Source organism: Hordeum vulgare, chromosome 3H (genome assembly GCF_904849725.1).
Source record: "Hordeum vulgare subsp. vulgare chromosome 3H, MorexV3_pseudomolecules_assembly, whole genome shotgun sequence".
NCBI lineage: Eukaryota > Viridiplantae > Streptophyta > Magnoliopsida > Poales > Poaceae > Hordeum > Hordeum vulgare.
The window spans coordinates 547,322,353-547,394,441 of record NC_058520.1 but is presented as its reverse complement, the minus strand read 5'-3'; the positions used below and the strand labels follow the sequence as shown (position 1 = coordinate 547,394,441).

At 44.2% G+C, this 72,089-nt stretch overlaps 1 protein-coding gene and 1 pseudogene across 1 annotated transcript in view; one reads left to right on the top strand and one right to left on the bottom strand.

Annotated features, from left to right (window-relative positions):
* Window positions 1-1,717, bottom strand: part of LOC123440528 (universal stress protein PHOS32-like) — a 2,219-nt gene extending 502 nt beyond the window's left edge. Inside the window, exons 1-3 of the mRNA XM_045117094.1 lie at window positions 1,414-1,717; window positions 1,193-1,302; window positions 948-1,066 (exon numbers count right to left, since the gene is read on the bottom strand). Of these exons, the coding sequence (XP_044973029.1) occupies window positions 948-1,066; window positions 1,193-1,302; window positions 1,414-1,585 (401 nt within the window). The 5' untranslated portion in view covers window positions 1,586-1,717. The remainder of the gene's footprint in view (window positions 1-947; window positions 1,067-1,192; window positions 1,303-1,413) is intronic.
* A 20,295-nt stretch (window positions 1,718-22,012) lies between these two features.
* LOC123442006 lies at window positions 22,013-57,514 on the top strand (annotated as a pseudogene).
* Window positions 57,515-72,089: the final 14,575 nt, after the last annotated feature.

Below are 72,089 nucleotides of genomic sequence, written 5' to 3'. Positions count from 1 at the left end.
TCAAGACAAAATGATTTTATAAGGTAATAAATGAAAATCTCAATGTTACAATTCTTATGTTACTATCCATTATGAAGATTCTCCTGCTGTCACGACTTAGAAGATGCGCATAAGCGATCTCTAGAACGAAGATGAATCTTGATTGTCTATAAATTTTTTACACGCGCTCACACATAACCACACGACGCCTAATTATTTGAGAAGATAATGTATAGTACTCCCTCCGTCTCGATCTCCGTCTCGATGTATAGGTCATCTTAGGTTGTGCACCGTGATCAAGACGGAGAGGAAAACAAGAAAATTAATGTGATTTTGTTAACTAATACCATTGCATGCAATGAACTGACCACTGCATGTCGGGTTAGTTAGTCTCAAGTCATTAAAAACATACACGTCTCACGTCTCTTATTGGTTGATTCCTTTATTCATGTCAAAAAACAAAAAACGTTATAAAAGTTAATGCACCGTGCCTAAGTGTTTTGGGATTATTTGGTTTTCATAAGATGACTTATACACTCAAACGGAGGGAGTAAGTCACACAACCACTAAACAAGGAATTCATGCAACCTACTAGTACTTCTAATTAACCAAACCGTAAATATCACGTGTCTTAATCCTTTTTTAACCTGAAAATGCATGTAACCGGAACCGCGTCTTCTAAAACGTGACGAAAGGAATAGTAACTTAGACTGATAATATATATATGTTACTACTCTATGTTACTTTTCATTATGGATAGTCTGATGTAAGTGCATGTAAGTGCGTTTTATAATGCTATAAACACCTTCAAGGCATAGTTTTCTGGTGAGTGTCGTTTGTGAATGTATCCGCCAGGAACGGAACTACCAAACAGATGAAAGCTATGCCATTTCTGAGCATAGCAGATAGAAGCAGAACTAATAGCAAACTGAAAGCTTTCAGAAACTGCATGGTAATGCTTATCGGACCTCTGAATCTGGCCAAGACCACGGCTGCCCATGACAAGCGACTCGAGGTTGAGCTCCCCCACTGCCTCGCACACCTTCTCCCTCGGATCGCCCCAGTACAGCTTGAGCACAACGGACAACTGATCGAGCACGTAGCATGATGAATCCCATATCAACTTGGAGACAGGGAAAAAAAGAGCGAGCAATGGCAGAGGCACAAAACGAGAGCGAGCAATGGCAATGGCAGAGGCAGAGACAGAGCGCACCTCCTTCTCCCGGGACACCGCGTCGAGCATGTCGAGCACCTCGGCGTCGTCGGGGATGTCGTAGCGCTGCCGTATCGCCGTGTCCTTCAGCTCCTCGAGCGGGATGAGAGCTGCGACGGACCGACGGATGAATCGGGCAAATGCGAGTGATTGGATGCACGGGACGTGTGCAATGCAACGCAGGAGTGAGTGAGAGGGTGCGGTCTTGATCTTGTTCTTACGGGATCCGGAGTGAGACCAGAGGACGTGCTTGGCCTCGTCACGGCCGTGGTGCTCGATGTGGAGGAGGACGAGGGTGTCGCCCTTGCGGAGGAGGTTGTCGGCCGCCCACCGCAGCGCCTTCTTGCTGCTCGCCGAGAAGTCCATCGCCACGCCGATCTTGCGCTCGCCCATGGCGCACCGCTCCGTCCGGCTACGGCTGATCGGAGCAGGCTAGCCGCGCGTGATCTCGTGTCGATGTGGTTCGGTCTCTGCTCCGCTCCTCCCGATCGCGGCTTCGCCATGGCCTTGTGGTGGCGGGCTTGGCGCGCGACGAGCGGTGCGCCGGTGCGCGCGGGGTTCCGCACGTGCATACGTAGTACGATTTGTTCGCCATATGGTCCTCGCAGTTGCCACTTTGCAAGAGAGTGGCGCGCCAGACGGAGGACGACGTGATCACGATCTGGACACTCGTCTCTCTTTTTTCATGCCCAGTGCGCTGGCCGGAAATCTATTTTCCTTTGGGGTTGTTCCTTAGGGATGATTGGCCCTGCGTTTCCTATTTATGGGAGCAACTAGTTGAGAAGCCCTCTCTTACAAGCAATCAAACAATCACTTTCATGCCTCACATATTTTCAACCCTCACCAAGTATCCTACTTTAAGTGTTCCCTTTGGATATATTTTTTCGCACATGTTTTTCGCTTTTTAGATCGATTTTTTTTTCGGCGTTTTTTGGTGTTTCGATTTTTCATCGGTATTTCATAGATTTTGGGCGAAAAACATAATTCAAAAAAATGTGTGAAAAACATGTTTTCTTTTTTTCGTGAGAGACACGGTTTTGATTCGCGAGAGACACGGTAGTGCCACTCGAAAAAAAAAATGTTTTCTGTTTGATTTTTTTTGAGAGGTATGGTTTTGCTTTCGTGAGAGACATGATTTTGTCTTCACGAGAGGCACGACCGTGCCTATTGAAAAGTGGAAAAAAATGTGTTTTCTACTTTTTCCCATGAGAGGCACGGTTTTGCCCCCACGATAGGCATGGTTGTGCCTCTCGAAAAGGAAAAAAACGTATTTTTTTACGAGAGGTACGGTTTTACTTCCGCGAGAGACACGAAAAAAAAGTGTTTTCTATTTTGTTTTTCTATCGTGAAAGGCATGGTTTTTTCGTCCGGTTTTTTGTGGAAAAAAACATTAAAACCTATCAACATGGGATCTAGTTTTAAATATCTCGACGTGATAAAACCAAACGATGAAAACGGTTCATTATTTGAACGCACGGTTTAAAGATAAATGTTTCGAAAATACATAGCTACGAAAAAAGACAACTTGCATGTTGCGACAAGTGTCTGGCATGCAGTACGCCAGTTGTCGCAACCTGAATATGTAAGAGTGATCTTTCAAAGATGTACACTTCAATTAATAATTTCGTCTATTTAACGTTGTGTATATCTATTTCCCACGAATCGCCGGTGTTTCCTATTTAGTGCTGCAGGCCTGCCGGTGTTTCCTATTTAGCGCTGCAGGCCTGCAGCTGTCAGCGCTGGGCTTGCCCAACCACCCTCTTATTCTCTTGTTTCTTAAAAGTTAGAACACCCGCAAAAAGTCGCATCAACCAAAAACCTCCACATTCATCTACGCTTCACTAACCACACCAACACAAGGGCTCCTTTGATACAAAGGAATTCTATAGGATTTTTGAAGGATTGAAACCCTTAGAATTATTTCCTACGTTGGTCCTTTGGATCATAGGATTGAATCCCATAGGAATTTTTCCTATGGAATCTTTTGTACTACATTTCATAGGATATCTAACATCCACTCCAACTTCTTTTTACAATTCTTTTATTTTTCTTGTGGCATCAAACACTCCTTACTAATTCTATAGGGTTCAAATAGACATGCCACTTCAATCCTCTATTTTTCCTATTCCTGCGTTTTGAAAATTCTGCGAATCAAAGAGGCCCTTAGCCTGTTGTGATAAATTACGTATCTTTTGATCTTTTCCACTTCTTTCTTCCCTTTTTTTCCCTTCCCCATATTAATATTCACATTTTTTTCTTCCTAAAACTTAAATTCATGAACTTCTTTTAAATTGATTTTCTTTTTCAAAACTGATTAGCTGTTTTTGAAACTAAATGAAAATTTCCATTTTATGATGAACTTATTATAAAATTTGAAGATTTTTTTCAAATTTGATGAACTTTTAAGAAATTTACTGAACTTTTTTTAAATTTGATGACCTTTCTTCAAAATTAATTAACTTTTTTGAAAATTCATGGTTATAATATTTTTTAATTTCTTTACAGATAATTAATACCGGATATATAACATGTATCTAGTGTACTACTTGAAGAAGGGTCAAAGAGAGTTTTTTTTCTAGTTAGTTGATAAGTAAACTGGTTGGTCCGGATAAGTAAACTGATTGGTCCTGTGTTCAAAGCCCTGTTCTCTCATTTTTTTGTGGGTCATGTTCCAAAATCATTAATTGAGGAGTACATATTTCAAAAATTATTTTCTTCTTTTCAGGTTGCAACAAGTGCACACTACATGTGTATCACTTGTCGTAATCATGTAGTTTTCCCTTTTTTCGTAGATATATATTTTAAAAATGTTTTATCTTCTAAACTTTGCGTCCAAATCTCGAACCGTTTTTACCGTTGGGTTTTTTGCGTCGAGATCTTCGAAACTATATCTCATGTTGATTGGTTTTGATTGAAAAAAATTCACAAAAAAACGAACCAAAAAAATCGTGCCTCTCTCAATGGGAAAAAACAGAAAACATGTTTTTCCCGTGTTTTTTTAATTTTCGAGAGGCAAGGCCGTGCCTCTCACAAGACAAAAATCGTGCCTCTCGTGAAAACAAAACAATGCCTTTCACAGAAAAAATACATATTTTTTTTCTTTCCGGGAGGCACGGACATGCCTCTCACGAAGGCAAATGTGTGCCTCTTGCGAAAGTAAAACTGTGCCTCTCGTGAAAACAAAACAGTGCCTCTCACGGAAAAAATACACGTTTTTTTCTTTCCGGAAGGCACGGGCATGCCTCTCACGATGGCAAATTTGTGCCTCTTGCAAAAGCAAAGCTGTGTCTCTCGCAAAAAAACGCGTATTTTCTTCGCCGTACCTCTCACGGAAGCAAAACCGTGTTTCTCGCAAAAAAAACTGAAAACGCATTTTTACACAAAGAAAACAATTTGATTTTTTTTCGTCAAAAGACTAAGAAAGACGGATGAAAACCAAAACTCAAAAAATAAAAATATAAAACAATCTAAAAAGCCGAAGACACGTGCGCAAGAATAAAAAAATATTTAAATAAATCGATCAAAGCGTGACACGTGGTGGTGGCCGAGAACGCGCCAAATAATGACGTCTGGGATTGCTTGCTGAAAGGCTTTCAAAGAAACATTCGCTAACTACTACCTCCCGTCATGTTCTCCCATACAAAATACGGAGCTGGATTCTTTTTCTTTTCTTCAGCAGGTTGTCGGGCCGGCCACCATGATATCTGGGCGCTCGCTTGCTGCTTCTATAGGTTCCCGAAATCACTGATTAATAAGGGTATCCATTGCAAACGTAAGTCCTAGTGTGTCACTTTTCATAAACTGAGAGTTTTTTCTTTTTTTCGTACATATCTTTTTAAAAATGTTTTATCTCTGAACCTTGTATCCAAACTAGATTATTTTTATTATTCGATTTCTCGCGTTGAGATATTTAAAATTAGATCCTATACAAATAGATTTTGATGAAAAAAATTCAATAAGAAATTGGAAAAGGGTGAATAAAACGGAAATAAAATAAAACCCGGAGAAAACTTGTAAACAGAATAATGACTGAAAACCGAGGTGTTATGATTTCCTTTTTATTGAGACGCACATATACAGGAAGCACATGCTATGGTTTTAAATTTTCAGAAAGTACTTTTGTGTTTTCGCAAAAGTGCAATGATTATAAAAAGTACACTGTCAAAACCAAGAAAATGCCTTTCCGCAAAAGAAATCAAGCAAATGGCGAAAAGGTGACCCACACACTCCCAAAAAATTGAATGAAACTAAAAAACAGGGCGGCGGCAGGGTCACTTGGCATTCCCTAGGCCCAAGAGAGTGACCTCTACGGGAGCCTTCGAAAAGAGCACTCTCGCATAAGTAGGAGGACCCCCTCAAAGAAAAATATAAGTAGGAGGAAAGTGAGATACCCCCCCTCCCCCCCCCCCCCCCCACACACACACGCGCGCGCTTTCATCCGACACATGTGCGATTGTGGAGCGCCAATATTTTATCCAATTTTCTTCTCTCATTTTTTTGCTTTCTTAACTTCGAACAAATGTTACGGGTCCTTAATTCGAAAAACACTGTTTGAGATTAGAAACACGGTGCAATATTTTTAAAAATATCATTAAAAACAAAAAATCTTCACAATTTGACCAAAGTTTTAAATTGCAAAAAACGTTTCTGATTTTTTTCAAATTTCAAAATTAATATTTCAACTAAAAAACAAATGTCAGTAATTTGATTACATATCCGTAATTTCCATAAAATTTTCACGAGTCCAAGAAATTGTATCAAAGTTCAAAAATATTATCTGATTATAAACGGCTATGAATTTGAAAAATGTTCCCCGATTTGAAAAAACTCATGATTTTTAAGTGTAAATAGAAGGAAAAATAAAAATAAAAAATCAGAAAAAATAATGGAAAACACAAAACAACCACGACTAGAAAAGTTCTATAACCTTCCAAAAACCAAAAATGGAGCTAGTTAGGCCAGCCCGAGTGCACATAGCGGCAACACGGTGGGGTCTGCGATAGATCACTGTCCAGCGGCCTACACGGTTATGCAGTAAGTCTCTATCTAGTCTTTTTTCTGTTTTGTTTCAGTTATTGAAATAATTTATGTTTTTTCGTATAAACATAATTCTGTGTTAAAATGGTCATTTGAAGAAATACATGAAGTTGTTTTTGAATACGTAAATATTTTCTTTATAATTTGTGGAAATACTTAAAATTACTTGAATTTTTTTAAATAAATATAAATGGTTAAATAATTTCAAATTTACGTGAAATGTTGTATAAAGCTATACAAATATTTCTATTGATACTGCATGAGAATTTTAAGAACAATTCCATGATTTGTAAAAGAGTTCATAACATACTAAAATTTATTCGCCATACATTTTGAAGAACCTTAAGAATCTAGTCTAACCCGTAAAAACCCATCAGAAGACCCAGCTAAAAACCCTAAACGCACTAGTATCAAGAGACGGGCATGTTGGCTTTTGCACTCTTATTATCTAGCGCAGTGGGTGTCACATATGATTTATCAAGCACAAATACTCTGTTCCGCTCACGAGCAGTAGAAGGTTGGTAAGCATTCTTGAGATGACATAATGACATAAGCGAAAGGAGAATCACGCCATCTGGTTTCATTTGAATGACATTGAAATTGGATGCGAAGACTGCACCGTCCCCCCGTCGTCTTGTGAGGTGCAATCATGCAATTAGGATGACCTGGCTCCCACTAAGATCGTCGTCGATTTGCCTTATCTCCCATGGCCTTAGGGCTATGGAGGAGTGGTGAACCTCTATACTTTGCTGGTTGTAGGGCTTCTACTTTATTTTAAATGTTTTCTTTAGTTTTGTTCGGACTTGGGTCATGTTCAGAAAGTCGAGGTGGTGGTGGCTCTTCGAAGGTGGAATAAGGTTTTTTCAACATACCCTCCGTTCTGGCGGTGCGTCTAGCATCGTCGAAGGACGTGTGGAGCTGTGTTTTCAACTGGTCTTGTGGGCTTCGATTGACGTTTGTCTTTGATGGGTCTTTCCAATCTTCATTCGTATGTCTACAAGTTAGCTCCTTTCTATGATTCTCATCATTGGACGACGGTTGTTGTCCTGTCCTATAGACCTGGATGTAATTTTGGTTACTTCTCATACTCCTTAATTAAGAAAAAAGAGGAATGCAAAGGCCTAAAAGGCCCAACATACTTCTAATTCCAAAATGGGCCGAGCAGCTTGTGAAGTTGAGGACTTCTGTTTTTATGAAAAAAAACTTGTCAAATCTTGGAACATGCGCAAACTTTCTATTTCCTTTGTTTCTAAATATATTTTATTTTAAAAGGTTTTAATATAGACTGCATACGAACGTATATAAATCTATTTTAGGGTGTAGATTTTTTATTTTATTTTATATGCAATTCATATTGAAATATTTAAAAACTTATATTTAAAAACCGAGGGAAAACTTATATAGTTGAGGTATAAGCGACAGAGGGTCAAAGATAACACACCAAACTTATCTACAAGAAAAGCGTCGTGTGTGGTAGGAGATACGGACGAGCCGCGAGCGTCTCCATCAGGGTACGACGGTCGCTCACCGGCTCAAGTCGTCCATCATCGTGCGTCTGGGTTTCGACGGCGGCCCGTCCTCACTCCGGTCAACGTCGCGGCATCGTTTGGATCGGGCGAGCTGTTCCAGCTGAAGAGAGTAATAAATGCTTGACGCGCACCGCCGGTCACCGGCGTCACTGTCGGCGAAAAACCGGTGCCCAATCATCCGAGCTCGATCGTCCTCGCCGCCGGGTGCAGTAGTTTTCGCCGGCGAGGTTGGGTTTGCCGGATGGGCAAGCTCGCACCAACCCGCCGCGGTTAAGCTTGCTGGGTCGACCACGCAACGCGCCGTGGCCATGCCTTCTCGAAACTCGTGATGGGCTTGAAATCTGAACGACCGAATGCGACCAGTGGTTTGTCGTACGACGGGAGGAGCCATCTTGGATCAGTTACCGTGTCGCGATCTCTCCCTCTTCCCCTGTTGATTTTTGGCGAGTTTGCGTGGCTGATCGTGGGACGAGTCGGCGTTGGTGATGGTGTCCGTAGGGTGCTGGACGGGACAGGACAACCGGTTGGTTTTTTCGTAACCAAATTGTGCAGCGTGATGCGCACGGCGGGCGCGCGGTCTCTGCAGGTGCAACAGCTCCGAGGGGGCTGGTCTCCCGACCTTCCGGTGTTTCTGTCATATATTAGTACGGCTTGACTTATTTGTCATTCCACGAGTGGTGGTTTAGAGTAATGTAATGACTTGAGTCGCACTTCAACATAGCGTTTGTTGACGAATGATTCGTTCCTTTCTCAACTGCTCTGTTCGGCATACTTGTGCAGAAAAGCTGGGAGCCATTGGTTGCATATTTGGTGCGCGTAAGCTGCGCTTGTTTTCTCAAGAAAATCAACTGCGATTCTGCTACAAAATAATACGCTGGCACACTGCAACTGAGTTCTGCCGGGAGCTAACTTTACCAGACGATAAAGGAGATGTCTGACAAGCCTACAACGGGCTATTCCATATGATTTGTTATCTCATGTTCATCGTCACTAGATCGTTGTGGACACACATTGCCGCGTCCTTCTATGGAAACTACATAAATGTTTGTGAAAATCTTGATGGCACAAACATGAGAAAAAATGAATTACAATGCATTAGTAATAGACTGGACATATTTGATACTCTCTCCGTCATAAAAAACACTCTGATATTATGAGACGGAGGGAGTAAAATATTAACTTTGTCAAAACCAATACCCTTCGTCCGAAATCGTTTATCATAGAAATACATATATTTTGGGACGGAGGGAATAGCATGTAAATGGATAAATTGACATGTACATATTCGAAAGGGGAAAAGATGATTAACATTTCAAATTAAGATAGCATGCATATATCTAGAAATGGCATGCCACGACAAACTTGTGTATTATGCTCAATGTAAAACCATGCGGGGGTCGGGGCTTGTTTGCGGCATGGTTAGAGGTTTAAACCAACATGATTACCTCACAAATATAGATGAAACCAATCACATAAATTGATCAATTATTGGTTTGAGTATCCATAGCTAATCAGAAATTCCAACAATTTTATAAAAAATAGAAATTTGGTTCATCTAAAGAGCGAATGCATATACCATAGTGCTATTGGTTGTATCTAAAGGGCGGATGCATATACCGGTCTAGAAAACAAAGTTAGCAATGATTGTATCTTCGTAGCATAGTAGCCCATTAATCGAAGTAGGCATATCTATGAGGCTATGGCTTCCGAGGTTCACAAACTTGGGTACTGATCAAGGGCACCAAGTATACACACTCCACCCATTTTAGGCTAGTTTTATGTTACTTGTGCAATAGGTAATCACCTTTTTTTGTCTACTAGGTATGAAGCTTGCACATCTTCTTTAAACGTTTTCACTAATGGATTTAACTCAGTATACGTTGTTCTAGATACATACATAGCCTCTCTCTAATCTGCTACGATATGAGATTGTTAGACTCTTAGTGTCTAATATATTTACCGAAACATCCAATTTAACATTAATTATATAATCTGAAATAAAAAAAACTTGGGACAATAGCAAAGACATAAATATAAAATTAATGGGATAAGAGTTCATGAGTATTATGGAAAAAGTTAACTGTTATCATCATACCTTCTTTACCCCAAACTGCACAAATCCTCGGGTTGTTATTATTCCTTGGAGAAACAAATCAATTCTCCCCAAGGAGCAAAAACAAGGAAAGTATAATCGTTATTACTTGGTCATACGTATATCTATAAAGGAAACATAAATATATAGCTATAAAGGATGTTCGCCTTATGGCAGAAATATGCTTTTCGACACGTGGTACAGTAGCACCTAGATAATATCCCGCCTTGTTTGCTTGAATGACCTATGCATGTGAAAAAATACAACCTAAAACAATGGGTACACATGCAGAACCATAGTATTGACTTTTGAAGAACACAAGCAATGATGCAGAAACAAGAGAGGTGTACTAACCAAGTACCATAATTTGTGTGAGTTACACTAAATTGATCATGTGATGCATGAGTACAAAAGAAAAGCAACGAGATGTATCCCCCAAGGTAATCATAATATTATGTTGATACCACAAGACAACACATTTTTTCTGTGAGTATTCGTGCTCACCACACAATATCAATGTGTTCCTCTTGTGGGATGTCAGCTGAGACCGGATAGATAATATACCCTAGAACGTAGAAAGCATCTCCCGCCATTCCTTCTTCAAAAAAACATCCAATGGCGCATCCATTGACAAAGCTATGCCTCTCATGATCTTCAATGAGAGATCTGAAACAAGAAATTGCATTATATACAATGTCAGGAGCGAAGTTCATAAAAACATTGGTATGGAAAATTGACGAGCATAAAGAAAGCAAAGGGGTTCAGATAAATGGACCTTGTAGAAGGGTTACATAATTTTCTAGCAACGTGTATAAACTTGATGGATAACCTGGCGTGCATAGAAGATAGGAGCCTTTACATTACTAAAATTGTACAATAATGTTACTGGAGAAGTTAAGCAATAATGCATTCATACTGCAAGAACTGCCTATCATATTTTCCTCAATTTCAGATGCACAAGAAAAGAAGGCATTGAACCATTTCTCAAAAATGCAATAAATGTGATGCTCTAAGATATACCTTTAAAACAAACAAAAGAGAATGGAAGTTAGAAAAACACCACTAATTATATCCTTCCATTGGTTTAGCAAGATCACCATACCTTCTTGGTTTGTTAGGTGTTTAAAACTGCATTTTTTTTCAAATGATTTACCTAAAAATAACTTAAACAAGCATGACAAGAAATTCAGGGACATGGTGAACTTGCATCAATTGCTTCATGCATATTTTGTTTACCATTGGTAACATTTTCTCCCACTTTCGGGTACCCTATGAATATAAGCCATAAGGAACTTCATTTGTGTATGTAGAGTCTTCTAAGGAGCAAATATTGAGTTAAAGAAGAAGTAAGTTTTTACTCAGAAACACACCGTTGTTTGGAATCATAGTGGAAAACAAACAAAAAATCCTCCCTACGAATCAAGAAAGAATACTATGAAGATGCATACAAGGTTAGATCACATTGTTACCAACTTTGAATTGCAGTAGAAGAAGAGTTTGTGTAGTTCGTTCTTGAAGTCCCTCGAACCGTCCTCGAACAAAGATCGAAAGCACAATCTCTCTACGGATTGCATGCATACAAGGTCAACAATTTGGCACTGATTCACCGTCCAAAGCTAGACATCGCCGGAGAAATAGAGGAGGGAGGAAGAGCCTTGTGGCGTCCCTCTAATTTTTCTAGAGAAAGAAAACGAGTGAGGGCGCTCGAAATGGGAGAGAACTTGTGTCTCAATATGGGTGTTCCCTCACAAATATATAGGTGAAGTGGGCTAGCCGATTGGTGGAGGGGCTCCCCTCCCTTGGCACTCCGACATAAGAGGAGGAGGATTCCTCCAACACATAGTCACCCACTTAGCTTGTGGAGCAAGCTAAAGGGATGGGGCACCCTTATTTGGCCACTAGGCCTATGTGGTTGCCCCATAATAGGCTTTGGCCTATTTGGGCACTCCATGGAGCGTGGAATAATTTCAAGGGCTCCCGTTAAATATCACATCCCTCATATATTATTATTAGGTACTTCGGAACTCTTCCACCTTCCCAATTTAACCCGATTTTCTTCGAAAAGCTTCTAGTTTCCCCAAAACACTTCCGTTTTTTATCGAAACATTTTATCATCTTCAAAACTTTTTTGGTGATATTTTCTCACTCCTAACTCCAAAAGAACTCAAGAGATCGTAAACCCTTAAGCACGTGACCGTCCGGGTTTGGTGAAATATAGACGTAATTGAAACACTTATCGCTCTAGGATCAATAGCGGAACTATGTACATTCATATTGACCCATATACTCACACGAACGGTTATCGAGTGAAACTGTGGTTACTATGTGCTATTCCTTTTGCCTTGCAATACTTTACAAATTCCGAGGTGAGATATATCAACATCCCATGAGTCAAACACATGATCACAATGAATGTTTCCCTGCTACTGTTTTTGCTCTCTTTTCTCGTTATTATGTTCCGGCGTCGCGGTGAAGGAGTCACACTATATCTTGCCAAACGATGATGGATATTGTCACGAGGAGAGGGCCCTATGAAAGGACGAGGATGTTGCCTAAAGGGGGTGAATAGGTGCTTTCAAATAATTACGATTTAGGTTTGAACAAATATGAAATAAAACTAGCGTTTAATTTGTAAAGTGCAACACATAAATCAACCAGGCTCACCTATGTGGACCAACAACTTATGGTAAGCAAGATAAACAACTAAGTGATAGCAAGATATATAAAACAATACAACTATCACAAGGTAAAGTGCATAAGTATAGGGCTCGGGTAAGAGATAATCGAGGCACACGAAGACGACGATGTAGACCGAAGTTCACACCCTTGCGGATGCTAATCTCCGTTCGGTGTTGTGTGGAGGCACAATGCTCCCCAAGAAGCCACTAGGGCCACCGTAATCTCCTCATGCCCTCGCACAATGCAAGATGACGTGATTCCACTAAGGGACCCTTGAGGGCGGCCATCAAACCCGTATAATTGGCGCCCCTAGGGGGCTGTCAATGAACCCATACACTTTGGTAACCCTTGGGGACGGTCGTGAGAACCCGTAAAAATTTCTCAGGGCAATCTCCACAACCTATTTGGAGACCCTGACGCTTGCCTGGATCATTACACCACAATGATTGAGCTTCGAGGCACCACCAACCGTCTAGGACACCAAAGAATTCAAGAGGCACAGAGCTCTAGGGCACCCAAACACCCAAGAGTAATAGAATTCTCAAACTTCACTTCCATGTATCGCCCTGGAGAACTCAAACCGGTACAAATAATGCAATGGCAAGGTCACATGGAGAGCCCAAGTCCCTCGCTCTCAAATCCCACCAAAGCAACAAAAGCTATGGAGGAATATGAGAGGAAAATAATAAAGAGAACACAAAAACTCCAATATATAGATCTAAGGGGTTCCCCTTGCGAAGAGGAGAAAGTGATTGGTGGAAACTTAGATCTAGATGTCCTCTCTATTTTCCCTCGATAACTAGCAAGAATAATTGGAGATATTGCGAGTTAGCAAACTCAAAGTAGGTAAACAATAGGGGAAGAACACGAGCTCAAGAGATAGGGTCCATTGGGGAAAAAGACTCTTGTTATAGGTGGGGAAAATCCAACTGTTACCCCCTCAGCCCGCAGACGAGCAGTACTACCACTCATGGGAGCGGTACTACCGCTTGGGTGGATGTGCCTGGTGCACAGTGCAATGGCACAAGTCTACGAGGCAGTAGTGCTGTTGAAGCATTACTACCGCTCGCCCCTGCGGTACTACCACTGGAGTTGCGGTGCACGCAGGAGGAGAGGTAGTACCGAAGACGTGCTATCGCTTGAAAGAGTGGTACTACCACTTAAGAGCGATAGTGCCTTGACCTACTGTCGCTCCTATATCCTCTATGAGAGTTCCGAGTCCAGAAGGTTAGGTGGTAGTTGAGCGGTAGTAGCGGGCGACTACCACTTGTGAGCACGGTACGACCGCTTGGTACCTTCATGACCAGAACAAAGGAAACAGATGAATTCAGGAACAAGAGAACTCCCATAACTTGTGCAAATGAGCTCTGAATTGAGAAAACTCAAGCTTGGTGGATAGATGACGACCAATACTATCCAAAAAGTGAGAGCATGCCTATCCAAACAACAATTATATTAATAAGGGGCACGGGGAGTATGCCTATGATATAGAGGAGTTAAACCTCCACCACAAAACCACCGATATAAACTCCAACATCGGAAACATCATAGAAGATGCATATGAACTCCATTTTCGGTGAACTCAAGCTTGTCATGAAGATGACCATAAGCTCTAAAACTCACGAAGAGAAACACCAAAGAAGAACCAAGAAAGATGATGCAAGGATGCAAATGGTTTGAGCTCTCAACGAACAATACGATCAAGCTACTCACTCGAGAGGCCCCATTGATAGTACGACAATTGATCCTATAACCCGGTCTGTAAACTAACACCATGAGACCGTAAAATAGAAAACCTATCAAGGGCACACATTTGCCTTGCGCATAGTCCACTTGATCTAGATGATGACGATCTTTTCCTCCGCAAGATGGACCATATTTCTTGATTGCGCCGGCTCGATGAAGACTATAGATTTCTCCCCATACTCCACTATGGGTGAGCCACTCTTCGGCACAGCTTCACAAGTCCATTGTCACCACAATGGACGACAGGCTACAAGCATGATTTCTTCGTGATGCTTGTCTTGAACTTGCACACCTCAACCTTGATGATGATCACCACTTGATTTCGTCCTACATGGATTGTATGTGATCTTCCTTATGAAGCATGCCCATCAAAACATACCTAACCCCACAAAGAATACTCACAAAGATCATGAGTTAGTAATACGTTATCCCATCTTTTGGTCCCCAATGTATGACTTGACTTGTAGTTGGTACTAGATGACGAGAACTGTGTGAGTTATGATGCAGATACCTTTATGGATCTTTTTTTCATCTTGAATGATGATTGTTCCCGCCTTGTTTGTTGAGTCAAGCAGTATTTGATAAAAAACCCAAATGCAGAGACACTTGATAATCCTAACCTAGAATATCATAGGCATGAACAAAAAGGAAAAGTGGTTGGCATCTAATAAAATTCACGAAACAGGTTGTGACATCCTATGTTTACAAGAACCAAAAAAATGACGAATGCTGGTTTGCTTCAAAAAATTATCCCAGAAGGCTAAATAAATTAAATCGGAGATTATGGAGGACTCCTTGTGGTATGAATGAATCCATGTTCCTGTGAGAAACAAATATGCCATCTCAATTCAATTCACATCGAGATCAAATGGAAATAGTTGGATACTATCTAATTGTGGGTCGTGTCAACCAAATAAGAGATCTGAATTTATTAGCTGGTTTGAGAACATCCAAATGAATGATCATGTGGATTGGTTGGTTCTAGGGGATTGGAACTTCATTAGATACCCTGAAAACATAAATGATGGGGGTGGAAATTTTAATGATACGATGAATTTCAATGCAGCCATAAGTGAACTTGGATTGGCAGAAATCCATGAGAGGAAGAAATTTCAATTGGAGTAATATGCAGGAGATCCCTCTATTGGAAAAAATAATTGGTGCTTTTCCTCTCAGTCTTGGACTTCCAACTACCCTAACACAACTGCCTCTTGTCTCTCATAACCTATTTGAGTTTATGTTTCTTGGATTATTCAAGTGGGCACAAACATTTCCAAATAAAAAAATCAAGTTTGAAAATTGCTGGATGGAGCTCCCTAGTTTGAAGGAAGTAGTTAAAAATATCTAGGACCAAGAGCTCAACGTGAACAACAGTGCAAAGAACATAACAACCAAGTTTAAAAGATTAAGGAAAGGTTTGAAGATCTGGGATACAAAATCTCAAGTCTTGCTTTGGCTATTAAGAACTCCAATGAATTGATCACTATGCTGGATATCTTAGAGGAATCCTGAGCTCTCACTGCAGAAGAATGGAATGGAAGGGAAATAGTTTCAAGACATATTCTAAATCCGCTGAATTATCAGAGTATCTATTGGAAACAAAGAGCCATTATAAGATGGGTTAAATATGGATATGTGATTACACACAAGTAGAGGGGTTCAATCGTAGTCCTTTCGATAAGTAAGAGTGTTGAACCCAGCGAGGAGTGGATGGAAATGACAAGCGGTTTTCAGCAAGGTAATTTTCTGCAAGCACTGAAATAGCAGTAACAAGTTGTTTGATTGCAAGGTAATTGTAACAAGTGAGAAGTAGCAATAGTAACAATAGGTGCAGCAAGGTAGCCGAGTCCTTTTGTGGCAGAGGACAAGACAACACATGTTCTTATAATAGGCAAAGCATTCTTGAGGGCACATGTGAATTTCATCTAGTCACTTTTGTCATGTTGGGTTAATTCATGTTCGGTATTTTGATAATTTGATATGTGGGTGGACCGATGCTTGGGTGTTGTTCTTAGTTGAACAAACGTCCCACTTATGATTAACCCTCTCGCAAGTATCTGCAACTACGAGAAAAGTATTAAGAATAAATTCTAACCATGACATTAAACATAGGGATCCAAATCAGCCCCTTACGAAGTAGTGCATAAACTCGGGTTTAAGTTTCTGTCACTCTCGCAACCCACCCTCTAGTTACTACTCCACAATGCATTCCCTTACGCCTAAATATGGTGAAGTTTTATGTAGTCGACGTTCACATAGAACCACTCAGGGAATCACAACATTCATATCATCAAAATAACGAACGAATATCAACTTCACGTGACTACTTGCAACATGATTTCTCCCATGGACGCAAGAACAAAAGTAACTTCTCACAAGTGATAAACATGTTCATGATCAAAGAGGTATTAAATAGCATAATGGATCTGAACATATGATCTTCCACCAAATAAATCGTAAAGCATGAAATACAAGATGTAATCAACACTACTAAACACACTCCACGTACAAATCCGAGGATCCGGTACAAGATTGATTACAAGAGATGAACTACGGTTTTAATAGGAGATGGTGTTGATGAAGATGTTGATGAAGATTGTCCTCCCCAAGATGAGAGGGTTGTTGGTGATGATGATGGCCTCGATTTCCCTCGTCGGGAGGAAAGTTCCTCCGTCGGAGGGCAAAAGTGTCCCTGCCCAGGTTCCGCCTCGAGAGGGCGGCGCTTCGTCCCGAAAGTCCTCCCCTTAAAAAAATTTCACGGTAAAAGGGATTTATACGAGAAGATGATCGCTAGAGGTGGGCCATGTGGCCCACTAGACATCAGGCCGCACCAGGGGGGCTGACGTGCCCTGGTGTCTAGTGGGCGCTTGGTGGCCCCCCTCCGGTACTTCTTTGCTCTAGTATTTATTTATTTAATATAAATTAAATCTCCATAAATTTTCAGCCCAATTGGAGATATGCAGAATAGTTATGTCTGACGTTGCTTTTTGAGGTCTAGAATTCCATCTGTCGGTATTCTCCCACTTGATGTAAACCTTGCATATTATGAGATAAAAGGCATTAGATTACTCCACCAAGTGGAAAAATACATAAAAACACTATAAATAATAGTAACGAAACATGATGCAAAATGGACGTATCAAGATGGCAATACAAAATTCTTCTAGGCTAAAGACACTATTAAATACACAAACAATCAAATCCCAATGATCATGGATGAAAACATGGAGGTACATTTTGACCACAAGGCAAAATCCCATGTGTTGCGAAAAGCATTCCAAGAGTGATTAGGAATTTCGGCACCAACTAATAATTTCTTTGACTTAGATGAGCTCCTGCAAATAGATCTAGATCTCTCAGAGCTTGAGAGGCCTTTCCTCAAGGAAGAAATTGATGAGGTAGTAAAGAATATGCTAACTGATAAGGCCCATGGTCTAAATGGTTTTAGTGGAGGTTACATAAAACATTGTTGGGATATCATCAAGGAAGATTTCTATAAGATCATTGAACATTTTTACTCACGAACAGTGGACCTGCAATCAATAAATAGCTCTTTAATTACCCTTATACCAAAGAAAGATAATGCTCAAGCTCCCAATGATTTTAGACCCGCCTCTCTTTTGAAATGGACAATCAAGATCATCACTAAACTATTGGTAAACAAATTACATAAAATTATAAAAAGTTTGATCCATACCAATCAATATGGTTTTATCAAGTCTAGATCAATACAAAGCTGTGTGGCTTGGGCCTTTAAGTATATACATGAGTGCGAGCAGTCCAAAAAAGAAATTGTGATTCTCAAACTGGACTTTGAGAAAGCTTTTGACATCATAAAATATGACACATTCTATAGATATTAAAGGCTGAGGGATTTGGACATAAATGGATTTCCTGGGTAAAATGATTTCTGAAACTGGTTTGTCATTAGTGTTATTAAATGGGGTGCGAGAAAAAAAATTCATTGTAAAAGAGGGGTAAGACATAGGGACCCTCTCTCTCCACTCCTCTTTGTTATAGGTGCTGATTTTCTCCAATCTATCATAAACAAAGCCATGCATGCACAAGCTCCAATTGGACATCCCGCAAATCAAGATTTCCCTGTGATATAGTATGCAGATGAGACAATTTTGGTCATGCCAACAGATCTTAGATAGTTACAACAGTTAAGCAACTTGCTCTCTCACCTCTATGCACAAACTGGTCTCAAGATCAATTATCATAAATTTGTCCTGGTCCCACTTAATGTGCTGCTAGCAAACCTAAACATAATTATTGCTCTCATGGGTTGCAAACTTGGAAAATTCCCATTCACATACCTTGGACTTACAACACACATACAAAGAAATGAATACTTTCATCCAATATACCATTGAATGGAGACTATTTGGATGCTCTATAATGTTAAACGTTGATGGAAGACTCTAGCTCATAAGATATGTCTTCTCTGCTCTCCTCGTCTTCTTCATGAGTTCCTTGACCGTGCATGCTCGCATTGTGGAACAAATTAATAAATACATGAGGCATTTCTTTTGGAGAAAATATGGACAAGAGGAAGCTGCTTCTGCACTGATTGCATGGGATAAGGTGTGCACCCCCAAGAAACAGGGAGGAATAGGCATTCTTGATATGGAAAAGCATAACAGAGCTCTGCTAACGAAGAATATCCATAAGTTCTTAAACAAGGATAATCTTCCATGGGTCCAACTCGTTTGGAACTCATATTATTCAGCCTGGGCGTTCGGGTATTTTGGTTATTTCGGTTCGGGTAGTTCGGTTTATGGGTAATTCGGGTATTCGAAAATGGAAACCAAAATTATTTTTGTCAATAAAATACCCAAACCCAAATTACCCAAAGTTTCGGTTCGGGTAATTTGGGTACCCAAAATACCCAAAATATTCGGAGCATACATCAACTTTTGATATGAATAACTCGGATATTATGGGTATTTTTGGTAATATGGGTATTTTAGTTAGTATGGGTAACAAGTTAGTATAATAATAGCATGAAAATTTTGGACACTATGAATAATTAAGGTAGTATGGGTATTTCGGGTTTTCCAGACTAGAACCCGAACCCTAACCCGAAAATCGAATAGTCAAGAAATAAGAACCGAACCCTTACCCGATACCCGAATTACCCGACAATTCGGGTAATTTGATTCGGTTCGGGTTCGGGTACCCAAACGCCCAGGGTGACATATTATACACAATAAATTTCAGGTGAAAGAATTATAGGATCCTCATGGTGGAAAGCTCACATCAAACTCTTATAAGCTTTGGAACAAATGTTATTTGCACTCCTGGATTAGGAAACACTATTCAGCTATGGAATTATGAGTGGGTGTCACTACCATTTGCAAGGATGTTCCCAGAACTGCATTCATTTGCCAAAGATTGAAATTAGACCTTGGAATCTATGCTCAACAACAACAACATCAGTGATCATTTCCACACTCCCTTCTCAGCTACAACTTTTCAACAAGTTCATGATCTCCAAGACCTCATCATTGAGCATAGTAACCCACATAACCCTTAGAGATGGAAGGCCACTAGGGAAACAGGAAAATATTCATCCATAAAGATGTATCACGCACTAATAACGGAACGAATTGCACATCAGATTTATACTCAAATATGGAAGGGGGTGCAAGAATAAGACACAAAATGCACTTTTGGCTACTTCTTCATTATAGAGCCAATACCAGAAACCTTCTCAAGAGAAGAAACATGCACCTAGGGTGTTGTGATTGTGTCTTCTCTAACGAAGGTGGTAAAAAAACTACATATCATATATTTTGGGACTGCATCTATGCTCAAGATTGCTCGGAAAAATTCATTCCTCCCTGAAAAAGAGGAACTTCTTTCATTGATGACACATCATTGGCTAAGGGAACTTTGTCACGCGCAATTGCTCTTGACATCATTATCATTGGGTGCTGGAATATTTGGATTCAAAGAAATGGAATGGTCTTCAGAAAAGAATCTCAAAGTATGAATTCTTGGAAATTTCTAACGAAGAAATAACTCGCACTACTTGAACACAGGGTGAAGAGGAAGAAACTAGTCCAGCTAAAATATCAACCCAATCTTTAGAATAAATTTATCTTAATCATGATTTCATGATCCCAAGAGCAGGCATTGGTTAGGTGTTTAACTATTTTCCTTTTGCCTTTATTTAATACTTTGTATATATTATTTATTACTAATGGAAAATTACTGTAGAATAATTGTTGTATGGTTTCGGTTTAAAGAAAAAAACAAAGGCGGGGTACCTTTATGTCTCGACAAAGAGACGCTATGCGCCACACCATTGGATGGGATCCCACGACACCGAATATGGCTGACAAATAAGAAAATCATCCAACTATTTCAAAATGTTTTCCATCTCATTACCGTACCCAAAGGGTTATCATCTTACGAGGAAATGGGTCTTCCGCCGTTACGAGCTCCTCACTTTTGAATTGGCCGCACGCAAGAAGCAAGAGCAAGAAAGTGCTCGCAATGCAACCGAATGGTTTTTATTCCAAGACCCGGGAGCTACTCCCATTGCATCGTTCACGTTGGCTAAAATTTATGGTCAAACTTAAAGCTCAAAAACCGAAGATGCGTTATATTAGAGCAAGTTCAACGCGTCGACCCAAACGAATAGTGTCTTTATCTGTTTGGGTTCGCCGTCCACATGTCCGTGTCCGGTTTTTAAATAGGTCGATCAATGCATCTAACGGGTAGCAAGTGGACGACGGCATTGTGATAGTAAAATAATAGAATAAAGGTGATAAGGATGGACGAGCGAATTAAATAAGTAGAGAGATATGAGTGGGTGGGTGACAAGTGGATCACGCCGAACATATGTAGACGACACAGATACAGAAAACATATGCTTTGTGTCCGTATTCAATCTAAATATCATTCAAATTTGTGTCAGAAATGGGCCCGCGTGAATATGAAGTAGAGGGTTTTGGGGTTTGGACCGAAGCTTGGCCTCTATTTTTGTTCACACCGATTCAAACAAACATCGACGTTCGATTTGAATCGCTGCGTTGGAGTTACTTTTAGGCTGGCCATAGTGGGGAGTAACATAGTAGTAACATCACACATTAGGGCATCTCCAACAGTTTGTTGGTTAGCTTGTTGGTAAAATATGCCATGTCATCATCCAACACCTTAACATACAACTATTTCAATGGGTTGTATCTAGTTTGCCCAATAAGATGTGAGGTAATAAATAAGATGCTCTCTCATTCTACATTGGAGCTTGTGCAAGGGTGTTGGTTAATTTACATACAACCTTGTTCTCTTTCCTCATTTATTGCAATGACACATCATCAGAAATTCTATGTGTCAAAATTACCAACAACTATCTTACAACCATTGGAGATGCCCTTACAATGCAAATTTGCTTATGTGGCAGTGAGTTAATGAGGAGAGAGGTGCTTGTGGTAACTAGCTATGTTACAGTAACATCACACATACCAATACAAAATGAGTCTATATCCTAATTAATATGACATCCCACAAATATTACTACCCACTACGGAGGTAGTAACATAGACCAGTAACATATGCATGTTACTTGGCTAAGTTACTCCCCACTATGAGCAGCCTTATGGAACGAAGAGAGTAGGAGCATGTTCTTAGATTACTTCGAGGTGCTCACCACATACGCCATGTGGTACTGTGTTCTCGTATCTACAGCTCGCTGTACAAACTATGGTGCTCCGCTACATACAGACGATGGTACTGCTCGGGCATTTGAACGCGCGTCCGTACTGCCGGCCGACCGGGATCCCGGGGATCCTTGCTCGTGCTTGCGGGCAGGTGATGTGCAAACAGTTCGCCCGGCGTGGCCTTCGTCAGCGCTCTCATCCGTCACGAACTCGCATAGTATTTCGTGAAGGGCTTCGTTTTAACGCCGATGCGACCTTGCTTGCATGTACTCGTAGTAGAAGTCCACGACATCTTAATAACCATCAGTACACCCATGCATCCGCACAGTGACTCTGCTCCCGTTTTGCCCATGTTCCTACCTACGCCGGTCGCCGGCGTACACTCCGGCACTCCCCACTCCGAAGTTGACACAGAGCTACAGCCCGCATTGTCTTATCTAGCCCGGAATTTTTTATGTCCTATCCGAGCCGGACAAGGGAGTCGCGACGCCCAGAAAAGTTTCCAGGGAGGGACGGAACAGTGCACGCTGACAGCTGTGCCTGGGTCCTGCGACCATTCCGGTTTCGTGTAAGCGGCCGGTGATCGTGGTCGGGCGGCGCGCCTGGGTGTCAGTCAGCACGCGCACCAGAGCAACCGTCCCGTCCTATCTGTCACGCGCTATAACCTGACACCGCGCGCGAGGTGATAGGAGTCACACCGGTCTGAGCTCCGAAACCGGCCGAGGAGGACGAGGAGGCCGGTGAAAAAGGCAAAATGCACACGATTTTTAACCTTAAAGACGCAAGAAAATCATCAAAATAAACTTTGTTCCAAACAATTTCACTCGTCTAATCTAGGATTTTTTCACGATTTTAACCCATGGGATGAAAGTATTGCACGGAATGAACTCTGATTGAAACCATTTCACGTTTTTTGAAACGCCAGAGCCCGTGACGTTGCACACGTACATAGAAACGTCAGTCTAATGTGGTGTTGCAGACCCACTCAAACGCCAGTCTAATGTGGCGTTGCAGACCCACTCAAACGCCAGTCTAATGTGGCGTTGCAGGCCACGCGTGAAACGCTATGGTCCATGGCGTTTCAGCACTACGCATGTTGCTGGCAGCATGCCGTGGGCTGGCTGGATGTCGTCGCTGTGTTCCATAGTGGGTCTGCAACGCCAGCACTGTTGGCGTTTCACAATGGGCCTACAACGCCATATTAGATTGGCGTTGCAAGAAAGAAAAAACGCCACGGTAAACAGGCGTGTCATTGTTGGGCAGCAACGCCAGCACTGTTGGTGTTTCACAGTGGGTCCGCAACGCCACATTAGACTAGCGTTGCAAGAAAGAAAAAACGCCACGGTAGACAGGCATGTCACTGTAGGGCAGCAACGTAGACAGGCGTTGCATAGTGGGGCAGCAACGCCACGGCTTATGGCGTTTCTAAAAGGGTCAGATCGTGAAATGCTTTCAAATCTGGTTCATTTTATGCTCATGTTTAAAAAAAGGTTAAAACAGTGAAAAAAATCCTCTAATCTATTCATGCGGCGTCCTACAAAAAAAAATCACACTATACTGTGTGGCATTGAAAGCCTAGGCATCACACCTTCTCCCATACTAGCATCCGTGCGAGACCCGACCCCATCTCCCATACAAGGTTCACGACTGAGAACGCTAAGGCCAACTCCACCGCGCGGAACTTCTGTCCGCGCGCGTCCGTTTGAGGTAAAACGTACGAAACAGACGGTCTAACGCGTTAGAGCAAACGAACTTTTGTCCGTTTTGTGTTCGCTTTCGACCCATTCACGACCCAACTTTGCGTTGATTTTGGGTGAAAATGGACAACGCGGACGGACGGGACGCGCGCACTTGTCTGCCCCTGGCCCGCCTGTCGGTGGCACAAATTAAAACCCACACCGCCCCCTTTGGCGCCATTTCTCCCCAAACCCTCCCACGTCCCGCTGTCCCCCTCTCTCCCCCGTCCATGGCCGACGCCCATCCGAATTCCGACGGCCCGGCCGTGGACCACCCCGGAATGGCCAAGAAGAAGAAGGCCAAGGCGCCAAGGAAGCCGCGGGCGGAGTGCACGCCGGAGGACATCGCCAAGTTGGACGCAGAATCGGCGAAGAGGAGGAACCGGAGGGCGGTCGTGAAGGACAACGCCGCCGGGCGCAAGTTCGCTGCCGAGCGCGATGCGATGGAGGCCGCGCGGCGAAAGGCCGAGGTCGAGAAGAAGGAGGCCATCGTCAACAAAGCGCACACCCTCCTCATGCTTGGCATTTGCCGTCCGGCCTGTTTCTCTCCGGCGACCGTCGGCCCAGCGAGCATAGCTCGTCGATCGCCCGGTCTTCGCACTGCCAGTCGCCGACGTCGCGGACCACGCCTATGTCGCGCGGCTTCCCCCCGCCAAGGCACGACGCCCACACCCGTTTCTCGGGGTCGCCGGACGTGAGCGTGATCGCGCCTTCCACCCCACACCCCTCGACTTGTGATGTCAGCTGTGCTTCCCCGGCAACGGCGCCAGAAAAATACTTCTAATGTCAGTTGTGCTTCCGTGACAACGGCGCCAGGAATAGTCGTGTCGACGGCACCAGGAATCCTTCTGCTGCGGCTACGCCTTAAGGGACTTCCTAGGCAAATATGCAAAGGATTTCCTCCGTGGCCTTGGAGCCTTGCGTTGGTGTTCCCTCGAAGCGGAAAGGGTGATGTAGCACATCGGTGGTAAGTATTTCCCTCAGTTTGAGAACCAAGGTATCAATCCAGCGGAGGAGTCTCACAAGATTGTGCACAAACACAAAAGCTTGTTCCCAACGCTATGAAGGGGTTGTCAATCCCTTTATAGATTGTTTGCCAAGTGAGAACTGAGAGCAACAAAGTAACAAAGCAAAGTAAAAGCGCAGGTGTAAACGATGGATGTGAATAGACCCGGGGGCCGTAGTGTTACTAGTGGCTTCTCTCATGAAAGCAAGTAGACGGTGGGTGAACAAATTACTGTCGAGCAATTGATAGAACCGCGCAAAGTCGTGACGATATCTATGGCAATGATTATATCTATAGGCATCACGTCCAAAACAAGTAGACCGATACTTTCTGCATCTACTACTATTACTCCACACGTCGACCGCTATCCAGCATGCATCTAGTGTATTAAGTCCAAAAGAACAAGAGTAACGCCTTAAGCAAGATGACATGATGTAGATGGACAATCTCATATCAACGACAGAGCCCATCTTGTTACCCTTGATGGCAACTACTTAATGCGTGCCTTGCTGCCCCTACTCTCACTGGGAAAGGTCACCACATGGTAGAACCCAAAACCAAGCACTTCTCCCATTGCAAGAATCATAGATCTAGTTGGCCAAACAAAACCCAAGACTAGGAGAGACTTACAAGGATATCAAATCATGCATATAAGAAATCAGCAAAGACTCAAATATATATCATAGATAATCTGATCACAAATCCACAATTCATCGGATCTCGACAAACACACCGCCAAAGAAGATTAGATCGGATAGATCTCCATGAAGATCATGGAGAACTTTGTATTGAGATCCAACAGAGAGAAGAAGCCATCTAGCTACAAACTACAGACCCGTAGGTCTGAAGTGAACTACTCACGAGTCATTGGAGGGGCGATGATGATGATGATGAAGCCCTCCAACTCCAAAGTCCCCTCCGGCAGGGTGCCGGGAAGGGTCTCCAGATGAGATCTCGCGGAAACGGAAGCTTGCGGCGGCGGAAAAGTATTTTCGAGGCTCCCCTGATTTTTTGCTGTATTTTAGGGAATATATAGGCCAAAGATCTAGGTCAGGGGGCGGCCAGGGAGGCCACAAGCCCTGCCACCGCCGCCTCCCCCTGGTGGCGGAGTGAGGGCTTGTGGGCTCCCAGGAGCCCTCCTGGCTTGGCCCACAGGCCCCCTGATCTTCTTCCGTTCGGGAAAAAAATCATTTCGGGGATTTAATTCCGTTTGGACTCCGTTCCAAAATCAGATATGGAAAGAGCCAAAATCACAGAAAAAACAGGAACTGACACTTGGCACTGAATTAATAAGTTAGTTCCAAAAAAGATATAAAAGGTACATAAAACATCCAAAGATGACAAGATAACAGCGTGAAACCAACAAAAATTATAGATATGTTTGAGACGTATCAAGCATCCCCAAGCTTAACTCCTGCTCGTCCTCGAGTAGGGAAGTTATAAAGAATTAATTTTTGATGCTTTCATGCTACCTAGCATAGATGTCCTTTGTAACTCCTCTTATGTGACGTGAATGTTCAGATCCATTAGATTCAAAACAATAGTTTGCTATTGACGTGGAAACAATAATAATTCAAGCAAACTAGCAAGGTAATCATGAACTTTCAAAATAACAAGGCCAAAAGAAAGTTATCCCTACAAAAGCATATAGTCTGGCTATGCTCTATCATCATTGCACAACGAATTTAAATCATGCACAACCCCGGTATTGGCCAAGTAATTGTTTCACACCTTTACTTTCTCAAACCTTTTCAACTCTCACGCAATACATGAGCGTGAGCCATGGTTATAGCACTATAGATGGTGTGGAGTGTGGTGGAGGTTGCAAGACAAAAAAGGAGAAGATAGTCGCATTAACTAGGCATATCAATGAGCTATGGAGATGCTCATCAATAGATATCAATGTGAATGAGTAGTGATTGCCAATGAAATGATGCACTAGAGCTAAGAGTAAGTGAAAGCACTTAAAGAAAACTAGTGGGTGTGCATCCAACTTGCTTGCTCACAAAGACCTAAGGCAATTTTGAGGAAGCCAATCATTGGAATATACAAGCCAAGTTATATAATGAAAATTTCCCACTAGCTATATGGTGGTGAAAAAACGAGAGACTCTAAATCATGAAGATCATGGTGCTTAATATGCACAAGTATGGAAAAAGTGGTAGCATTGTCCCTTCTCTCTTTTTCTCTCATTTTTTTATTTTTTTGGTGGGCTCTTTGGCCTCTATTTTTCTGGTGGGCTTCTTTGGCCTCTTTTATTTCCTCACACGAGACAATACTCCATTAATGATGATCACCACACTTTCAACTCAAAACTTAGAGAAACTATGACTCTATATGGAATGCCTTCGGTAGTGTACCGTGGCAATGATCTAGCATGGCATAGACATCAATGGAAACATCATGCTAGCTATCTTATGATCATGCAATGGCAATGTAGACGTGGTGGCACATGTCATGGTGGTAGTTGCATGGCAATATATCTCGGAATGACTTTGAAAAAGCCATAGTAGGTAGGTATGGTGGCTGTTTTGAGGGAGGCTAATGGTGGGTTTTGTGCACCGGCGAAAGTTGCACGGCACTAAGAAGATAGTGATGGTGGAAGGTGAAAGTGCATCTAAACCATGGAATCAACATTAGTCATGAAGAACTCATATACTTGTTGCAAAAAATTTATTAGTAATCGAAACAAAGCATTCAACGCATACTCCTAGGGGAAGGGTTTGTAGGTATAAACCATAACGCGATCTCGACCGCCACGCAAAGGATGACAATCAATAGACTAATCATGCTCAGACTTCATCACATAGCGGTTCACCATACGTGCATGCTACGGGAATCACTAACTTCAACACAAGTATTTCTAGATCCACAACACCTTACTAGCATGACTTCAATATTACCATAACCACAACTCAAAACTAATTGAGATGAATCAAACTCTTCTAACTATTCAATGCACATGAAGGTGGAAGTTTTCATATCCCTTTGGATAACTACCCCTTTTGAGACTACTTTCAAAGCATAGATCAACTACCAAGCCACACACCGCTGTGCTCTAAAAGATATAAGTGAAGCGCATAGAGCAAAAGTATCTAGCTCAAGAGATATAAGTGAAGCACATGTGAGCTGAATTGTCTACCAAAAGATATAAGTGAAGCTCGACAAAATCACGGTGAGTGCATGTCTCTCTCTCTAGGTGTGCAACAAGGATGATTGTGACACAACAAAAATAAAAGACTCCTACGATACAAGACGCTCCAAGCAAAAACACATAACATGTGGTCAATAAAAATATAGCCCCAAGTAACGTTACCGATGGATTGAAGACGAGAGAGGGGATGCCTTCCCGGGGCATCCCCAATAGGATTTTACGGCATCCTTGAATCTCGTGGGGTGCCTTGGGCATCCCCAAGCTTGAGCTCTTGCCACTCTTTATCTTTTTGTCCATAAGAACTTCACCCAAAACTTGAAAACTTCACAACACGAAACTTAAACAGAAACTCGTGATAACATTAGTATGAGAAAGCAAACCACCACTTCCTTAGGTACTGTAGCAAACTTAAATTCTACTTATGCTGATGTTGGGTTACTGTATTGAAAGGGCATGCTATGCCCCTAATTGACTTTTGGTGTTAATGACAACACATACATAGGAAACTAATCCTATTTGTTGAGTGTATCTCAGGATGGCAAGTACTTGAGTAGATTGAGAACTATGTGCCAAAGGTGGTCTGAGAAGATCGGGATTTATATTTCAAGAAGGCTCGGGATTGAGTAAATATGATGTAGACTATCCTTTTGAGTTTACTATTATTGAGTATAGGGATCCCGCACTATTAAGAGGGGATCACAGGTTTTGCGATGAACTTTCTCATACCACATCTTCACTATCCTACCCAATACCACATATTCTCTACTCTGTTCCTATCTCAATACAGGTCTATTGCCTCGGACTTCCGGCTCCCTCCGGACGTCCGAGGGCCGGACGACCGGCAGGCTTCGGAAATTCACAGTTCAAATTCACTGTGAGTCGAATAACTCGGATTTCCGGCCTTCTCTGGACGACCAGAAGTAGTTGAGTCGAATAACTCGGATTTCCGGCCTTCTCTGGACGTCCGGTCGCTGTTCAAATTCACAGTGTTTCCAGTCATAGCTACAGCCCTCGGACGACCGACCCCAGTCGGACGTCCGACCCCTTGCGGACGCCCGGACTTCTGAGAACTGCTGGACGTCCGGACCCTGTGTGACTTAAAGTATCCCCAACGGCTGTTTTACACTCCCCACTATATATACCCCTCACCCACTTCGTGAGTGGGTGTTGAACACAACTAGAATACATCCAAGAACACATTTCTTCTCACTCACTCTTGTCTACACCAAATCTTAGATCCCAAGAGCATTTGTGAGTCCCTTTGAGTGTTGTTCCAATCAAAAGATAGATCGTCTCCCTCTCCTCCTTCCCACCAAAGTGATTTGTGATTTGAGCAAGTTTTGAGCAATCCCCGTGATCTTGTTACTCTTGGAGGTTGGGGACTCCTAGGCGGTAGGAGTCTTCGGAGAGGAATCAAACCATTGTGATTTCCCCCGGAAAGTTTGTGAAGGTTTGGAAGCCACCTCAAGGCTTACCACTAGTGGTTGAGAAACGCCTTCGTGGAGTTATCTCAAAGGGAGAATAGGGTGAGCCTTCGTGGCGTTGGTGTGCCTTCGTGGTAACATCCGCCCCTCTTACGGTGACGTAGCTTCCCTCCAAGGAAGTGAACATCGGGATACATCCTTGTCTCTCTTGGAGTTTCGGTTATTCCTAACCCTAACTCTCTACTTGTGTTAATCCTTATTATGTACTTGTATTTGATTATTGTTTACCGCTTGTCTTACTTCACTCTAAATAGCTTACTCCTTGTCGTAGCAATTATTAGGCCTACACTCATATTCCGCACTTTTGCCTAAAATTGCTAAGTAATTATTAAAATTTGGAATTGTACCTATTCACCCCCCCTCTAGGTCCATCTCGATCCTTTTCAATTGGTATCAGAGCCTCGTGCTCTATTCTTGTGGCTTAACCGCCCTAGAGCGAGATGGACGGGGTTCTAGCTACGGTAGCTCCAGTGCAGAGGGACGAGACTTCCACGGAAGTCAAGTCTTTCACCTCTAAGGACCTGGAACGGGCCGTTGCCAAGCAAAAGGAGGAGCATGATGCTTCTCTTGAGGCCATGGTCCAAATGAGACTGGCATCACTAACCACAGGGACAACCACGTCCCCGAGGGCCTCACTGTTGGGGAACGTCGCATGGGAAACAAAAATTTTCCTACGCGCATGAAGACCTATCATGGTGATGTCCATCTACGAGAGGGGATATTCGATCTACGTACCCTTGTAGATCGCACATCAGAAGCGTTAGTGAACGCGGTTGATGTAGTGGAACGTCCTCACGTCCCTCGATCCGCCCTGCGAACCGTCCCGCGATCAGTCCCACGATCTAGTGCCGAACGGACGGCACCTCCGCGTTCAGCACACGTACAGCTCGACGATGATCTCGGCCTTCTTGATCCATCAAGAGAGACAGAGAGGTAGATGGGTTCTCCGGCAGCGTGACGGCGCTCTGGAGGTTGGTGGTGACCTAATCTCAGCAGGGCTCCGCCCGAGCTCCGCAGAAACGCGATCTAGAGGTAAAACCGTGGAGATATGTGGTCGGGCTGCCGTGGCAAAGTTGTCTCAAATCAGCCCTAAAACCTCCGTATATATAGGGGGAAGAGGGGGAGCCTTGCCTTGGGGTCCAAGGACCCTCAAGGGGTTCGGCCGAGCCAAGGGGGGGAGTCCTCCCCTTCCAAACCGAATCCAACTAGGTTTGGAAGGAGGAGTCCTTCCCCCTTTTCCCACCTCCTCTTTTTTCTCTTTTCTCTTTGATTTTCTTCCTATGGCGCATAGGGCCTTCTTGGGCTGTCCCACCAGCCCACTAAGGGCTGGTGCGCCACCCCCAAGGCCTATGGGCTTCCCCGGGGTGGGTTGCCCCCCCCTCGGTGAACACCCGGAACCCATTCGTCATTCCCGGTACATTCCCGGTAACTCCGAAAACCTTCCGGTAATCAAATGAGGTCATCCTATATATCAATCTTCGTTTCCAGACCATTTCGGAAACCCTCGTGACGTCCGTGATCTCATCCGGGACTCCAAACAACATTCGGTAACCAACCATATAACTCAAATACGCATAAAACAACGTCGAACCTTAAGTGTGCAGACCCCGCGGGTTCGAGAACTATGTAGACATGACCCGAGTGACTCCTCGGTCAATATCCAATAGCAGGACCTGGATGCCCATATTGGATCCCACATATTCTACGAAGATCTTATCGTTTGAACCTTAGTGCCAAGGATTCATATAATCCCGTATGTCATTCCCTTTTTCCTTCGGTATGTTACTTGCCCGAGATTCGATCGTCAGTATCCGCATACCTATTTCAATCTCGTTTACCGACAAGTCTCTTTACTAGTTCCGTAATACAAGATCCCACAACTTACACTAAGTCAAATTGCTTGCAAGGATTGTGTGTGATGTTGTATTACTGAGTGGGCCCCGAGATACCTCTCCGTCACACGGAGTGACAAATCCGAGTCTCGATCCATACTAACTCAACGAACACCTTCGGAGATACCTGTAGAGCATCTTTATAGTCACCCAGTTACGTTGCGACGTTTGATACACACAAAGCTTTCCTCCGGTGTCAGTGAGTTATATGATCTCATGGTCATAGGAACAAATACTTGACACATAGAAAACAGTAGCAACAAAATGACACGATCAATATGCTACGTCTATTAGTTTGGGTCTAGTCCATCACGTGATTCTCCTAATGACGTGATCCAGTTATCAAGCAACAACACCTTGTTCATAATCAGAAGACCGTGACTATCTTTGATCAACTGGCTAGCCAACTAGAGGCTTGCTAGGGACAGTGTTTTGTCTATGTATCCACACATGTATATAAGTCTTCATTCAATACAATTATAGCATGGATAATAAACGATTATCTTGATACAGGAATTATAATAATAACTATATTTATTATTGCCTCTAGGGCATAATTCCAACAGTCTCCCACTTGCACTAGAGTCAATAATCTAGCCCTCACATCATCATGCGAATTACATTGTAATAAATCTAAAACCCATACAGTTCTGGTGTTGATCATGCTTTGCCCGTGGAAGAGGTTTAGTCAGCGGGTCTGCTACATTCAGATCCGTGTGCACTTTGCATATATTTACGTCGTCCCCTTCGACGTAGTCGCGGATGAGGTTGAAGCGTCGTTTGATGTGTCTAGACTTCTTGTGAAACCGTGGTTCCTTTGCTAGGGCAATGGCACCCGTGTTGTCACAGAACAAGGTTATTGGATTCAGTGCGCTTGGCACTACTCCAAGATCCGTCATGAACTGCTTCATCCAGACACCCTCCTTAGCCGCCTCAAAGGCAGCCATGTACTCCGCTTCACATGTAGAATCTACTACACGCTTTGCTTGGAACTGCACCAGCTTACCGCACCCCCATTAAGAATAAATACGTATCCGGTCTGCGACTTAGAGTCGTCCGGATCTGTGTCAAAGCTTGCATCGACGTAACCCTTTACGGCGAGCTCTTCGTCACCTCCATACACGAGAAGCATCTCCTTAGTACTTTTCAGGTACTTCAGGATATTCTTGACCGCCGTCCAGTGATCCACTCCTGGATTACTCTGGAACCTGCCTGCCATACTTATGGCCAAGCTAACGTCCGGTCTAGTGCACAACATTGCATACATGATAGAACCTATGGCTGAAGCATAGGGGACGGTGCTCATATGCTCTCTATCCTCATTAGTTGCTGGGCACTGAGTCTTACTCAATCTCGTACCTTGTAAAACTGGCAAGAACCCTTTCTTGGACTGTTCCATTTTGAAGCTCATCAAAACTTTATCAAGGTATGTGCTTTGTGAAAGTCCTATTAGGCATTTCGATCTATCCCTGTAGATCTTAATGCCTAGAATGTAAGCAGCTTCTCCTAGGTCCTTCATAGAGAAACTTTTATTCAAGTAATCCTTTATGCTCTCCAAAAACTCTACGTTGTTTCCAATCAGCAATATGTCATCCACATATAATATTAGAAACGCCACAGAGCTCCCACTCACTTTCTTGTAAATACAAGATTCTCCAACCACTTGTATAAAACCAAATGCTTTGATCACCTCATCAAAGCGTTTGTTCCAACTCCGAGATGCTTGCACCAGCCCTTAAATGGATCGTTGGAGCTTGCACACCTTGTTAGCATTCTTAGGATCGACAAAACCTTCAGGTTGCATCATATACAACTCTTCCTTAAGGAAACCGTTAAGGAACGCCGTTTTGACATCCATCTGCCAGATTTCATAATCGAAAAATGCAGCTATTGCTAACATGATTCTGACGGACTTAAGCATCGCTATGGGTGAGAATGTCTCATCGTAGTAAACTCCTTGACTTGTGAAAAACCCTTTGCCACAAGTCGAGCTTTATAAACGGTCACATTGCCGTCAGCGTCCGTCTTCTTCTTAAAGATCCATTTGTTCTGAATAGCCTTGCGGCCCTCAGGTAGTACTTCGAAAGTCCATACTTTGTTCTCATACATGGATCCTATCTCGGACTTCATGGCCTCTAGCCATTTGTTGGAATCTGGGCCCACCATTGCTTCTTCATAATTTGCAGGTTCATTGTTGTCTAACAACATGATTGACATGACGGGATTACCGTACCACTCTGGAGCAGCACGTGGTCTCGTCGACCTGCGTGGTTCGACAGGAACTTGAACCGGAGTTTCATGATCATCATCATTAACTTCCTCCTCAACCGGCGTCGCAATGACAGAGGTTTCCCCTTGCCCTGCGCCACAATCTAGAGGGATGAGAGGTTCGACAACCTCCTCAAGTTCTATCTTCCTCCCACTCAATTCTCTCGAGAGAAACTCCTTCTCGAGAAAAGCTCCGTTTTTAGCAACAAACACTTTGCCCTCGGATTTGAGATAGAAGGTGTACCCAACTGTCTCTTTTGGGTAACCTATGAAGATGCACTTTTCCGCTTTGGGTTCCAACTTTTCAGGATGAAGCTTTTTGAGATAAGCATCACATCCCCAAACTTTAAGAAACGACAACTTTGGCCTTTTGCCATACCACAGTTCGTATGGTGTCGTCTCAACGGATTTTGATGGTGCCCTATTTAAAGTGAATGCAGCTGTGTCTAATGCATAACCCCAAAACGATAACGGCAAATCGGTAAGAGACATCATAGATCGCACCATCTCTAATAAAGTACGATTACGACGTTCGGACACACCATTATGCTGTGGTGTTCCAGGCGGTGTCAACTGTGAAACAATTCCACATTGTCTTAAGTGAGCACCAAACTCGAAACTCAGATATTCACCCCCACAATCAAACCGTAGGAACTTGATCTTCTTGTTACGATGATTTTCAACTTCACTCTGAAATTGCTTGAACTTTTCAAATGTTTCAGACTTGTGCTTCATTAAGTAGACATAACCATATCTACTCAAATCGTCAGTGAAGGTGAGAATATAACGATATCCGCCGCGTGCCTCTACGCTCATCGGACCGCACACATCGGTATGTATGATTTCCAACAAGTCACTTGCACGCTCCATTGTTCCGGAGAACGGAGTTTTAGTCATCTTCCCCATGAGGCATGGTTCGCACGTGTCAAGTGAATCAAAGTCAAGTGACTCCAAATGTCCATCGGCAGGGAGTTTCTTCATGCGCTTTACACCAATATGACCTAAGCGGCAGTGCCACAAAAATATGGTGCTATCATTGTTAACTCTAACTCTTTTGGTCTCAATGTTATGTATGTCTGTATCACTATCAAGATTCAATATGAACAATCCTCTCACATTGGGTGCATGACCATAAAAGAGGTTACTCATAGAAATAGAACAACCATTATTCTCTGACTTAAAAGAGTAACCGTCTCACAATAAACAAGATGCAGATATAATGTTCATGCTCAACGCAGGCACTAAATAACAATGATTCAAGTTCATAACTAATCCTGATGGTAACTGAAGTGAAACTGTGCCAACGGCGATTGCATCAACCTTGGAACCATTTCCTACGCGCATCGTCACTTCATCTTTCGCCAGCCTTCGTCTATTCCGCAGTTCCTGTTTCGAGTTGCAAATATGAGCAATAGAACCGGTATCGAATACCCAGGCACTACTACGAGAGCCGGTTAAGTACACAACAATAACATGTATATCAAATATACCTGATTTTTCTTTGGCCGCCTTCTTATCAGCCAGATACTTGGGGCAGTTGCGCTTCCCGTGACCCATACCCTTGCAATAGTAACACTCTGTTTCAGGCTTAGGTCCAGCTTTGGGTTTCTTCGTCGGATTGGCAACAGGCTTGCCGCTCTTCTTTGAATTTCCCTTCTTGCCTTTGCTGTTTCTCTTGAAACTAGTGGTCTTATTCACCATCAACACTTGATGCTCTTTACGGAGTTCAGACTCTGCGACTTTCAGCATCGCAAACAACTCGCCGGGTGACTTGTTCATCCCTTGCATGTTGTAGTTCAACACAAAGCCTTTATAGCTTGGCGGCAGTGATTGAAGGATTCTGTCAGTGATAGCCTCTTGCGGGAGTTCAATCCCCAGCTCAGCTAGACGGTTTGAGTACCCAGACATTTTGAGCACATGTTCACTGACAGACGAGTTGTCCTCCATCTTGCAAGCATAGAATTTATCGGAGGTCTCATACCTCTCGATCCGGGCGTTCTTCTGAAAGATGAACTTCAACTCTTGGAACATCTCAAATGCTCCATGATGCTCAAAGCAACGTTGAAGTCCCGGTTCTAAGCAATACAAGACTGCACATTGAACTACTGAGTAGTCCTCCTTACGTGTTAACCAAGCGTTCTTAACATCCTGGTCAGCCGTAGCGGGTGGTTCATCTCCTAGCGCAGCATTAAGGATATAATCCTTCTTCCGAGCTTGTAAGATTAGCTTAAGATTATGAGCCCAGTCTACAAAGTTGCTTCCATCATCTTTCAACTTAGCTTTCTCTAGGAACGTATTAAAATTCAGGTTGACTGTCGCGTGAGCCATGATCTACAACACAAATATATTCAAAGTGGACTTAGACTATGTTCAAGATAATTAGAGTTTAACTTAATCAAATTACTCGCTAAACTCCCACTCAAAAAGTACATCTCTCTAGTCATTTGAGTGGTTCATGATCCACTTACACTATCTCAAGTCCGATCATCACGTGAGTTGAGTATAGCTTCAGTGGTAAGCATCCCTATGCTAATCATATCATCTATATGATTCATGATCGACCTTTCGGTCTCATGTGTTCCGAGGCCATGTCTGCACATGCTAGGCTCATCAAGCTTAACCCGAGTGTTCCGCGTGTGCAACTGTTTTGCACCCGTTGTATGTGAACGTTGAGTCTATCACACCCGATCATCACGTGATGTCTCGAAACGACGAACTGTAGCAACGGTGCACAGTCGAGGAGAACACAATTTCGTCTTGAAATTTTAGTGATCACCTTATAATGCTACCGTCGTTCTAAGCAAAATAAGGTGCATAAAAGGATTAACATCACATGCAATTCATAAGTGACATGATATGGCCATCATCACGTGCTCCTTGATCTCCATCACCAAAGCACCGGCACGATCTTCTTGTCACCGGCGCCACACCATGATCTCCATCAACGTGTCGCCATCGGGGTTGTCGTGCTACACATGCTATTACTACTAAAGCTACATCCTAGCAAAATAGTAAACGCATCTGCAAGCACAAACGTTAGTTTAAAGACAACCCTATGGCTCCTGCCGGTTGCCGTACCATCGACGTGCAAGTCGATATTATCTATTACAACATGATCATCTCATACATCCAATATATCACATCACATCGTTGGCCATATCACATCACAAGCATACCCTGCAAAAACAAGTTAGACGTCCTCTAATTTTGTTGTTGCATGTTTTACGTGGTGACCATGGGTATCTAGTAGGATCGCATCTTACTTACGCAAACACCACAACGGAGATATATGAACTGCTATTTAACCTTATAAAAGGACCTCCTCGGTCAAATCCGATTCAACTAAAGTTGGAGAAACTAACACTTGCCAGTCATCTTTGAGCAACGGGGTTACTCGTAGCGATGAAACCAGTCTCTCGTAAGCGTACGAGTAATGTCGGTCCAAGCCGATTCAATCCAACAATACCGCGGAATCAAGAAAAGCCTAAGGAGGGCAGCAAAACGAACATCACCGCCCACAAAAACTTTTGTGTTCTACTCGAGAAGACATCTACGCATGAACCTAGCTCATGATGCCACTGTTGGGGAACGTCGCATGGGAAACAAAAAATTTCCTACGCGCACGAAGACCTATCATGGTGATGTCCATCTACGAGAGGGGATATTCGATCTATGTACCCTTGTAGATCGCACAGCAGAAGCGTTAGTGAACACGGTTGATGTAGTGGAACGTCCTCACGTCCCTCGATCCGCCCCGCGAACCGTCCCGCGATCAGTCCCACGATCTAGTGCCGAACGGACGGCACCTCCGCATTCAGCACACGTACAACTCGACGATGATCTCGGCCTTCTTGATCCAGCAAGAGAGACGGAGAGGTAGATGAGTTCTCCAGCTGCGTGACGATGCTCCGTAGGTTGGTGGTGACCTAATCTCAGCAGGGTTCCGCCCGAGCTCCGCAGAAACGCGATCTAGAGGTAAAACCGTGGAGATATGTGGTCGGGCTGCCGTGGCAAAGTTGTCACAAATCAGCCCTAAAACCTCCGTATATATAGGGGGAAGAGGGGGAGCCTTGCCTTGGGGCCCAAGGACCCTCAAGGGGTTCGGCCGAGCCAAGGGGGGGAGTCCTCCCCTTCCAAACCGAATCCAACTAGGTTTGGAAGGAGGAGTCCTTCCCCCTTTTCCCACCTCCTCTTTTTTCTCTTTTCTCTTTGATTTTCTTCCTATGGCGCATAGGGCCTTCTTGGGCTGTCCCACCAGCCCGCTAAGGGCTGGTGCGCCACCCCCAAGGCCTATGGGCTTCCCCGGGGTGGGTTGCCCCCCCCTCGGTGAACACCCGGAACCCATTCGTCATTCCCGGTACATTCCCGGTAACTCCGAAAACCTTCCGGTAATCAAATGAGGTCATCCTATATATCAATCTTCGTTTCCAGACCATTTCGGAAACCCTCGTGACGTCCGTGATCTCATCCGGGACTCCAAACAACATTCGGTAACCAACCATATAACTCAAATACGCATAATACAACGTCGAACCTTAAGTGTGCAGACCCCGCGGGTTCGAGAACTATGTAGACATGACCCGAGTGACTCCTCGGTCAATATCCAATAGCAGGACCTGGATGCCCATATTGGATCCCACATATTCTACGAAGATCTTATCGTTTGAACCTTAGTGCCAAGGATTCATATAATCCCGTATGTCATTCCCTTTTTCCTTCGGTATGTTACTTGCCCGAGATTCGATCGTCAGTATCCGCATACCTATTTCAATCTCATTTACCGACAAGTCTCTTTACTCGTTCCATAATACAAGATCCCACAACTTACACTAAGTCACATTGCTTGCAAGGATTGTGTGTGATGTTGTATTACTGAGTGGGCCCCGAGATACCTCTCCGTCACACGGAGTGACAAATCCGAGTCTCGATCCATACTAACTCAACGAACACCTTCGGAGATACCTGTAGAGCATCTTTATAGTCACCCAGTTACGTTGCGACGTTTGATACACACAAAGCTTTCCTCCGGTGTCAGTGAGTTATATGATCTCATGGTCATAGGAACAAATACTTGACACATAGAAAACAGTAGCAACAAAATGACACGATCAATATGCTACGTCTATTAGTTTGGGTCTAGTCCATCACGTGATTCTCCTAATGACGTGATCCAGTTATCAAGCAACAACACCTTGTTCATAATCAGAAGACCGTGACTATCTTTGATCAACTGGCTAGCCAACTAGAGGCTTGCTAGGGACAGTGTTTTGTCTATGTATCCACACATGTATATAAGTCTTCATTCAATACAATTATAGCATGGATAATAAACGATTATCTTGATACAGGAATTATAATAATAACTATATTTATTATTGCCTCTAGGGCATAATTCCAACACTCAGGGCCACATGTGCACGATACTTCATTTGGCCAACAACCTCCGGAAAGGAACCAAACCAGTGGTCCATGGCTTTATGCTAGATCTCAAATTGAGAAACCTAAGTACAATCCTGGAGGAAAACATCCCTTGGTTGATGAAAATTCCGATTTTGCTTTGTGGAGAGTTGGTATGCAGGATCATCTTAGGTACGCCAATGATGAGATGTTGGACATCCTCGAGCATGGGTACAATCCTGTAGATTCAAGGTGCCTCACTCACAGAGAAACTTATGACAAGCATCTCAATGACACTGCGATCATGTGCATAAGAAAAGGAATGAATGACAAGCACGGAGACCTTACATTCACATCACAAGTGCCAAGGAACTGTCGGATAGCATTATAAGGACCAAGACCGGTACCTCCACTCTTGGGCTTGCTCAATATGAAATTGCCAAGGGGCAATTACAGAATTTCTGTATGGAAAAGGGTGAATCTCCCAAGCAACTACTAGAACGGCTCATGACTCTCGCCGCAGACATTGAGTCATGTGACTGTGACAAGACGCAAGATGGTTTCAATCTGACCAAGAGATTTCTCGTGGACAAGTTACTTCATGCTCTTGCTCCATATCACCATCAAATGGTATGGGACATGAGGCAGCACCATGGGTTCAAAGAAATGACTCCAGATGACATCATACCCATTTTCCAACTATTTGAAGAGTCAAAGGCAAATGCAACAAAGCACCTTGCCATGCATGGCACTTCAACATCAAAGATCAATCTTGATTTGAAAGCCAAGCATGAATGGGACGAAGAAGAAAGTGAAGAAGAAGAGGGTGATGATGACTGCGAAGATGGTGATGATGTTGACTCTGATGTAAGCCCATCTTATGAGGACATTGCTCTCTTTGTAAATAAGTTTAGTGTAGGAAAATTCAAGGGAAGATTCCCAAAGAAGAAGGTAAGGAAATGCTACAACTGTGAGGAAACCAACCACTTCTCCAATGACTGCCCTTATGAGAAGAGAGAAGACAAACCAAGGTTTCAAAAGACCTTTGTAAAGAAGAAGTTGCCAAACCATATGAACTCCAAGCTCAAGAGGATAGATGGAAGAGCCATGGTTGCACAAGAAGAATCAAATCCAGAAGATGTTGGTGGGGTTGCCGGAGTAGCTCAGGATACACAAAACACCTTGAGGCTAGTCAACAAAAGTGGTGATGTTGTTCACTACAACTATATGAAGGACTACAAGGGCAACGCTCACAAGTGTTTGATGGCAAAGACTGCCATGGGAGATGAGGAAGACCAAAGCTCCCATGAAAATGTTAAGGTAACTCCACGAGTAAACTCCTTCAGTCTGGCTTCTACCCCATCTGATGAGTATCTTGATGCAGAAGATCACTATGAGGATAATGACTTAAATCATCCCATGTTTGCTAAAATAAACAAATTTATGTGCTCTCTTAAAGGAAAGAAGCTCACTATGTTTCGCATACTTATGGAAATGGTGAGTAAGCACACCAATACCATCAAGGAACTCAAAACCCTCGTCACTGAGGAGAAGGAAAGAAATGAAATCCTTGAGCAGAAAGTCCTGTATGAGGAAGCACAAAATGATGCATTATGCTCAAAGGTAGGTGAAAATCTTGATAAACATGCTAATGATCTTGCCTCCTTGAAAAAGGCTGAATCTGTGTGCAAAGAGTTACTAAATGATAAAAACCGACTAGTGAACTCTCATGCTTCCCTTTCTAAGGACCGTGAGCGTCTATCCTTGTCTCTCAAAGACAAGGAAGAGAAACTCACTGTTCTTACAAAGAGCTTTGAGGCACTCAAGGTTACTTATCTTGACACTTTAGCTAAGGCCTACTCCTCACCTATTATTAATGTTGATACCTGCACTACTAACTCTAGTAGTGAACTGACATCTATCCTTGAGGAAAACTGTTCGCTAAAGGCACAGCTAGACAGAGGTCTCATGACATGTGCACAAGGACAAAAGACTCTCAATGAGATCTTAAGTCGACACAATGGAGGCCTTGCCAAGGAAGGGCTTGGGTTCAACCCAAGCACCGCCAAGAAAAGTGCATCTCCTCTCAAGTGTACCACTCCGCTTAAAGAAATATTTGTACGAGAGGGACACAAGGAGAAAGGTAAGGTTGTGAGTGGGCCGGCCACTAGGGGTTCGCCTACTCACAACAAGACAACCGAATTCATGCCTCCATCCTATGTACTATGCAAATCAAAGGAAGGAGAGTTTTATGCTAAATTCGTTGGTCCCCGTAATGCATTCCGATTCTATGCTATTTGGGTCCCTAAGACTCTTGTAACTAATGTGAAAGGCCCCATGACGAAATGGGTACCTCAAACCAAGTCTTAATTCGTTAGAGGCTATTTTCTCCGGAGGAGCCAAATGGGTGATCGACAGTGGATGCACCAATCATATGACCGGAGATAGTAACTTGGTGGATGCACCAATCATATGACCGGAGATAGTAACTTGCTCTATGACTTCATGCAAGCCATTCGACCATACATGAGCATTGTATTTGGTGGAGGGTCGAAAGGGCAGGTAATTGGGTTGGGCAAGGTGGCAATCACTAATGACATGTCTATTGCAAATGTCATGCTTGTCCAATCTCTTCAATATCATTTACTTTCAGTTCGCCAATTGGCTTCCGTCGGTTATGACACATTATTTGGACTAACGGATGTGAAAGTCTTTAAGAGAGACACTCTCGAAGTGGCCTTTGTTGGAGAGTTGGATGGCAACCTTTACACGGTTGATTTCTCGAAAGAGAGCACCTTCCATACAACTTGTCTAATGGCCAAGGCCGACATGGGATGGTTGTGGCATCGCCGGCTCGCCCATGTTGGCATGAAAAATCTTCAAAATCTCTTAAACGGCAATCACATCCTTGGACTAACAAATGTATCTTTTAAGAAAGATAGTGTGTGCAGTGCATGCATAGCTGGGAAACAACATCAATCAAAATATCCACCCAAGAACATTGTATCCACTTCGAGGCCGTTAGAGCTCCTTCATCTGGATCTGTTTGGGCCTCCTTCATGGGAAAGTCTTGGAGGGAAAAAGTATGGGCTAGTCATTGTTGATGATTACTCAAGATATACATGGGTGTTCTTTCTCAAGTCCAAGGACGAGACAAAGATCACTTTCATTGATTTTGCCAAACAAGCCCAGCGGAAGTTTGACAAGGACATCAAGGCAGTAAGAAGTGATAATGGCTCTGAGTTCAAGAACTACACCTTAGAAGAATTTCTTAGTGATGAGGGAATTGAACATCAGTACTGCGCACCTTACACCCCTCAGCAAAATGGTGTGGCAGAGAGGAAGAACCAGACACTTGTGGAAATGGCAAGGTCCATGTTAGACGAATACAAGTCACCACATAGTTTTTGGGCTGATGCCGTCAACACAGCATGTCATGCATCAAACCAGCTCTTCCTTCGATCAATATTGGAGAAGACTCCATATGAGCTCCTAACTGGGAACAAGCCCAATGTTAGGTACTTTCATGTGTTTGGATGCAAGTGTTTCATCCTCAACAAATGGGAACGGTTAGGAAAATTTCAATCCAAAACAACTGAAGGGATTTTTGTTGGCTATGGGTCAAACTCTCACGCCTACAGAGTCTACAACAAATCCAATGGATGTGTTATAGAAACCTGTGACGTGACGTTTGATGAATTTAACCGCTCCCATGGGGAGCAAGTTGATCTAAATGATGCAGGTGAAGAAGACTCCCCACAAGATATCTTAAACATGGGTGTAGGTGCACTTCTTCCCATGGAACAAAGACCCCATGATGATGATGAAGATGATGAGAGTATTTCTCATCCTCAAGACAGTTCACTGCCTGTACCTCCACAAGATACTAGCACACACATCATGCCAGTTGTTGAGGATCAAGTGGGAGAACATGTCTCTCACCCTGATCACACTCAAGAACAAGTTGATCTTCAAGAGCTAGACCAAAGTATGGGTATGTTTGATGATGAACCTCAACAGGTGCAACGGGAAGAGGAATATCTTCCTCCGCACATAAATGATCCATATGTTGAGGACGTTGATGATGGAAACGAAGTCGAACCTCGTGAAACCCTGACCTCCATCATGCCACGTGTGGGCGGTCGTGTTGATATTGATCAAATCCTCACCGGCGTGTCGGAAGGTAGAGTGACTCGTAAACAATTAACAAACTTTTGTGCTCACTTTTCGTTTGTCTCTAGTACCGTGCCACACAGGGTTCAGGATGCATTGTGTGACAATGACTGGCTCCTTGCTATGCAAGAGGAGTTAAACAATTTTACACGCAAGAAGTATGGTCATTGGTAGAACGACCAACTGAGGAACATAATGTCATTGGAACTAAATGGATTTTCAAGAACAAGGAAGATGAGAATGGGACTGTCCTACGCAACAAGGCAAGGTTAGTAGCACAGGGGTACTCCCAAGTTGAAGGTTTGGACTTTGGTGAAACTTTCGCCCCTGTTGCTCGTCTTGAGTCCATTCGCATTTTATTGGCCTATGCTGCTTTCAATGGTTTTACTTTGCATCAAATGGATGTGAAAAGTGCTTTTCTTAACGGTCCTCTACAAGAAGAGGTATATGTATCACAACCACCTGGGTTTGTTGACCCTCACCACAAAGACCATGTATACAAACTTCACTAGGCTCTGTATGGCCTCAAACAAGCACCCCGTGCTTGGTACGATCATCTTAAGAAGTTCCTACTCGATGATGGCTTTGTGGTGGGGGTGATCGATCCCACTCTTTTTACTAAGAGGGAAAATGGTGATTTGATCTTATGCCAAATCTATGTAGATGACATCATTTTTGGTTCTCCTAACATCCATTTATGCAAGAAGTTTGCGGCCTCCATGACCAAGACCTTTGAGATGTCACTCAACACGGACTTGAAGTTCTTTCTTGGGTTTCAAATACAACAATTTCAAGAAGGGATTTTCTTGTCTCAAACTAAGTATCTCAAGGATATTCTTGAAAAATTTGATATGACAAATGCTAAACCTATGAAGACACCCATGGCCATAGACGTAGTTCTAAATGAAGACACCAACGGTATTCTTTTTGACCCATCTACTTACCGCTCCATGATTGGTTCGCTACTTTATCTTTGCGCATCTAGACCGGACATCATGTTAAGTGTAGGCATATGTGCTAGATTTCAAGCTTCCCCTAGGGAAAGCCATCATACGGCGGTTAAGCATATTCTTAGATACCTTGTTCACACCCCAAAGTTAGGCTTATGGTACCCTAAGGATGCAAAGTTTGATCTTATTGGGTACTCCGATGCAGATTGGGCCGGTGACAAAGTGGGACGGAAATCCACTTCCGGTGCATGTCAGTTTCTTGGACGCTCCTTGGTAAGTTGGTCCTCGAAAAAGCAGAACTGTGTTTCTCTCTCCACGGCCGAGGCCGAATATATTGCAGCCGCAAGCTCTGCAAGCCAACTGCTATGGATGAGGCAAACACTAAAGGACTATGGTATCATGTATCGACACGTTCCTCTTCTCTGTGATAATGAAAGTGCCATAAAGATCTCCGAGAACCCCATTGATCACCCTCGCACAAAACATATTGATATTAGGTATCATTTCTTGAGAGACCATGTGCAAAAGGGTGACATTGATATTACCCATGTGGGTACCGACATGCAGCTAGCCGACATTTTCACCAAGCCACTTAGCGTAGCTAGGTTCTGTCAACTTAGGCGTGAACTTGGTATCTTGGAGCTTGACAACATAACTTGAAACCTTGCACACATACACACACTCACATTATGTTTGTGTCTTGATGTGGGCATGCATTTAGGGGGAGTGAGTCTTAACTTTCTGTTTTTGAGCTTACAAAGTTCGCATAAATCAATTTCTGTCCACAAGTAGTATATGTAATGCTTGTAGGCAACTATGTTCGTACTTTTTGTGAGAAACCATGAAAAATCATCATCTCATCAGCAAAAATTTCAGAACCAGCCTCTGCCTCCTCCTCTCTCTCGGTCGTCCGACGTGTCTCGGACGTCCGGCGGCAAATCCCATTCCGGTCGTCCGACCAGTGTCGGTCGTCCGATGGCACAATCCTCTCCAGACGTCCGACGCTTCGGGGCATATAAATAGCTGGGCGCGGTGCTGGGCTTTGCCCTAGCCCTCACGAGCCCCCTTTTTCCCCTACCGCCGCCGCCGCCAGCTCCAGGAGCACTCGCCAGCGCCGCCCTTCCCGAGATCTGCCCGATCTCCTCCGCGGATCCTTCTCTCCTTCCTCTTATTCCGCCGTAGGATCCGTCTACAGGTATATCCTTCGTTTCCCCTCGCGTTTGGTTCCCTCTCTCTCAAGTCTCCATGTTTGTTCCTATGGTTTGACCATGTTCGTTCCTCATTTGGGGTTTCGATTCGTATAGGTTATTGTGCACCATGCCCAAGACCAAGCACGCCGCACGGAAGAACGTTGCTGGGTCATCCTCTCGCGCCCCTACTAGCACGGGGTCGGACTCCGACGGGCCACGTCGTCCCTTCAAACGGACTACCCGGCGTTCTCCGCCTCCACAGCTCCGCTCGTCGTCTGATGGTGATGACTCCGACTTCGAGGATGAGCTTGCCGCCGAGGACCTTACTGACCAGCCCGCCGATCGGAGGTCCAAGCCAAAGCCCGGGACTCGCAGGGCGTCCTACATGCCACCACCTCCTCCTGCTCAGCCCGCAGGTGAAGCTCGTCGCATCTCACTAGAACCCCCTGCTACCTTAGGTCGTGCAATCACAAACTTCACCACACTTGCCAAGTCATCATACCTCACTTTCCGCCGCAACATTGATCAATACGCTGTCGTACGTGACTCTACGGACTCACGTTTCCGCACACACGTCCAGGCGGACATTTTTACTACAGTCATAGTTCCTAAGGGTCTGTCTGTTCATCTCTACATAGATCTTGAGCATATTCGCATGCACCTGGCGAAATACCCGGGTCCATTGAGCTTATTGAGGCATCGGGGCTTGCCGCCCCGTTTGGTTTTCATCGCGATTTGAATTCTGCTGCCATTCACCAGTTCTATGCCACATGCTACTTTGCTCCAAACCACACTGTCAACTGGATCACCTCTGACGTTCACTTCACAGCTACTTATGATACATTTGTTGCCGCACTTGGTTTCCCCAACTCCGGCTTCAAAATACATAGGGATGATCCTAACCATGCGCCTAAGTCCATTGAGGCGTGTGGGTATCTTCTCAAACCACTAAGTGAGCTTGATGCGGATGAACACATGAAGGACCTTAACCAGGTATCCATCTGGCGCTCACCTTACTTCATCATTTTTCAGTGTCTCATCCCCACCATCTATCCCAAGATGGGTGATAAGGGCTCTTGCACTGGCTATTGTATTGACATCATGTCTCACTTGTACGAGCACCCCAAGAGCAAAACTAATGTGCCTCATTTTCTATGGCATGAGATTCGGCTTGCTAGCTTTGAGTACAAGCGAGCCTTTCCTCATGCCCCTTCATCCAGGCTCTTATTAATCATGTTGCTGATTTCTCTGTGGCTGTCACTCACACACATCGCAAGTGGGTCATTCCCGCTCACATGGCGGATAACTTTGCTCCCAAGAAAGCCCCATCCTCCACATCCACTCGCCGCACTGCTGCCCGGTCAACCACCCCCTCATCTAGCTCCGCTCCTCTCGGTCGCATTGCCAAATTCCTTGGCAAGGCACATTCTGCTATGATGAAGGCCATCTCTTTCCAGTGTGGTCAAACCCATGATGTGGTTTCTCGCTTAGTCTCCTCGAAGAATGCCCTCAAGGCTCGTCTGAGATCCTTGGGCGCTCTTGATGTGAGTGATGATGAGGCCCCTCCTGCTGCTCCTCCTACTGACTTTGGCTTCCCATCTGGTCCTGAGTGGGCTGATTTCCTTGACGAGGCTGGTGGCAGTGGTTTGCCTGACGATGGTGATGATGCTGATGAGCTCTGAGCGTGGTTGGTGCTGTTGGTGCCTCCCTTTTTGGTACTTGGTGCCAAAGGGGGAGTAATGTATCGTACTTTTTAGTCTTTGGAGATTTAATGTAATGGATAAACGCATGTATGGCTACTTATAAATGATTGTGATTGCTATGGATTGCTATGATATCATCATAGACTATTATGTTTTGCTCCACTACTTCTATGATGATCTATTGTCTTTCTGTGATGATCTATTATATTTACATGTTGATCCATTATATGTTCGATAAACACATTAAAGGGGAGCTCCGATATTTTATCATGCACATACTAAGGGGGAGCTCCGTACTAAATATCTCCTAGGCTATAATGTATGTTAAATCTTTTTGAGACCTATGTATATGTTGTCATCAACTACCAAAAAGGGGGAGATCGAAAGTGCATGCTATGCCCCTAATCGACTTTTGGTGTTAATGTCAACACATACATAGGAAACTAATCCTATTTGCTGAGTGTATCTCAGGATGGCAAGTACTTCAGTAGATTGAGAACTATGTGCCAAAGGTGGTCTAAGAAGATCGGGATTTATATTTCAAGAAGGCTCGGGATTGAGAAAAGATGATGTAGACTATCCTTTTGAGTTTACTATTATTGAGTATAGGGATCCCGCACTATTAAGAGGGGATCACAGGTTTTGCGATGAACTTGCTCATACCATATCTTCACTATCCTACCCAATACCACATATTCTCTACTTTGTTCCTATCTCAATACAGGTCTATTGTCTCGGACTTCCGGCTCCCTCCGGACGTCCGAGGGCCGGACGACCGGCAGGCTTCGGAAATCCGGAGCCCTCCACCAGAAGTAGTTGAGTCGAATAACTCGGATTTCCGGCCTTCTCTGGACGTCCGGTCGCTGTTCAAATTCACAGTGTTTCCAGTCATAGCTACAGCCCTCGGATGACCGACCCCTGTCGGACGTCCGACCCCTTGCGGACGCCCGGACTTCCGAGAACTGCCGGACGTCCGGACCCTGTGTGACTTAAAGTGTCCCCAACGGTTTTTTTACACTCCCCACTATATATACCCCTCACCCACTTCGTGAGTGGGTGTTCAACACAGCTAGAATACATCCAAGAACACCTTTCTTCTCACTCACTCTTGTCTACACCAAATCTTAGATCCCAAGAGCATTTGTGAGTCCCTTTGAGTGTTGTTCCAATCAAAAGATAGATCATCTCCCTCTCCTCCTTCCCACCAAAGTGATTTGTGATTTGAGCAAGTTTTGAGCAATCCCCGTGATCTTGTTACTCTTGGAGGTTGGAGACTCCTAGGCGGTAGGAGTCTTCGGAGAGGAATCAAACCATTGTGATTTCCCCCGGAAAGTTTGTGAAGGTTTGGCAGCCACCTCAAGGCTTACCACTAGTGGTTGAGAAACGCCTTCGTGGAATTATCTCAAAGGGAGAATAGGGTGAGCCTTCGTGACGTTGGTGTGCCTTCGTGGTAACATCCGCCCCTCTAACGGTGACGTAGCTTCCCTCCAAGGAAGTGAACATCGGGATACATCCTTGTCTATCTTGGAGTTTCGGTTATTCCTAACACTAACTCTCTACTTGTGTTAATCCTTATTACGTACTTGTATTTGATTATTGTTTACCGCTTGTCTTACTTCACTCTAAATAGCTTACTCCTTGTCGTAGCAATTATTAGGCCTACACTCATGTTCCGCACTTTTGCCTAAAATTGCTAAGTAATTATTAAAATTTGGAATTGTACCTATTCACCCCCTCTAGGTCCATCTCGATCCTTTTCATGTATTTTCAATCTTCCATGGCTAATACCCCCGATACTATCCATAGTTTCATCATAATAAGCAACCAACACAACAAAAACAGAATCTGTTAGCAGCAGACCAGTCTGTAGCAATCCGTATATTTCGTATACCTCTGGTACTTTAAAAATTCTGAAACATTACTACAGTCTGAAGAATTTGCGTAGCAATCAGAAGCAAAAAGAATCAACTCAAAAGCTATTACATAAAAAAATGAAAATTCTTTTCGTGAGCAGAAAGTTTCTGTCTTTTCCAGCATGACCAAACGATCATCCCCAAGACTAGTCATAACGGTTTTGCTTGGCACAAACGCAAAAAGAAACACAAAAAACACAATCATAACAGAATTATGAAAGTGTGGAAAACACAAAACAGAAAGAAAAATGATATATTCGTTGGGTTGCCTCCCAACAAGCACTTTTGTTTAATGCCCTTAGCTAGGCGAAAGGTAATGGAATCACGTATAGTCATCTTTGGTGCTCAAACCATAGGTAGCCCTCATCATAGATTCATAAGGCAATCTTATTTTCTTTCTAGGAAAGTGCTCCATGCCCTTCTTTAAAGGAAATTGAAATCTAATATTCCCTTCCTTCATATCCATGATAGCACCAATAGTCCTTAGGAAAGGTCTACCAAGAATAATGGGACATGAAGGATTGCAATCTATGTCAAGTACAATGAAATCCACGAGTACATAGTTCTTATTTGCAACAATAAGAACATCATCGATCCTTCCCATGGTTTTCTTGACAGTAGAATTCGCAAGATGCAAATTAAGAGAACACTCTTCAATCTCATGAAAACCAAGAATATCACATAAAGACTTTGGAATCACGGAAACACTAGCACCCAAATCACACAAAGCATTGCACTCATAGTTTTTTATCTTGATTTGGTAGTAGGTTCCCACTCATCATGAAGTTTTCTAGGTATAGAGACTTCTAGTTCGAGCTTCTCTTGAAGAGATTTCATCATAGCATCTACGATATGCACGATAAAGGCTTTGCTTTGGCTATAAGCATGTGGAGAGTTTGCAATGGATTGCATCAAAAAATGCATTCAAACAAGGAGAAATTATCATAATTGAATTCCTTGAAATCCAAAGTGGGAGTTTCATTACTACCCAAAATTTGGACTTCTTCTAGTCCACTCTCCACACCTTTATCATCAAGATAGGTGGACTCCGAATCATTGGGGCGTTTTTCAACCAAAGTGGATTCATATCCAGCCCCTCCATAAATAGGTTTGACACGCAAAAACAAAGATTCAAGAGGAGACACACCAAGCACTTTAAGATCTTCGTGATTTGCATCACTAGAACGCACCCTTTTAAACCATTCATGCCTAGCGGGAATTTGGGCAGTTCTTTCTTTGCTCTCATTCATGGAGACACGCATAGCTTTCAAAGTTTCATCCAAGTTGACCTTGGGAGTAGCGCATCTAACTTTCAAAGCATCAATATCACAAGACATCCTATCAACGCTCTTAGCCAAATCGTCTATTTTGAGTAGTTTTTCCTCTATGGACGCATTGAAAATATTTTGAGAGTTGGTGAACTGTTTGATATTACTCTCTAAATCAGAGGGTAATTTGTTGTGATTTCCAAAAGTGTTGTTGTAGGAATTGCCATAATTGTTAGAGGAGTTACTAGGAAAAGGCCTAGGAACATAGTTTCCTCTAAAAGCATTGTTGTTGCCAAAATTGTTCCTACCAACAAAATTCATGTCCAAACTAGCGTTGCTACTCTCGATCAAAGAATATAGTGGCATGTCATTAGGATCTACAGTAGCGTTTCTACTAGCAACCAAATTCATCAACTCGTCCATCTTAGCACTAAGCGAGTTAATCTCTTCTATAACGTGCACCTTTTTGCTAGCAGGCGACCTTTCAGTATGCCACTTAGAGTAGTTGGTCATGATATTGTCTAGGAGTTTTGTAGCATCTCCTAATGTGATTTCCATGAATGTTCCACCTGTGGCGGAGTCCAAGATATTGCGAAAAGCGAAATTCAAGCCAGCGTAAAAGATTTGTATAATCATCCACAAACTCAAGCCATGAGCGGGACAATTTCTAATCATAAGCTTCATCCTCTCCCAAGATTGTGCAACATGTTCATGATCAAGTTGCTTGAAATTCATGATATCGTTACGGAAGGAGATGATCTTAGCCGGCGGAAAATACTTGGATATGTAAGCATCTTTGCACTTATCCCAAGAATCGATACTATTTTTAGGCAAAGAAGAAAACCAAGTTTTTGCGCGATCTCGCAATGAGAAAGGAAAAAGTTTCAACTTAATCACGTCATTATCCACATCTCTTTTCTTTTGCATATCACAAAGCTCAATGAAGGTATTGAGATGGGATGCGACATCTTCACTAGGAAGGCCAGAGAATTGCTCTTGCATAACAAGATTCAGCAAAGCAGCGTTGATTTCATTCGATTCCGCACTAGTGGCGGGAGCAATCGGAGTACTAATAAAATCATTATTATTAGTGCTCGAGAAGTCGCAAAGTTTGGTGTTTTCAGCCATGATGACTTCAACAAACAAACAATCACACAAGCAAGCAAGAAAACCGGCAAAGGCAAAGGAAAACGGCAAAGGAGAAAGGCAAATGAAAACGGCAATTGTGAAGTGGGGGAGAGGAAAACGAGAGGCAACTGGCAACAAAAGTAAATGCAAGAGATGAGTTTGTGAGACCTACTTGGATATATTTTGATCTCTCCTCCCCGACAACGGCGCCAGAAATACTTCTGATGTCAGCTGTGCTTCCCCGGCAACGGCGCCAGAAATACTTCTGGTGTCAACTGTGCTTCCCTGGCAACGACGCCAGGAATAGTCGTGTCGATGGCACCAGGAATCCTTCTGCTGCGGCTACGCCTTAAGGGACTTCCTAGGCAAATATGCAAAGGATTTCCCCCGTGGCCTTGGAGCCTTGCGTTGGTGTTCCCTCGAAGCGGAAAGGGCGACGTAGCACAGCGGTGGTATGTATTTCCCTCAGTTTGAGAACCAAGGTATCAATCCAGTGGAGGAGTATCACAAGATCCTGCACAAACACAAAAGCTTGCTCCCAACGCTATGAAGGGGTTGTCAATCCCTTTATAGATTGTTTGCCAAGTGAGAACTGAAAGCAACAAAGTAACAAAGCAAAGTAAAAGAGGAGGTGTAAACGATGGATGTGAATAGACCCCGGGGCCGTAGTGTTTACTGTCGAGCAATTGATAGAATCGCGCAAAGTCGTGACGATATCTATGGCAATGATTATATCTATAGGCATCACGTCCAAAACAAGTAGACCGATACTTTCTGCATCTAGTGTATTAAGTCCAAAAGAATAGAGTAACGCCTTAAGCAAGATGACATGATGTAGATGGACAATCTCATATCAACGATAGAGCCCATCTTGTTACCCTTGATGGCAACTACTTAATGTGTGCCTTGCTGCCCCTACTGTCACTGGGAAAGGTCACCACATGGTAGAACCCAAAACCAAGCACTTCTCCCATTGCAAGAATCATAGATCTAGTTGGCCAAACAAAATCCAAGACTCGGAGAGACTTACAAGGATATCAAATCATGCATATAAGAAATCAGCAAAGACTCAAATATATATCATAGATAATCTGATCACAAATCCACAATTCATCGGATCTCGACAAACACACCGCCAAAGAAGATTACATCGGATATATCTCCATGAAGATCATGGAGAACTTTGTATTGAAGGTCCAAGAGAGAGAAGAAGCCATCTAGCTACTAACTACGAACCCGTAGGTTTGAAGTGAACTACTCATGAGTCATTGGAGGGGCGATGATGATGATGATGAAGCCCTCCAACTCCAAAGTCCCCGCCGGCAGGGTGCCGGGAAGGGTCTCCAGATGAGATCTCGCGGAAACGGAATCTTGCGGCGGCGGAAAAGTATTTTCGAGGCTCGCCTGATTTTTTGCTGTATTTTAGGGAATATATAGGCGAAATATCTAGGTCAGGGGGCGGCCACGGAGGCCACAAGCCCTACCACCGCCGACTCCCCCTAGTGGCGGAGTGGGGGCTTGTGGGCTCCCAGGAGCCCTCCTGGCTTGGCCCACATGCCCCTTGATCTTCTTTCGTTCGTGAAAAAATCATTCCGTGGATTTTATTCTGTTTGGACTCCGTTCCAAAATCAGATCTGAAAAGAGCCAAAAACACAGAAAAAACAGGAACTGGCACTTGGCATTGAATTAATAAGTTAGTCCCAAAAAAAGATATAAAAGGTACATAAAACATCCAAAGATGACAAGATAACAGCGTGAAACCATCAAAAATTATAGATACGTTTGAGACGTTTCAGCCGGCATCGACCTCAACGTCACACCTGGGTCCAGCAGAGGTGACCGGCCATCCGTTGAGATGCAAAGAAAGAAAGCACGGGCGCCGTTTGCGGGCACCATCCCCCCCCCCCCCCCCCCCGCGCGTCTTGTTCGACGAAATGGCAACACCAATGGCACCGGTCGACGACCCCTACTGCACCCAGTTCATGGAGGATGTGATCTACAATGGTGGGCATGTCCCTGCGTATGATCTCGGGGAGACCCAAAGTCAGGATGGTCGCGCCCAGTTCTTTGCTGATGAAGAGGCCGACGACTGTGCTGACTACGACCATGGTGACTCGTGGCATGAAGACGATGACATCTATTGCGAAGGTGATGGTGATGAAGATGAAGGCAATGACATTGATATTAGTGGTGAGCCATTGTTCATCGACGGGCTCACCTAAAGAGCGGAAGCACAAAAGAGGAAGAAGAGCATTCGCACAGGTTCATACACCCAAGATGAGGACAAGTTGATTTGCAATTGTTGGATGGAGATCAACCAAGATCCGAGGACGGGTGCGCAACAAAAGGGCCCAGTTTTTTGGACGAGAGTCCACAAAACTTTCCATGAAAGGAAGATGTTTGAGCCCTATCAAATCACAAGCGACCGTGGCATCACCTCGATTCAAAAGAGGTGGTTGTTCATCCAATAAGAGTACAACAAGTATTGCGCTGCATTGGAGAGCGTTGAAGCACGGCCCGTGAGTGGTCTCTGCATTGGGGACATGGTATGCTCTCCTCATCCTAGTCCTTTCCTTGCTCCGGCCTTGTATATGTTTGCATGTCCAAATCTTGTTGATCATGTGGTGTAGGCATTTCAATCTTTGGAAGCATTCAAGGCCCGGCAGAATGACAAGCCATTCACTCTTACGGATTGTTGGACGATCATCAACAATTGCCCTAAGTTCAAGGATCAATACCGTGAACTTCAAAGGAAGAGAGGCAAGAAGACGGCTGATACGTCTCCAACGTATCTATAATTTTTTATGGTTTCATACTATAATCTTGTCAAACTTTGGATGTTTTGTATGCCTTTTATATATTTTTTGGGACTAACTTATTAACTCAGTGCCAAGTGCCAGTTCCTGTTTTTTCCATGTTTTGACCCCTTTCAGAGGAGGATTTTAAATGGAGTCCAAACGGAACGAAACTGCAATTTTTTTTCCGAAACAGAAAAAGATCGAGAAGCCTGAGAATCAGGGCAGGAGGTCACCAGGGACCCCACAAGCCCCCTAGCCGCGGCCAGGGGGGCCGCGCCTCACAGGCTTGTGGGCTCCCTAGGCCACCTCTGCCCTAGGACTTTCGCCTATAAATTCCCTAAATTACTAGAAAAAATAAGGAGATCATCTCGAAAGTACTTTTCCGCCGCCGCAAGCTTCTGTCTCCGCAAGATCTCATCTGGGGCACGTTATGGTGCCATGTCGGAGGGGGGATTCGGATATGGAGTACTTCTTCATCAACACCATGACTTCTCCGATGATGTGTGAGCAGTTCACCATAGACCTACGGGTCCATAGCTAGTAGCTAGATGGCTTCTTCTCTCTCTTGGATCTTCAATATAAAGTTCTCCATGATCTTCATGGAGATCTATCCGATGTAATCTTCTTTTGCGGTGTGTTTGTCGAGATCCGATGAATTGTGGATTTATGATCAGATTATCTATGAATCTTATTTGAGTTTCTTCTGATGTCTTTTATGCATGATTTCATATCCTTGTAATTCCCTTCGAGTTGTGGGTTTTGTTTGGCCAACTAGATCTATGATTCTTGCAATGGGAGAAGTGCTTGGTTTTGGGTTCATACCGTGCGGTGACCTCACCCAGTGACAGAAGGGGTAGCAAGGCACGCATCGTGTTGTTGCCATCAAGGGTAAAAAGATGGGGTTTTCATCATTGGTTTGAGTTTATCCCTCTACATCATGTCATCTTGCTTAAGGCGTTACTCTGTTTGTCATGAACTCAATACACTAGATGCATGCTGGACAGTAATTTGTTCATTGCCTTAGATATGTATGATCATTGCCTTAGATATCGTCATGACTTTGCGCGGTTCTATCAATTGCTCGACAGTAATTTGTTCACCCACCGTGATATTTGCTATTTTGAGAGAAGCCTCTAGTGAACACTATGGCCCTCGGGTCTACTCCACACCAATCTTGAAGGGATTGACAACCCCTTTATAGCGTTGGGTGCAAGCTCTTTTGTGTTTGTGCAGGTACTCATGACTTACCGAGATTCTCCTACTGGATTGATACCTTGGTTCTCAAACTGAGGGAAATACTTACTGCTCCTGTGCTGCATCACCCTTTCCTCTTCAAGGGAAAAAACAACGCAAGCAAGTCTCCGTCAACGTGTAAATTTCTGGCGCTGTTGTTTGAGAAGTAGCAACGACCAAGTTCGCCGGAGGTGGAGATGGCGATGCGTTGAAGAGGCCGAGGGGCAAGACCAACTCCAAGGTGGACGACATACGTGATGCCGCATCCATGGCCTTGCATGAGACTTAGCATGGCATGATGTCTCAAAAGGACACGAGGGACAAGAAGAAGCGGCAAAGCAAGGAGGAGCAAATGAAGCAATACTTGGAGCTTTAAAGGAAGAAGCTTGAGATGGAGGAGGCGGCAAGAAGAGGAAGATCGACCTGGAGGAGGCCGCTGTTAGCAGATCCCCGGCAACGGCGCTAGAAAAATGCTGTTAGCACATCCCCGGCAACGGCGCCAGAAAAATGCTGTTCCCGATTGCTCAACAATTAGAAATTATCTTGCAATAGCCCACCAACACGTGGGATCGAGGCAGTTTTCGAGGGTAGAGTATTCAACCCAAATTTGTTGGTTCGCACGACGGGAAGTGTAAGAATATTCTCAAGTATTAGCAGCTGAATGTGTCAGATTCAACCACACCTGAAAGATTAGTATCTGCAAGCAAAGTGTCAACAACAAAGTAGTATGATAACAACGGTGCCAGAAACGATCTGTTGACGGCAGACTATTCCTAACTGTTGTATCAATGGGGCGAGAAAAGTATTGTAGCAGGTAGCAGCAGTGTAACGAGTAACAACAGTGGCAAGGAATAGCAGTAGTGACAGCAGTAGCAAGTAGCAACAGTAGCAAGTAACTTCAGTAGCAACAGTAGTAACAGCAGCAGAGCAAAACAAGTAACAACAGCAGTGGCACAAACTCGTAGGCAATGGGTCGGTGATTTGTTGGATGACATTTATCATGCAACAGTTATAACACGGAGAGATTGTGGCTAGCTCCCGTTCGTCAATGTGATGTAGGCATGCATTCCATGTGTCGTCATACATGCTCAGGGAAAAGAACTTGCATGACATATATTGTCCATCCCTCCCGTGGCAGCGGGGTCCAAAAGGATACTACGGGATAGTAAGGTTCTCCTTTTAATAAAGAACCAGAACAACGCATTAGACTTGGTGAACACATGAACTCCTCAAACTATGGCCATCATCGGGAGTGGTGCCGGTTATTGTCACTCCGGGGTTGCCGGATCATAACACATAGTAGGTAACTACAACTTGGAAGATCGGATCTAAAACACACATATATTAGTGACAACATAATAATTTCAGATCTGAAATCATGGCACTCGGGCCCTAGTGACAAGCATTAAGCATGGCAAAGTAGTAGCAACATCAATCTCAGAACATACTGGATACTAGGGATCAATCCCCGTCAAAACTAACTCGATTACATGATAGATCTCATCCTACTCATCACCGCCCAGTGAGCCTACGAATAGATTACTCACGAACGATGAAGAGCTTCATGGAATTGGAGAGGGAAGAAGGTTGATGATGACGATGGCGACGATTTCCCCTCTCCGGAGCCCAAAACGGACTCCAGATCTGCCCTCCAGATGAAGAACAGGATTTGGCGGCGCCTCCGTATCGCAAACGCGATGACATCTTCTCTCCTGATTTTTCTGGGACGAAAGGGAATAAATAGCGCTGGAATTGGGGGCGGTAGAGCCACGTGGTCCCCACAAGCTTGGTAGCTGCCACCAGGGGGGCGACGGCTACAGGGCTTGTGGCCCACTGGCCCGTCCCCTCTGGTGGATCTTTGCACACGTATTTATCATATTTTCCAGAAATATTCTCCGTAAATTTTCAGGACGTTCCGAGAACTTTCATTTCTGCACAAAAACAACACCATGGCAATTCTGCTGAAAACAGCGTCAGTCCGGGTTAGTTCCATTCAAATCATGCAAATTAGAGTCCAAAACAAGGGCAAAAGAGTTTGAAAAAGTAGATACGATGGAGACGTATCAGCGGCCCAGCAAAGGCAGCTCGACATCGAGGCCGCCAATGTCGAGGCCAGGAAGAGGCAGCTCGACATCGAGAGCGCCAATGCCGCAACCAAAGCGAAGGAGGTGGCCCTTACGATCATGAGCGTGGACTTGACCAAGATGAGCGAGAAGACGAGGAGATGGTTTGAGGCCAGGCAGAAGGAGATGTTCGACGTCGACGGCTTGAACTAGGTCGTCCGATCGGACGTGGCCGTTCTTTTTTGGAGTCTGGCATGGGTGCCGCCCGTTGGGCCCCTCGCTATGTGTCGGCGAGAAACATATTCATTTTGGAGGCTAGGTGTGTTGCCGCCCGCTGGCTGTCTTGCCGGCGAACAAAACTATTCACTTTGGAGGCTCGCTGTGTTGCCGTCCACTGTCTTTGTTGCCGGCGAGGACGTGTAGGCCGCTGGCTGTGTTGCCGACGTGAACTAGGGCCTGCTACTGCAACAAAAGACCTTCCAACGGCGCCAGAAATAGGAGTGTTGCTTGATACTCCTCAGCAACGACACCAGGAATCCTTCAGCTGCGGCTACGCCTTAAGGGACTTCCTAGGCAAGTATGCAAAGGATTTCCCCCGTGGCCTTGGAGCCTTGCGTTGGTGTTCCCTCGAAGCGGAAAGGGTGATGTAGCGTAGCGGTGGTAAGTATTTCCCTCAGTTTGAGAACCAATGTATCAATCCGGCGGAAGAGTATCTCAAGATCCTGCACAAACACAAAAGCTTGCACCCAACGCTATGAAGGGGTTGTCAACCCCTTATAGATTATTTGCCAAGTGAGAACTGAAAGCAACAAAGTAACAAAGCAAAGTAAAAGCGGAGGTGTAAACAATGGATGTGAATAGACCCGGGGGGCGTAGTGTTTACTAGTGGCTTCTCCATGAAAGCAAGTAGACGGTGGGTGAACAAATTACTGTCGAGCAATTGATAGAACTGTGCAGAGTCGTGACGATATCTATGCAATGATTATTTCTATAGGCATCACGTCCGAAACAAGTAGACCGATACTGTCTGCATCTACTACTATTACTCCACACGTCGACCGCTATCCAGCATGCACCTAGTGTATTAAGTCCATAAGAACAGAGTAACACCTTAAGCAAGATGACATGATGTAGAGGGATAATCTCAAACCAATGATAAAAACCCCATATTTTTACCCTTGATGGCAACTGCTTGATGTGTGCCTTGCTGCCCCTAGTGTCACTGGGAAAGGTCACCACATGGCAGAACCCAAAACCAAGCACTTCTCCCATTGCAAGAATCACAGATCTAGTTGGCCAAACAAAACCCAAGACTCGGAGAGACTTACAAGGATATCAAATCATGCATATAAGAAATCAGCAAAGACTCAAATATATATCATAGATAATCTGATCACAAGTCCACAATTCATCGGATCTCGACAAACACACCGCCAAAGAAGATTACATCGGATAGATCTCCATGAAGATCATGGAGAACTTTGTATTGAAGATGCAAGAGAGAGAAGAAGCCATCTAGCTACTAACTACAGACCTGTAGGTCTGAAGTGAACTACTCACGAGTCATTGGAGGGGCGATGATGAAGCCCTCCACCTCCAAAGTCCCCTCCGGCAGGGTGCCGGGAAGGGTCTCCACATGAGATCTCGCGGAAACGGAAGCTTGCAGTTGCAGAAAAGTATTTTCGAGGCTCCCCTAATTTTTTGCGGAATATTTGGGAATATATAGGCGCAAAACCTAGGTCAGGAGGCGCCCAGGGAAGCCACAAGCTTGCCCACCGCCGCCTCCCCCCTGGTGGCGTGGTGCAAGCTTGTGGGCTCCCTGGGGCCCACCTGGCTTGGCCCAAAGGCTCCCTGGTCTTCTTTCGTTCGGGAAAAAATCATTTCGGGGATTTTATTCCGTTTGGACTCCGTTCCAAAATTAGATCTGAAGAGAGTCAAAAACACGGAAAAACAGGAACTGGCACTTGGCACTGAATCAATAAGTTAGTCCCCAAAAAGATATAAAAAGGTACATAAAACATACAAAGAAGACAAGATAACAGCGTGAAACCATCAAAAATTATAGATATGTTTGAGACGTATCAGGGCCGCTGGCGTGAACTAGGCCGCTGGTATTTGAAGCATTGTTCTTTTGGAGGCAGACAAGATAGGGCAAACAGATGCGGCCGTGCGCTGTGCGCACAACGAGCGCATCCCAGAACAGGGCTGGACACGACCCCATCACCCTACCCAAACGGATAGAATTAGGGCAAAACGGACGTCCGTTTGGGGTCGCGCGGTGGAGTTGGCCTAAGGCAGCGTGTGGTGTTTAAGAGTAAGGTGTCATACTAAACAGTATGGTGCCTTAGTCTAGGACGCCACATAATTACGAGAGAGCAACCAAGGCGACATTCATGTTCTCCTTTCAGGCAGAACGGTTAAGTAAGTGATGTAATGAAAATGTTTATCTGTTCAATGACAAGCGAATTCATCTCGTTGGTGTATGTCTGATGACCCACAAGTATAGCGGATCTATCATGATCGCAAGGGCCCAACGAGGAGCAGAAGGACCGGACAAGTGGTTTTCAGCAAGGTAATATCTCCAAGCACTGAAATTATCGGTAACAGATAGTTGTGTGACAAGATGATTCGTAGCAAGAGTAACAAAGGTGCAGCAAAGTGTCACAATCCCTTTTGTAGCAAGGGACAAGCCTGGACAAACTCTTATAGGAGGTAAAGCGCTCCCGAGGACACATGGGAATTTCTGTCAAGCTAGTTTTCATCATGTGCATATGATTCACGTTCGCTACTTTGATAGTTTGATATCTGGGTGGACCGGTGCTTGGATACTGCCCTTACTTGGACAAGCATCCCACTTATTATTAACCCCTCTCGCAAGCATCCGCAACTATGAAAGAAGAATTAAGACAAAGTCTAACCATAGCATTAAACTAGTGGATCCAAATCAGCCCCTTACGAAGCAACACATAAACTAGGGTTTAAGCTTCTGTCACTCTAGCAACCCATCATCTACTTACTACTTCCCAATGCCTTCCTCTAGGCCCAAATAATGGTGCAGTGTTATGTAGTCGACGTTCACATAACACCACTAGAGGGGAGAGAACATACAACACATCAAAATATCGAACGAGCACCAAATTCACATGACTACTTATAGCATGTCTTATCCCATGTCCTCAGGAACAAAAATGACTACTCACAAAGCATAATCATATTCATGACCAGAGAGGTAATGAGTAGCATCAAAGATCTGAACATATAATATTCCACCAAGTAATCCAACTAGCATCAACTACAAAGAGTAATTAACACTACTAGCAACCTTACAAGTACCAATCGGAGTCGCAAGACGGAGATTGGTTACAAGAGATGAACTAGGGTTTGGGGATGAGATGGTGCTGATGAAGATGTTGATGCTGACGAGTCCCCTCCGATGATAGGAGTGTTGGTGATGACGATGGCGATGATTTCCCCCTCCGGGAGAGAAGTTTCCTCGACAGGACTACCCTGCCGGATCTCTAGATTGGTTCTGCTCAAGTTCCGCCTCGTGGCAGCGGTGATGCCTCCCGAAAGCCTCCTCATGATTTTTTCCAGAACGAAAACCTCCTTATAGCAAACTCGTAGCAACTACTCCTACTAGTGCCTAGAGACCGCATCACGCGCTAAAACTACTTGGGACCAACTAAAATCAACATTTCAAGCTCAAGAACAGGGTCACCAAGGTAGCAAGAATACGCGAAGGATAAAGCACTAGAGTAGAAACTAATTGGACCAATGGAGGAGTCACTTACCAATGAGTAATTTCCCCAAAATGATTCGGAGAATGGTGCTTTGAGCAAGGAGATCGAAAATCACAGCCAAATGAGCAAGAACACGGGTTTGAGCTGCGAAACAATTTTTTCTGGAGGTATAAGAAGAGGATGGGAGGTGGAATGAGTGGAGGGGGTCCTTGTGGCCCCCAAATGCTTGGTCCCCACGGCCAGGGGGGAGGCCGCGGCGTCAGGGCTTGTGGCCCACTGGTGTGGTCCCCAGGCGAACTCTCCGTCCCAGTATTTTTCAAATATTCCAGAAAAAATCATACTAGATTTTCACACCGTTCGGAGAACTTTTATTTTCGGGGTATTTTTCTCTGGGACGCTAAGACAGGAACGAGGGAAAACTAAACTAAATCTATCATTTTTCTTCTAAGCAACATAATTGAAAGCTTAAAACAGAGGTTTGTGACTCCTCGATTCATCCATCTCATGGTCATCGAAAGAAATCCGTCAATGGGGTTGATCAAATCCTCATGACAAAACCTTTTCAAATCGCAAAAGGAAACGAGGAATTGTCGAATAGCCACTAAGTCACCTCAATGGGGATATGAATCTCCCTAACAAGCAAATCATACTTCTTCTTGACACGAGGAATAGGGCATTCAAAGCTCTCAATAAGAATCGATGAAGTTTTGTCGATAGCATTGATGCAATGTACTTGATATCGTTTCTTCGGAAAGTGAACTGTATGCTCATTACCGTTGAAATGGAAAGTGACATTGCCTTTATTGCAATCTATAACAGCCCCTGCAGTATTTAAAAAGGGTCTTCCGAGGATGACAACCATGGCATCGTCCTCGGGAATATCCAAGATAACAAAGTCTGTTAAGATAGTGGTGTTAGCAACCACAACAGGCACATCCTCGCAAATGCCGACAGGGAAAGTAGTTGATTTGTCGGCCATTTGCACATAAATTTCAGTGGGTGTCAACTTATCCAGTTCAAGTCTACGATAAAGAGAGAGAGGCATAACACTAACACCGGCTCCAAGCTCACATAAGGCAGTTCTTATGTAGTTTCCTTTAGTGGAGCAAGGTATAGTGGGCACTCCGGGATCACCAATTTTCTTAGGAGTTCCACCTTTGAAAGTGTAATTGGCAATCATGGTGGAGATCTCAAGATCTGGTATCTTCCGTTTATTAGTCACGATATCTTTCATGTACTTGGCATATGGAGACATTTTGAGCATATCAATTAACCGCATCTGCAGAAAGACGGGTCTTATCATTTCAATAAAGCGCTCAAAATCCTCATCATCCTTTTTCTTGGATGGCTTAGGAGGAAAGGGCATAGGTCTCTGAACCCATGGCTCCCTTTCTTTACCATGCTTCCTAGCAGTGAAGTCATTCTTATCGTATCTCTTAGGTTGTGGGTTATCAGGATTTACCGTAGGTTCAATCTCCACATCCTCATCATTGCTAAGTTGAGCATTATTATGAGCATCGCTGTCCATATTGTCACCAGGTTCATGTTCATCACCAGATTGTGTTTCTGCATCAGACGCATAAATATATTTGGTTCTTCAAGTGTGATAGTATTTGGTGAACTCACATGTAGGTTTCTATCATCCTTCTTCTTCTTAGGATCACTGGGTGTATCAGCATTAATTCCTTGAGAATCTTGATCAATTCTCTTAGGATGGCCTTCAGGATACAAAGGTTCCTGAGTCATTTTGCCTCCTCTAGTAATGATTCTGACAGAGTTGTCATTTAATTCATTGAGCAAGTCATTCTGAGCTTTAAGTACTTGTTCTACCTGAGTAGTAATCATAGAGGCATGTTTACTCAGAAGCTTCAGATCATTGACATTTATGTCTACACAAGCACTTAAATGACTAAGCATACGAGTACTTTGTTCCAATTGTCTGCTAACATAATCACTGAAACTCTATTGTTTGGCAACAAAGTTGTCAAATTCATCAAAGCATAGGCTAGCAGGTTTATCAAAAGGAATATCACTCTCATCAAACCTATGCAGCTAATTTACTTCTACTACCTGTATCGGGTTATCAAGACCATGGATCTCTTCGATAGGTGGTAGATTTTTGACATCTTCAGATCTAATACCTTTCTCTTGCATAGATTTCTTGGCCTCTTGCATATCTTCGGGACTGAGGAATAGAATACCTCTTTTGTTAGGAGTTGGCTTAGGAGGTGGTTCGGGGATAGTCCAAGCATTATCGTTGATCAAGATGTTATTCAGTAGGATCTCAGCTTGTTCTACAGTTTGTTCCCTAAAACCACAACTGGCACAACTATCTAGGTGGTCTCTAGAAGCATCGATAAGTCCGTTATAGAAGATATCAAGTATCTCGTTCTTCTTAAGAGGGTGATCAGGCAAAGCATTCTGTAGCTGGATGAGCCTCCCCCAAGCTTGTGGGAGACTCTCTTCTTCGAGTTGATCAAAGTTGTATATTTCCTACAAGGCAGCTATTTCTTATGGGAAGGGAAATATTTTTCACAGAAGTAATAAACCATATCCTGGGGACTACTCACACATCCAGGAGCAAGAGAAGTGAACCAGGCTTTAGCGTCATCATTTAGAGAGAAAGGAAACAACTTAAGGATATAGTAGTAGCGGATCTTCTCCTCACTAGTGAAAAGGGTGGCTATATCGTGTAGTTTGGTAAGATGGGCTACGACCGTCTCAGACTCATAACTGTGGAAAGGATCAGATTCGACTAGAGAGATTATCTCAGGGTCGGCAGAGAATTCATAATCCTCATCGGTGATAAAGATAGGTGAAGTGGCAAACTTCGGGTCGTATTTCATCCTAGCTTTCAGAGATTTTTCCTTCCACTTGAGAAGTAATTTCTCAGCGTCATAGGCATCCTTACACGCAAGAAAATCCTCATCTATCTCTCCCTCCATAACGTAACCCTCCGGAATATCAGGCAATTCATATCTAGGAGAGCTAGATCTAGCAGGAGCAAAAGCAGGTTCTATCTCAATAGTATCGGCAGTTTCAGAAGCATCACGAGCATTGGGAGTAACTCTAGCAATATGAGCATCAAGGAGTACCCCTAGTGGCATATCAGGCAAAGTAGTATCTCTAGCAGTATCAAGCATGGCATCATCAGGCAAAATAGCATCTCTAGCATAATCAGGCAAAGCAGTATCAAGCATAGCATCTCTAGCAGTATCAGGCATAGCATCTCTAGCAGTATCAGGCATAGTAGCATCATAAGCATCATCAAGCACAGGCGACATATCAAGATTTCTAGCAGGAGGTGGTGTCGCAAACTTACTCATAACTGAAGGTGAATCAAGTGCAGAGCTAGATGACAGTTCCTTACCTCCCCTTGTAGTTGAGGGCAAGACTTTGGTTTTTGGATCTTTCAGATTCTTCATAGTGATCAACAGATATAAATCCCAAGTGACTCAGAGAATATAGCTATCCTTCCCCGGCAACGGCGCCAGAAAAATGTTGTTGACATGCAACTATTCCTGACTTGATGCCTCCACGGCAACGGAGCGAGAAAAGAGCTGCTCCCAGTTGCTCGACAATTAGCAATCGTCTTGCAATGGCCCACGAGCGCGTGGGATCACGACAGTTTTCGAGGGTGGAGTATTCAACCCAAATTTGTTGGTTCGCGCGACGGGAAGTGAAAGAATATTCTCAAGTATTGGCAGCTGAATGTGTCAGATTCAACCACACCTGAAAGATTAGTGTGTGCAAGCAAAGTATGAGTAGCAAAGTAGTATGATAACAACGGTGCCAGAAACGATCTGTTGACGGCAGACTATTCCTAACTGTTGTATCAATGGCGCCCGTAAGTTGCCCGTGGACGGGAAATATTCTTTCCCGGTAACGGTGCCAGAAAAAGTATTGTAGCAGGTAGCAGCAGAGTAACGAGTAACAACAGTGGCAAGGAACATCAGTAGTGACAGCAGTAGCAAGTAGTAGCAGTAGCGAGTAACAGCAGCATGACAAAGCAAGTAACAGTAGCAGCATGACAAAGCAAGTAACTGTAGCAGCATGACAAAGCAAGGTTGATGATGATGATGGCGACGATCTCCTTGATCCGGAGCCCAAAACGGACTCCAGATCTGCCCTCCAGATGAACAACAGGATGTGGCGGCGCCTCTGGATCGAAAACGCGATGACATCTTCTCTCTTGATTTTTTTTTTCCACGATGAAAGGGAATAAATAGCGCTAGAGTTGGGGGCGGCAGAGCCATGTGGGCCCCACAAGCTTGGTTGCCGCGGCCAGGGGGGAGGCCGCGGCATCAGGGCTTGTGGCCCACTGGCCCGTCCCCTCTGGTGGATCTTTGCGGAAGTATTTTTCATATTTTCCAGAAATATTCTCCGTAAATTTTCAGGACGTTCCGAGAACTTTCATTTCTGCACAAAAACAACACCATGGCAATTGTGCTGAAAACAGCGTCAGTCCGGGTTAGTTCCATTCAAATCATGCAAATTAGAGTCCAAAACAAGGGCAAAAGAGTTTGGAAAACTAGATACGATGGAGACGTATCAGTGGGCCCCAGGGACCCCACAAGCCCTCACCCCACGGCCAGGGGGGATGCCGCGACCCACAGGCTTGTGGGCCCCCTGGACGCCCTCTGCCCTAGGGGTTGCGCCTATATATTCCCTAAAAATCCCAAAAAAACCATGAGATCATCGAAAGTACTTTTCCACCGCCACAAGCTTCTGTCTCCGCAAGATCCCATCTGGGGCACGTTCTGGTGCCTTGCCGAAGGGAGGATTCAGACACGGAGGGCTTCTTCATCAACACCATGACCTCTCCGATGATGCGTGAGTAGTTCACCATAGACCTACGGGTCCATAGCTAGTAACTAGATGGCTTCTTCTCTCTCTTGGATCTTCAATACAAAGTTCTCCATGATCTTCATGGAGATCTATCCGATGTAATCTTCTTTTGCAGTGAGTTTGTTGAGATCCAATGAATTGTGGATTTATGATCAGATTATCTATGAATCTTATTTGAGTTTCTTCTGATCTCTCTTATGCATGATTTCATATCCTTGTAATTCTCTTCAAGTTATGGGTTTTGCCTAGCCAACTAGATCTATGATTCTTGCGATGGGAGAAGTGCTTGGTTTTGGGTTCATACCGTGTGGTGACCTCACCCAGTGACAGAAGAGGTACGAGGCACGCATCGTGTTGGTGCCATCAAGGGTAAAAAGATGGGGTTTTCATCATTGGTTTGAGAATATCCCTCTACATCATGTCATCTTGCTTAAGGCGTTACTCTGTTCGTCATGAACTCAATACACTAGATGCATGCTGGATAGCGGTCGATGTGTGGAGTAATAGTGGTAGATGCAGAAAGTATCGGTGTACTTGTCTCGGACGTGATGCTTATATGTATGATCATTGCCTTAGATATCGTCATGACTTTGCGCGGTTCTATCAATTGCTCGACAGTAATTTATTCACCCACCGTGATATTTGCTCTTTTGAGAGAAGCCTCTAGTGAACACTATGGCCCCCAGGGTCTACTCCACACCATATTTTCAGCCTTATACTTTTACTTCTTTGCACTTTCCGCCTTCAGATATCACTTTGCAAACAATCTTGAAGGGATTGACAACCCCTTTGAAGCGTTGGGTGCAAGCTTGTTTGTGTTTGCGCAGGTACTTTGGACTTGATGAGACCCTCCTTCTGGGTCGATATCTTGGTTCTCAAACTGAGGGATATACTTACTGCTCCTGTGCTGCATCACCCTTTCCTCTTCAAGGGAAAAACCAAAGCAAGTCCAGTCTCCGTCAACGTGTCAATTTCTCGCACTGTTGTCTGTTGCCGTAGCACCCGACAACGGCGCCAGAAAAGAGTCTTGATGACCCACAAGTACAGGGGATCTATCGTAGTCGTTTCGATAAGTAAGAGTGTCGAACCCAACGAGGAGCAGAAGGATCTGACAAGTGGTTTTCAACAAGGTAATCTCTGCAAGCACTGAAATTATCGGTAACAGGTAGTTGTGTGACAAGATGATTCGTAGCAAGTAGCAAGTAGCAAGAGTAACAAAGGTGCAGCAAAGTGGCCCAATCCCTTTTGTAGCAAGGGACAAGCCTGGACAAACTCTTATAGGAGGTAAAGCGCTCCAGAGGACACATGGGAATTTCTGTCAAGCTAGTTTTCATCATGTTCATATGATTCGCGTTCGGTACTTTGATAGTTTGATATGTGGGTGGACCGGTGCTTGGGTACTACCCTTACTTGGACAAGCATCCCACTTATGATTAACCCCTCTTGCAAGTATCCGCAACTACGAAAGAAGAATCAAGACAAAGTCTAACCATAGCATTAAACTAGTGGATCCAAATCAGCCCCTTACGAAGCAACGCATAAACTAGGGTTTAAGCTTCTGTCACTCTAGCAACCCATCATCCACTTACTAATTCCCAATGCCTTCCTCTAGGCCCAAATTATGGTGAAGTGTTATGTAGTCGACGTTCACATCACACCACTAGAGGGGAGACAACATACAACACATCAAAATATCGAACGAACACCAAATTCACATGACTACTTATAGCATGACTTATCCCATGTCCTCAGGAACAAAAGTGACTACTCACAAAGCATAATCATATTCATGACCAGAGAGGTAATGAGTTGCATCAAAGATCTGAACATATAATCTTCCACCAAGTAATCCAACTAGCATCAACTACAAAGAGTAATTAACACTACTAGGAACCTTACAAGTACCAATCGGAGTCGCGAGACGGAGATTGGTTACAAGAGATCAACTAGGGTTTGGAGATGAGATGGTGCTGATGAAGATGTTGATAGTGATGAGTCCCCTCCGATGAGAGGAGTGTTGGTGATGACAATGGCGACGATTTCCCCCTCCGGGAGAGAAGTTTCCCCGGCAGGACGACCCTGCCAGAGCTCTAGATTGGTTCTGCTCAAGTTCCGCCTCGTGGCGGCGGCGATTCCTCCCGAAAAGCTCCTCCTGATTTTTTCCGGAACGAACCCCTCCTTATAGCAAAAGAGTGTGGGCCGCGCCTAGCAGGCTTGTGGCCTCCTGCTGGCGCCTCTCTGGTACTTCTTCGGCCTAGTATTTTTTATAAATTCCAATATAAATCCTTGTTGATTTTCACGGCTTTTGGAGTTGCGCAGAATAGGTGTCTCAAACTTTCTCCCTTTTCAGGCCAGAATTCCAGCTGCCGATATTCTCTCTCTTCATGCAAACCTTGCAAAATAAGAGAGAAAAAGCATAAGTATTGTACCATGAAGTGTAATATCAACATGAAAGCATGATGCAAAATGGACGTATCAATGTCTATACATGATACTAACATCCTCGTCATCTCCAATACCATGTTCCATTTGTAAGCCAAAATGGTTAGCCATATAGGGTTGTTGTGGTCATTCCATGCTTTGAAAGTTACATTTCTAGGGCATCCAACTCAAAGCGTTCCCAACTCCATATCAAAAGTAGGAGCATACAACCTTCAATTCTGGCGTCTTTCGAGGACCAACAACATGCGTCGTTCAACTAGACGTATAGCTAAACATGGATCGGTTAAGGGCAATAGTGAAAGCCATACAAAAACTAACTACGACCAATTTATTACATGCCGAGACAAGTAGGCCAATGCCGTCGGCCCCAAGATAAAGTTGTGGTCGAGGAGTATCAATGCCTTCAACCACATCTATTGAGCATTCTTATCGCCGTCCTCAATGAAGTTAGTCCTAAAGATAACTTACCACATGTACACGCCTTAGACTCGGGTAAGGATGCTCGTAAGGATCCGAACATTTATTTTTAATTATGTGGCGCCTGAGCGCCACACTTACTCTTAGGCGTCACACACTGACTTCGCGTAATGAGCCGTGAACCTTGAGTGGGGGTGGGTTCGGGCCTCACACGGGTGCCAGCGTGGCAGGGGATGCGACACCTAGGCATCGAGCGTCATATGTAGTGTGGCGTCTTTCTGTCATGCGTCACACGAAAGGTTAGGTGAGTGAAATTATTTCGAGCAAGGTTCATCTTGTGATTTTCTTGCGTCTTTGGGTCAATTGTGTGCATTTTGTTGTGAAAACCCCAGCTTCGCCATGCGCGTGCTTGTGAATGCTTGCTCCACTAGAGGTAAGAGCAACTCCAATCGCGCGATCCAAACCGACGCGCATTTTGTGCATCTTTTGTCTGTTTGGGTCGGTGTGTTCGTTCCCTTTTGCAAATGGATCGGTCTTGTGCCCAACGGTCGTGACCCATTTTTCGTTCGCGCATAACATTTTCTAGGTGAAAAAAGTGCATGACTATAGATCATGCCAGGGGCCATGCCAACACAAAGAGTTCATGACGGCTATACATGAGCGCGAGCCTACAAAAAATACGCAATTTTCATGCAGGACGCACTTGCCAGCGGCTAGCACATATGCAAGCACACAAAATAAGGGAACCGTTAGGGATCAGACTACTGATCCGAGCTTCCTATCAGACCAGTATTAAGTCGTTGGATGGAAGCATGTATATGTTGGGTAACGTAGCAAAAATTCAAAATTTTCCTACGCCATATTCAGATCTTCCTATGGAGAGACCAGCAACGAGGGAGGGGTGAGAGCATCTTCATACCTTTGTAGATCGCTAAAAGGAAGTGTTGCTAGAATGCGGTTGATGGAGTCGTACTCGCGCCGATTCAGATCGCGGTGTGATTCCGATCTAGTGCCGAACCACTGCACCTCCGCGTTCAACACACGTGCAACTCGGTGATGTGTCCCGCACCTTGATCCAGCAAGGAGGAGGGAGAGGTTGGGGAAGAGCTCCGGCAGCACGACAGCGTGGTGGCGATGGAGCGATGAGGTCTCTCTGCAGGGATTCGCCAAGCACCGTGTGAGACGAGGAAGAAGAGAAGCAGGCTACACCGAGAGACAGATGAAATTGCGTGCCTCCAATGGCCAAAACCCCCCACTATATATAGGGGGAAGGGGAGGGTGGCGCCCCCCTTAGGGTTCCCACCCCTAAGGGGTGCGGCAACCCTAGATGGGAGGCCAGGGCGGCGGCCAGGAGGGGAGGAGGGGGTGGCGCACCCCCTGGTGGGCCTTAGGCCCACCTGCGCTAGGGTTTCCCCCCTTCCCTCTCTTAGGCGCCTTGGGCTGGGTGTGGGAGGCGCACCAGCCCACCTAGGAGCTGGTGCCCTCTCACACTTGGTCCATGTAGCCTTCTAGGGCTGGTAGCCCCTCCCGATGGGCCTCCGGAACACTTCTGGTGGTCCCGGCACGTTGCCGGTGGTGCTCGAAACATTTCCGGTGTTCAAATCCATCCATCCTATATATCAATCTTTACCTCCAGACCATTCCGGAGCTCCTCGTGACATCCGGGATCTCATCCGAGATGCCGAACAACCTTCAGTAACCTCGTATACCAATTCCCTATAACCCTAGCGTCATCGAATTTTAAGTGTGTAGACCCTACGGGTTCGGGAGGCATGCAGACATGACCGAGACACTTCTCCGGCCAATAACCATCAGCGGGGTCTGGATACCCATGGTGGCTCCCACATGTTCCACGATGATCTCATGGGATGAAACACGATGTCAAGGATTCAATCAATCCCGTATACAATTCCCTTTGTCTATCGGTATAGATCTTGCCCGAGATTCGTTCGTCGGTATCCCTATACCTTGTTCAATCTCGTTATCGGTAAGTCTCTTTACTCATTCCGTAGCACGTCATACCGTGACTAACTCCTTAGTCACATTGAGCTCATTATGATGATGTTCTACGGAGTGGGCCCAAAGATACCTCTCCGTCACACGGAGTGACAAATCCCGATCTTGATTCGTGCCAACCCAACATACACTTTCGGAGATACCCATAGTGCACCTTTATAGTCATCCAGTTACGTTGTGACATTTGATACACCCAAAGCACTCCTACGGTATCCGGGAATTGCACAATCTCACGATCGAAGGAAAGGATACTTGACATTATAAAAGCTTTAGCATCTCTAGTGCTATGCTTAGGATTGGGTCTTGTCCATCACATCATTCTCCTAATGATGTGATCCTGTTATCAATGACATACAATGTCCATGATCAGGTAACCATGATCATATATTGATCAACGAGCTAGCCAACTAGAGGCTTGCTAGGGACACATTGTGATCTATTCATTCACACATGTATTACTGTTTCCTGTTAATACAATTATAGCATGAACAATAGACGATTATCATGAACAAGGAAATATGATAATAACCATTTTATTATTGCCTCTAGGGCATATTTCCAACAGTCTCCAACTTGCACTAGATTCAATAATCTAGTTACATTGTGATGTATCGTACACCCATATCATTGTGGTGTAGATAATGTTTTGCTCGTGGAAGAGGTTTAGTCAACGGGTCTGCAATATTCAGATCCGTGTGTACTTTACAAATATCTATGACTCCTCTGTGGACCTAGTCCTGGATGGAGTTGTAGCGGCGTTGGATGTGCTTGGTCTTCCTGTGAAATCTGGGCTCCTTGGCTATGGCAATGGCTCCAGTGTTGTCACAAAAGAGTCTCATCGGACCCGACGTGCTTGGAACCACTCCAAGGTCGGTGATGAACTCCTTCATCCAGATCCCTTCATGAGTTGCTTCTGAAGCAACTATATACTCTGCTTCACATGTAGATGCTGCCATGACGTCTTGCTTGCTGCTGCACCAGCTCACTGCCCCATCATTCAGAACATACACGTATCCGGTATGTGACTTAGAGTCATTCGGTTATGTGTCGAAGCTAGCATCGGCGTAACCTTTTACGACGAGCTCTTCTTCACCTCCATAAACGAGAAACATCTCCTCAGTCCTTTTCAGGTACCTAAGGATATTCTTGACTGTTGTCCACTGTTCCATACCGGGATCACTTTGGTACCTCCCTACCAAACTTATGGCAAGGTTTATATCAGGTCTGGTACACAGCATGGCATACATTAGAGAGCCCATGGCTGAAGCGTAGAGGACAGTACTCATCTTATCTCTATCTGCTGCCGTGGTCGGTGACTGAGTCTT